This window comes from Durio zibethinus, chromosome 4 (assembly GCF_047325235.1).
Source record: "Durio zibethinus cultivar Kanyao isolate XHJ-2024 chromosome 4, ASM4732523v1, whole genome shotgun sequence".
In the NCBI taxonomy this organism is placed as follows: domain Eukaryota; kingdom Viridiplantae; phylum Streptophyta; class Magnoliopsida; order Malvales; family Malvaceae; genus Durio; species Durio zibethinus.
The window spans coordinates 10,894,487-10,966,575 of record NC_143165.1 but is presented as its reverse complement, the minus strand read 5'-3'; the positions used below and the strand labels follow the sequence as shown (position 1 = coordinate 10,966,575).

The 72,089-nt window shown below is 29.5% G+C and overlaps 2 protein-coding genes and 3 pseudogenes across 15 annotated transcripts; 1 reads left to right on the top strand and 4 right to left on the bottom strand.

The window, feature by feature from the left end:
* Positions 1-3,210, bottom strand: part of LOC111291592 (putative disease resistance protein At4g27220) — a 15,043-nt pseudogene extending 11,833 nt beyond the window's left edge.
* Positions 3,211-12,970: 9,760 nt separating this feature from the next.
* On the bottom strand, positions 12,971-16,416 carry LOC111288836 (uncharacterized). The gene is made up of 2 exons (XM_022879801.2): positions 13,916-16,416; positions 12,971-13,457 (listed from the first exon to the last, which is right to left on the bottom strand). Exons 1-2 carry the CDS (start codon positions 14,196-14,198, stop codon positions 13,294-13,296), a joined length of 447 nt encoding a protein of 148 aa, XP_022735536.2. The 5' UTR covers positions 14,199-16,416; the 3' UTR covers positions 12,971-13,293.
* A 4,172-nt stretch (positions 16,417-20,588) lies between these two features.
* Positions 20,589-25,390, bottom strand: LOC149519139 (dihydrolipoyllysine-residue succinyltransferase component of 2-oxoglutarate dehydrogenase complex 2, mitochondrial-like; annotated as a pseudogene).
* A 10,694-nt stretch (positions 25,391-36,084) lies between these two features.
* Positions 36,085-55,762, bottom strand: LOC149519138 (uncharacterized). 14 transcript variants are annotated; one of them, XM_089759546.1, is made up of 15 exons: positions 55,585-55,762; positions 55,270-55,359; positions 53,268-53,400; positions 53,082-53,141; positions 52,823-52,925; positions 52,086-52,177; positions 49,668-49,741; positions 47,153-49,079; positions 45,893-46,754; positions 45,288-45,542; positions 44,486-44,935; positions 42,850-43,485; positions 39,623-40,240; positions 37,990-38,625; positions 36,085-36,421 (listed from the first exon to the last, which is right to left on the bottom strand). In XM_089759546.1, exons 8-15 carry the CDS (start codon positions 49,066-49,068, stop codon positions 36,407-36,409), a joined length of 5,388 nt encoding a protein of 1,795 aa, XP_089615672.1. In that variant the 5' UTR covers positions 49,069-49,079; positions 49,668-49,741; positions 52,086-52,177; positions 52,823-52,925; positions 53,082-53,141; positions 53,268-53,400; positions 55,270-55,359; positions 55,585-55,762; the 3' UTR covers positions 36,085-36,406. The 14 variants fall into 14 exon arrangements, with proteins under 14 accessions (XP_089615672.1, XP_089615674.1, XP_089615668.1 ...); XM_089759548.1 differs by having other exon boundaries at positions 52,834-52,925; XM_089759542.1 differs by having other exon boundaries at positions 55,663-55,762.
* An 11,471-nt stretch (positions 55,763-67,233) lies between these two features.
* Positions 67,234-68,536, top strand: LOC149519137 (protein METABOLIC NETWORK MODULATOR 1-like; annotated as a pseudogene).
* The last annotated feature ends 3,553 nt before the right edge of the window (positions 68,537-72,089 follow it).

Below are 72,089 nucleotides of genomic sequence, written 5' to 3'. Positions count from 1 at the left end.
AAATTGAACCATCAAAGACTTCTGTGACCAATTGAAACTACAGAGGAAGTTTCATCAAAGACTTCTTTAATTTCTTTTGGAGTCTTTTTTTATTATTATTATTATTATAATTACTATTTTTCTTATTCTAATCCTTAGCAGAAGACAATTTGTAAAGGGCCTAAACATCTTTTCCTTTTATTGGGAGGCGTAACTTCTTTAATTTGTCATTATATTACGATTTAATATTAAATTATTGTCATTGTATTTTAATTTATTGATTTTTAAATAAAAATAATAAAATAAAAATATTTTAAAAATATTCTATTAATGTAAGTGATAAATTTCTGTTAATTTCAATTTTCTTTCGTGTTTAAAGAAAACTGATGAAATACAAGTCAACTTTTCTTCTAATGAAAAAAAAAAAAAAATCAACAATCCACAAATGTAGAAAAGTTTTACTTGAAATCTTTGTAACTAATTGAAACTACTTAAGAAAGTTGCATTAAAGACTTCTTTAATTTCTTTAGAGTCTTTTATTATTATTATTATTATTATTATTATTATTATTATTATTATTCAAACCTTTAGTAGAAGAGAACTTGACAAGGGTCCAAAGTAACATCATTTCCTTGTCTTGGGTGAAATACATTGAAGTTCACACCTTTATTTTTTTTTTTCTTTGTTATCTTTCTTTCGAGGAAATCTGATCGTTATCACGATTCCCAGCTTGTTCTTCACAGCTTTTGTTAGTGAGATATGACATTCACCTTTGAATTTTTGGTCCCTTTACTTTTTTTTTTAAATTATTTTTCAGCAATAATTTTCTCACTTACTTATTTTAATTAAAATAAAGAGTCAAATTTCATAATTTAACATTTATGGATGGTTGTTTCATTAATTAAAAAAATAAAAAAATTTGTTCAAAGAGTTGTATAAAAAATTATAAAAATTTTTATTAAATATATTAACGAAAATTTTTTTAATTTTATAAACGCAATTAAAATGATAACACATCTTTTATATATTTAAAAAATTAATTTTAAAAAAATAAGATATATATTATCATTTTAATTTCACTTGTAAGATTAAAAAATTTTATTATTAATTTATCAAATAATTTTTCAAAATATAATCTCAAAAGTTCGTGAAAAAATATAAATAAATTAATTTTGAAAATTGAAATCAACATCAGAGTAAATAACATTAAAAACCTATTAATTTTCCTACTATTATTATTACCAATTTTCTCATTCAAACCCTTGTGAAAGACAGCAAGAGAAGGGCCCAAACATTTTTTTCTTTTACTAAATTATTTAACCACTAAATAAAAGTGCAATGGCAAGAGGGATGGATATCACTAGGATGTAAATGCATAGGAAATCTTCAACCGACCACAAAATTTAAGACTCTGCTTCAAATCTCCCAATTCAATTGAAACTACGGCGAAAAGTATCAGCCAATAAGAGGACTTGTTTAGTTAATTAGCTCAGCCAATAGACATGTATACTTCAATTGAATCCCCTCAAATTATATTATGTACTTATAATTTGTTTCATTTATGTTAAAAACATTTTATATATAATGGAGATAATGAGTTATGTGTATATAATAAATACCGATGGTGATGGAAGAAGTATGAAACGTTGGCCGATGAGAATTAACCCGTCGAACAATTAAAAAAAGAAAAACAATGAAAGAAGGTCCTTGAAAAGCATCTTAATTCATTACCAGACCCTTTTACTTTAACAAACTTTAATGGAAACTACAAAGTTATCAAGTGAACTAGCTAGCCTTTTCTAAAAGTGTTTACTTGTCATGTTGGTATCGATTGAAAACTTTAAAATACATTACTTCAGCATTTTTCCATCTTTTTCTTCAAAAATTATTGTTGATCACAAATAATAAGTTGAATTTTTTTTTTCACCAGAAAGAATATGATAGACCTTGTTTATTAGTTAAATTTTCATGTTACAAATAATTATAAATCGAGTGTAAAATTAAACATTAATGTTTTACTTAAAGAATTTATTTTTAAAATTTTTTTTTTTTTAGTTTTAGGGAGTGAGAATTGTGTACTTGTGTGACAACACGACTCTCAAATATGCATAAACCAAGAACAACAATTTTTTTTCTAGCACTTTTTGTTGGAACAGTATTTTAATATAGGAAACAAATTCTCCGAATTGCAATTTTGGTGTCAGACTGAAAAAAATGAAAATGCAGAAACAACTATGGAAATTATACTAGAGGTATGAATGATTATACGAATTTTGCAACAAATTAACCGCACATGCAGGTCACGTGTGCTTTAACAGTTCTTAACTTCAAATCAAAGAATTAAGTTTGAATTATTTTTGAAAAAAAAAAAAAGATAATATTTTACCATATGATATTGCACTTCTTTTACTTTATATCAATATTTTACTATGGCAAGGCCTAAATAAATCAACCATCTTCGACATCAGTTATAGATTTAATAGCATCAAGATCCATTGATATTCAAAGAAATTGAACTAAGCTCATGATTACCAAATCTAATTCATTTTCAACTGAATTATTTACCTCTTTTCCAGCATTAGAAGAAGCTCTAGATGCTGAAACACCCCGTCGAATCGCCAGCAATGACTTCCCTAATACCTAAAAAATCACAAAAATAATGAAAAAAAAATTAATAAAATCCTATGCTTTAGCTAAATACGGTACAATTAAAACACTAAAAGCTCTAACCAAAGATGATGAGTCTCCGCTAGCAACTTTTCTCCTTAAAGCGCCCAACATCAACGATATTCAATCCCTACTCTTTTTTCAAAATCAGAAGCAAAAAATAAAAAATCAATAATTTTAAATGCAAAAAATCAAATGAAAATCAATAAATGATAACGTAATTTACCAGATTTCAGTGTATAAGCAGTATATGAATGAGACGTGAAGGAAAGCAATATCGAAGAGAAAGAAGTTTGACCTGATTGCTGCAGACAAAATTGAGAGTCGTCGAATAGAGTATAATTGAAAAAAAAGGGTTTTTAAGAGAGATTTCGCTTTTATTTTTTTTGTTTGGTTTGAGAGAAAATGAGAGAGAAACGGCGAAGATGCGGGTTTTGCAGGGCTGTTGTATCCGCCACGGCAAGCTCATTTGAGCTCTCTTACGAGGCATGGCTTTATTGATAGATACAAGTGAGGATTCTTTTCTTCCTTTTAACTGCGAAGGGAAAGAAAAGTCGTTACGGCGCCGTTTCAAAAAGTGAGACTTTGGGCTTTGTTTGGGTTCAAAAATCTAGATTTAGGCTTCGTTTTGGTTCAGAAATCTAATGTTTAGGCTTCGTTTGGGTTTTATTTGGATTTAGAAATTTAAAACTTTTAAGACCGGCATCTCATAATTTATTATGATAAACTTTTATTTCTTCCATCTTAATTTCTTTGTTCATATTTTTTTATATCTTAAAATTATATATTTTTTTATATCTAAAACTCTTACTTTTTTATATTTTGAAATTATTTTTTATACATATATTTTATACATTTTAACATTAAAAATCATGAAAATTTAATTTTATAAAAAATTTAAAATTAATATTAAATACATAAAATCAAAGTTTTTTTTTTTTTTAAGCTCCATGAAAGTTAATAACACCCAAACAATTTGGGGTAGAGGGAGTGTAAGTTAAGTTTTAAAGATATCTTAAGAATGATGAAAATATTAAAAAGTTTACTATAAAACTTTCCTTATTGCTATTATATATATACATGGTACTTATAAAAAGTGATTTTTTCTAACAAAAATAAAAAATAAGGAGTGATTTTATGAGAAATCATGGATTAACATAGTCCTCGTGTGTTGACTTGATAATTAATATGTTAATTAGATTGCCAAAGAAAAATATTTTTTTAATAGTATTAAGGTTGCTTTTAAAATTGAAGATTTTGAGTTCGAACTTCAATGTTTTCAAACTTCAGTGTAAATAAAAAAAGAAAAATGTTCTTTTGTTTTCATTAATTGTTGGATTAAATTCTTCAACTGGTAATTAAGGTTAAGGATACAAGATTTGTATTTTTTGTGAAAGTGAACTTTGGGGTATCTTCAATTGTAGTGATAGAAATGTACAATAAGTTTTTTTTTAACTTTATTGAAAAATCTAAGAGTAGGATTCAAAGCTTCACTTAGTTCATGTAGTCACTCATAATAGGTAACATTCAGTAAATTTAGGGTTGGAATCTCAACCATTGCACTCTCTTCCCTTATCTCCAAGCTGTGATCTCATAACAAAAAAATTACTGAGAATGGGTGAAATTTGAGGATTCAAATATAGAGCACATTACCAGAAAAATGGGTTTTAATGATGAAAATTTTTGTTGGAAAAAGCCAAATTTCTGTCTATAATAGTATTATTGACTGATTTATCAATGAAAAAATGCCATCGATATTAACTAAGTTGGTAAGGCCATTCCATTCGTAATAAACAAATCCATTTTAGGATTTGCTAGTGAAAGTCGATTTGTGGGTTGGCTGGCTTGGGCTTCGATTCTAGTTGTGGCAGTTGGTTGTACTTCCTTGACAACTTTCTTTCTTGGTAGCATGGTGTTTTAGCTCAACCAAAGAAAGAAATTTCCCTACTTGGTGAATTAAATGCTTATGTCTAGCTAAGTTGGAGAGGTAAGACCTTAAAACCACAAAGGAAATAAAGAAAGCAGTTAAAATTAAATGCTAGGTGTTTCCCCAAAATTTATGCTTCAATGCTCAAGTCAAAGATTAGCAAGAGAGGAAAATAGGAAGAAGAATATAGAAGATAAAAGGACGTATCATGTCTAGATGGTACTTACATGACTCCAATTATAGTTGGAAGGTAAAGCGTTTCAGGTAGCCAAGGTCAGTTATATGGTTAAAAATGACCTAAAGTATCAAGTTAACTTGGACATTGACTATCCAACAAGAGGACGACAAGATAGCATTGAAGGGAGCTCGTCGGGCAGATGGGTAAGGTGGTTGAGCTGACGTGGTACTGTGACATTAAGTTGATCAGACATGTAAGGTCAATCTAAAAGTCTAAAATGCCCCTAGCTATTTGTTGGTAGTCTTTAATGAAAAAAGATGACCAAAATAACCTTTGGATGTAAAAAGTCGGATTTAATTTTTGATAACTTCAGTAAAAAAAAAGGTATATTAGTTAATTAATTGATTCCATGTAATTAGGTGATTGATCGAAGTTAAGCTAACGTGGTACTATAGCATTAAGTTGATCAGACATGTAAGGTCAGTCCAAAAGTCTAAAATGCCCTTGGCTATTTATTGGTAGTCTCTAATGAAAAAAATGACCAAAATAACCTTTGGACGTAAAAAAATCAGATTTAATTTTTGATAGCTTCAATTACAAAAAAGGTATATTAGTTAATTAATTGATTCCATGTAATTAGGTGATGGACCGAACATTTCATGTGTATATATATTCAAGTATTCCATTAAGAACAAAATAATAGATATGGCCTTTTTTTCATCAAGAACAAGAACACTTCATTTTGATAATTAAAACCATCAAGAACAAGAAATTAAGCATAAGCAAAGCAAAAGTTGGTTAGGTACCATTGTTATGGGATGGAAATGTGTTTTGAGTCCTTGTTGAAACTTGTACTCAAATTAGGGCATTTTTTTACTCCAAACTAACACAAAAAAGGGAATCCAAAATGATAACCCTTTTGCGTGAAGGAATTTAGGCTTAAAAGCTCTAAAAATCTCAATATTTTTAATTCAAGGAATACTATTCCCTTTCCATCATCTTCAAGTTTAATTCACTTTCATACCCAAAAACTTGCTTTGATTTGAAAGCCCAATGAATTTGGATATTTTTTAGTTTTGAAAGAGAATATGCAACAATACTTAGAAACAAGCTTTCAAATTGTTCACCCATAAATCCATATACGCTTAAGACAAGGGAAGGATATAAGTTGGAGATGACTTTATAATAATGATGCTATTGAAGTTTGGTCTATTTCAATGATTTCTTCTAACTCTTCTCAACACTCTGTATCCAAATAGTTTATGTGTGGCAAATTTCTAGCCAGCATAGAAAATAAGATAGATTTCAACCTATAACAGTTTGACACATTTAACTCTCTAAGACATTGAAGGCTGGTAACTTGAAGGGACCTTATAACTAATGTATACGCTTTAGATTTATAACCTTTATTCTTGAGAGAAAATATCTAGCTTATTTGAAGTATCCTTTCCTAATTAATTATGTTACACACATTGTTATGTCTTAACTCAGAAAGCTATAGTTCATATAAATATAAAAAATATCATAATTTCATTAAAAATTGAATAAATTACAAAGGTTAAAGAATGTATAACTTTAAATATACATTTAATTAGTTTTCGAACGTCAATTAATTTTTTCCACATAGTACAATGTCATCGAAGTTTGCCTATATATATAAGTCACCAATTTGAATTAATAGGATCATCACTAGCATTTCCCATCCAAATTAAGTTTCATTAAACTCAAATAGTTTGGCTTAATCACATGATAACAAAATAAGGGCTTAAGTGAAAATTTGATTAAATATAGTTAGATGGCTTATTTTATTGTTATGCCATTACTAAATAAAACAAATCTTTTTTGCCTCCCATTAGGTCTGATCTTTTCATCTTTTAATTGAGCTTTTAACCCCCTATTTTCCTCATGCAAGCTTTAAAGTAACTACGATTTACATCTTTATCCTTTTTAACTTTCTCTAATTGACTTTCCTATACAATGTCTTAATAATTCAATTGTCTCAATCCTTTTTGAAGTCTTAGATTCTCTTTTTGTATCCTTTCTTTTTCTACCTCGAATTCCAACCTCACAATTTCAATTTCCAACATCAGTGTCTTTGCCCATGGATCAACCAATTAAGCAAACCATCATCTGAAGGGTACCATATTATTAACCCATTTTGCTCTCCCTACCAAGTATCCTAAGGTGACATCATGACTACATCTTCTTAGCTGTGATTGATAAGTTTGTTTTCCTGCTTTAGTGATATTGTGTAGTCTAACCACATAGTTAGCTTTTCCATAATCGAACTCTAACTGGTTCAACCCATGAGTCATTTGAACAAACTATTTAGACCTATACTATCTCCTGACCATAAGGGTGCATAACTCATAACTCCCCTAAATTCTAAAAAGTGGACCCATGGTTTATCACTACAACTATACAGTATGGATGGATGAAGCATCCAAAATGCTCTCCACATCAAATCTTCCATATCAAGATTTTGAAAAAATGCAACCCATTGCTTTTTAGTAAAGTTTTTCTAAGGATGTCAATATGTCGGGTATAAGGCGGATAGAGCATTCCCCATCCCATTCTCAAATTTTTATATTATATTTATCCTGGTATTCATATACAATAGGTATTTCAAATCTATCCTCATCTCCGTCCTCATAAGTATTTAATGGTATAGGTAATCCTTATATCCATAGCTTTTTTAAAAAATAAAAACTATAATTTATTTTTTATTTTTGTATTATATATTTAGGTAATTTTTTCATATTAATATATATTTTTCAATAAAAATATATTAATTCTAATTAATCTAAAATAATAATTTATATCATTTAACAAAAAATCTATTTACTAAGTATATATAAATATATATATATGTAGAGTGCGAATATGGGGCAGGTGTTATATTACCTATCCCCATTCTTATACCTAATAAAAATTTAAAATCATACCCACTCTATTCCTATACCCACTATGTAATACCCATTTCCATTTCCATTTAGGTAAAAAATTAGGTTCTTCATTAGGTATAGGTATCTTTACGTCTTTTGACCATTATTTTTTATAGAACTTTGTGATAGGGACTAGGATTTCTTGTATGGCTTAAAGGAACTTTATCTTTACCCTAAAAGTGGCTTTGAATCTAGATGTATAAAAGCTGCACACATCCCAAAAAATGCCATTCTCCTTTTCTACAACGATAATTCAATGATTTAATTATCTTCGCTAAGATAACCATTGAAGGATTGAAATATTTATCCAACTATGCTAAAGAATCTACCATTTATACCTTGACATGCCCTAATACCCTAAAAAAGATTAGCAAACCATAAATCGCCAAGGCAAATATTTCAATGACTCGCTTTTCATTATGGTTCTTAAGTTTGAGATCATGTAAGAAAGCCTATGGGATACGATCAATGGCTCTTTTCTTCTTATCGATCAATTTGACATCCACACCAGTTATCTTAGAAAGCTTCTTTTCATAACTTGATTTCTTTTATTCTTTCTAGTATATCTTATTCGAACTTGGAAACTTTATACGAAGCAAAGTAGAATATTCTTCAATAGTTGGTGTCATATCTTCTTTGTTGAAAGTGAAGCAATGGTATAACAAGGTTCCAAAATCATATTATCACCTTAATCTACTTTTCATTTGTCTTTACTGAAATAAGTAGCGCAACATTTTTGCACTTCTTGATAAAAGCATTTTTTCTCTCTGGCTCCATTAATTCCAAATGTTTTCCAACTCAGTCAAGTCATTGTAATGTAGGTTTAAATGGACTGTTATAGTACATATCCTTTAATTAAACAATCACCATCCTTTTGTTGCCTATTATCGGATTGATCCTTAATTTCCTAATATATCTTACAAATAGTAAATACTGAAAGCAAATCCCGAGATTTCATGGTCATAATAGTAGTACTTTTGGCAAGACACTGTCTAAAATAAAAATACAACTCAATGCAACTATTTTATATTTTTGATAATGCATGCAAAAAGGAAAAAACACAAAAATAAAAAAGTTAGTAAAAATAGATTTATAATGAATAAAATTTCAAAATAGGAAAAGAAATTGGTTTCATTGTTTTGAAAACATTTGCCTTTTTACTTATCAAAGAAAATTCCTTTTTTTTAAAGAAAATATATACATTTAGGCTTTCATCACGTATCACAAAAACCTCAAAACGATGGTGTCATCTTATTACAAATATTGAGATGCTATTAAACTTCACCTATTCTACGGTCCATGTATTTGTCCAAAATCAAGTAAAGGGTAAGAAGAGTTTTTTCATGTGTTCTAATTTTGGGTGCATTCTACGAAGAAGGTTTTGCATGGCTCTACTTATAGGGTGGTTCTTTATGGTTTTCTACATGTTCAACTGGGATTTATACATGTCTAAAGATTCCCAAATTGCTCTTCACTATTGCCCATGCTAGTCTAATAAGGTACCTTGATCCTCAATTATTATAGGATACAAATGAAAAGAGTTTAATCTAAATAAGAGTATTTCGCTAGCTATTGCAGATGTATACACCTTACAAGAGTGTAAGTACTTTACTTACTCCTTAAAAGATCAGAGCTCAGGTATAAAACTCATGCATGTAAATGAATATGTAATTGTGTGTGCCAAAGAACAAACAAGCATTTGACACTCTTTACAAAGATTCCAATATCTTAAATGCCTCATAATTTATTAGACAATAGAGAAAATGCCATAATTAACATAAGTAATGAATGGCATAAATAAACATGTATGCAGCCAACATTATTCTTTTTTTTTTTTTTTGCAAAATTTTCTTTTTTTCAAATTTTTTGTTTTTGAAAAATAGAAATAAAGGAATTACTATTAAATATCAATTAAAACCACTAAATCAAAACTTAGGATAGCACGTAATTTATTCTTGGCTCAACTCTAAAAAAATATCTCCAATGAAATGGTCAAGTTGTCACAACATGCGGGTTTAGGAATTTGACCACTTCGTCAAAAATTTTAAAATTAAAACAATGAGTTGTGTCAAATCTTTATTTGAGTAGATATGATTGATTACTTAAAAAATTATTTTTAATAAAAATTTTAAAATTAATTAAAACTTATTGAAAATATAATTTTTTGGTATGCGATAACACATCTGAGTTCAAAAATATGGTTATATATAGGAAAGTATTAACACCCTTCAATACCCGTTAAAAAAATAGTCTCAATTAATAGCATATATTCCTTTAATATTGATAAAAAAATGGCCTAAATTTTAAATTTTAAAAATAATTTCTTAAATCCCATTTATTATCATAGAACCTTTTTTTTTTTTGCCATCCTTTTTAGAATCATTTTATTTAGAAATAAAATAAAATTTTTTGGTTTTCAATTTCTCAAATCTAGATAAAATTTAGAAAAATGTTTTTGACTTGGGTATTTTCATGATAATCCTTAAAACCAAAGATAATTTTTTTTTTCATAAGAAATAATTATTAAGAATCCCTTCAATATTTAGGTAAAGTCTTAAGAAATATTTTACTTAGGATATTATCTTATAAAGTCATCTTTTACTACTTTATATATGTTTTGAGAATAGTAAAATGTATGTGATGTAACATGAAGCAAATTAATGATGCAAATATAAACTCAAAGATAAAAATGACCAATTTAATTCATCTTATAAATCTTTAACTTTATCACTTCATATTTTTTCATTGTTGTTTTTTTTTTTTTTTTTTTGAATTTTTTGTGATAAAATGAAAATATTTTTGTATTTTTAGAAGTAACCTTTGTGTATATCAACATTATAATATTTATAAATCTGATAAGATTAAATTTTTAAGTTCAATTCTCATCATATATGAATTTAATTTAATTTTTTATTAAATTTATTTAATTATGTGTTGATTTATTTGTTTGATTTTATTCAAGGATTTTCTTATATAATACTTTCTTATACTATTAAGTTCATACAAAAAATTAATAACTAAAGAATTTCCTCAAATTTTCATTGATATAGCAATTTTTTTTTTTTGGAACTCTTGAAGGCTGGGCAACAAGACCAGTTTTTTTGCTTTATAGTAACTGGAAAAAGTCATTTATAATCCTGACTAGAAAAAAGGAGAATGACTTTCTGGTTTTAATTTGAAAGTCAAAACTAGCAATTAAAAATCTCCCTGCTTATGACCCATATACCATAATCATTTATTATGATTAGACTCAACAATTTAAAATATGACATGATAATACAACATGAATATGATATAAAAATAGAATACGAAAGTGATAGAACTTAAAATTATAGTAATAATTATATATAAATTTAACAAAATCAAAAATATATATTTTATATTTTTATGTCGATACGAAATAAACATAATTTTTGTATAAAACACGAAACGAATACATGAATTTCATTATTTTATATGATATGAATACATGAATTGTTAGATCTACTTATGATAAGCATGGTTAATCAAATTCTTTTTAATTATATTAAGAAAAAATGAAAAGAAAAGTATGTAAACATTAAGCAGCTAGCTATACATTATTGGCCTAAAACACGAATGATTTATATTTTGAATTTTTTGTCTATTGAAATGCATTTTTTTAATAATAAATAATAAATCAATCGGTCAATCTAGTAATGAAATAATTCAAAATTTAAAACTAGAGAAAATATTGACATGTATGCAAATGCATCTTCATTAATTAATTTCATTTCACACTGTTTAAAAAGAATGATATTCGATATATAGCTAGATCAAGACATGAGAATATGAATGAAATATGGACAATCTTCAATGAATTAACAAATCAATGAAAATGTATTTATATTGCCGAAATCAATAAAAAGGGCCAAAACCTTTTGTCCCTTTTCATAATGATGCTCCTTCCAACAATATTTTATCCCTTGGTCTTTGAGGAAAGTGATGGCCTTGGAGTAGTATGCTGTCTTCTTCCAAATTAACCACCCAAAAATTCCCATTAATTAGACGAACAATAAAAAATTATAAAGATCTCAGTGGAATTTAAAAAATTATATAATGTAAAAGTTGAATTACATAATAGTATTTTTGCCATTTACATGTTTTGATTTGGTTTATATTTTTAATTTTCCAAATTAACCACCCAAAAGAAATTGCTTCAAGGCACTCTGTCACCGTCTTCCAATGCTTCTTGTTGGACGTGGAGTGAAGATTGGATAACAGTTAGAAGCAGTGGCAATGACATGGTAGAAGATGATTTTGCATTTGCAACTCCATCATTCCTGGATCCTTTTGAAGAAGAACTTGAAATTGAAAGCTCAATCTTAGATGGGGATTTTTTGTTAGAAAATTCTATAGAAAATATTATTGATTTTAGCAGTATTTTGGCATTTGATAGTGTAACAGATGATTTTTTTGTATCAGACAATCTCAATTTTGAGACAGTATTCAATGAAATTTCTTGTTCTATTCCAATCCAATCTTCCATATTTGATTTCTCCAAAATTTCCTTCGCAGGCAGACATGACCGGCCGGTGATCAACTTGGATGATGATAATGAAGGATTGGTGCTTGAGAGAGACTGGAAGAGGGGGTTGACTCCATTTTTCAATCTATCAGGCAATGACTTTTAACAAAGTCAAGTCTTCTCTGATGTGCAACAAGTTGGAGAAACCAACATGGTTTCAGTTTGCCAACTTTTGTTTGAGTCAACTGATGGAGAAATGAAGACTCAGCAGCATTAGCGTTTTACAATGTCATCATTTCTATCATTGGTAGGCGAATTACTTGTTAAGACCAAGTATTAGCCTTTCACATTCAGAAAAAGAAAAATTTTGTCAGATAATTATATGAGCAATGAAACTATGAAAAAGTTTGGCAATTGTCAAACGGGGTTGGTTGAGTTGGTAAAGTTGGAATATTTTGTTTATAGAGCCTAGATTCAAATCCCGTTGCCAGTAATTTTTCTTTATGGAAAATCTGTAAATCTAATTCAAGTTCTCTCTGCGGTTTATCCTGACCTTGAAATGGGAAGCCTCCTCTTACCTTGAACTTTTATGTTCCATAAAAAAGCCTGGTAATTTATAATCGAGGCTATGAAAATTGAAGATTCTCATCTTTTGAAAACCATCAACTGCAGGTTAATCATTCTTCCAGTACTATTCATGAATTGATTAATTGTGTATATCCAATAGTAGCCTTCTGGTTTGGGTCCAGTTCGTGCCATTTTTCCAGTTTCAGGTTAAAATTCATTCAAATTCTGAGAAAGGTCTGGTCTGGTTTATTCTCTCATGAATCAAAAGAAAAAAAAAATTTTTTTGATTCAAGAAATGTTTGGTTGGCAAAAGTTAGCAGGAGAATTCGACAACAGAAAAACTGTGTATAGCCATTTAATTTGAGCAATTAGATGATGTTAAGGCAGTGAAGGACAGATATTGAAAACTTAAGCCAACGCCATGTATCAAATTGCAGATTTGCAGAAGTTCATTCTTCTCATTTTTGATCTTATTACAACATATGACCCTGTCTGAGGTAAATGTTTATGATTCTGTTTACTTCTAAGTTCTAACATCAATTTTTCATCTTGAAGCTGTTGCCCTCTTTGGATGTTCTTTCAGATCATGATGCTTTACATCAGGCTTTAATTTCGTTTCTTCAGCTGCCTCCAATCTCTTTGTTTTTGGAAGCTCTTTGATATAGTAGTGTAATCTATACGTAACCAGTGCAAGGAATAGAGCAAACCCTGAAATATAATCCTTTAATATGAATGTTAGAAGACTTCTTTTAAAAGGTAATTGGAACTGTTTCAAAACGTATACCATTGAGCTGATAATTTGATATTAGACCTGATAATTTTTGTATTTATATTGTGTTTTATATAAAAATTACGTGTAATAATTCGTGTTGACATAAAATATGGAATACATTTTTTGTCTCTGTTAAACTAATCCAGGATTTTAGTCTTAATTGAAATTTAGTATTGATTGCTATCTAACATCTTAAATTTGTGTCAAATTATATAATTTTAAGTCAGATTTTGTGTTTGATGCTATATGAATTATAATACAGTAATTTTTATATTTTATACATATTTAATATGAAATAAATAGACACAGATATAGGAAATGCTAGTATATATAGTTAAACCTTAAAACTCATACACCTTAGGAACTTCAAATGAAGTTAATGGTGGTAAGTTACCCATTAGAGATGCTTCCAAAATTTGATTTGCCATTAGAACCTCATCGGTTGGATTGAGAACACCACCTTCCAATGAACGTTTCTGGATCTCAATAATATTGTATGAGATAGAGATAAAAACAACAAACAAAGTTCCTGCAACTGTCTTTGCAATCACAGGGCCTCTCCCTTCCTTCATCTTGTCCAATACCTTGGTCACCAGGTTCCTTAGAGGAGACCTGAACAGAAGCACCAGAACAAGAGCCATTTCAGCAGAAACAAGAGTAATCAAGAGATGAATCATCTCAATCAAGTATTCAAAAAACTACTGCAATGGTTTCTGAGAAAATTATAATACAATTTATGGGGTTAAAATGGAGTCAAAACCCAAGTCTACAATAGAAAATGTTAACAACATGTTTAAAATTTTGGTATCTGCTTCAAAACTTCAGTTTTGGTTCAATTAAGGAATTACACTTTACATTTCTATAGGAAGAATAGAATATATCTTCACTAACAGGAATGGACACAACATGTATTAACAAGGAGAAACAGAATAACTTGCAGGCTCAGTTTTGAAGCAGCAAAAGTGCTTTCTGTATTTTTTTTTTTTTCCTACATTCCCATGTCAAAATATAGTGAATTTAAGTCAACGATTTACATGTTGATGGATAGCAATGAGTTCGTTGTGAGATAACTTGGGCTAAAACTGGGCTTGGGCATCATAATCCAACTCTCCTTATCTTTTCCTTGTCGTAAGTTCGAAAATAGACATAGTAATTTAAAACACAATATAATCATACAATATGAAAATAACACAAAAAAAAAAAAAAACACTAAAATAACATGACCTAAAATTTTACTAAAATTTTCATCTCACCCATTTGTTTCTACTTACTATTTGTAGTTTCGAATGTGATGCATATTAAGTTAGATAAAAAAAATTTAATTATTGATTAATAAAATTAATTTTTATATTAATTTTATTTATATTTTAAATAATTATGTTTGAATAAAAATAATTATCATATCATAACTATTTAAATATAAATAGAGTATTACTCATACATGTTTTGATTATACAAAAGATCATAACTATCTGAATAAAAATTTATATTTATTCATTCATTATAAATAAATATTTCAGTATAATTATTTTCACTACTTCTAATTATAATATTTGAGACTTTGAGGTTTTATTATATCTTAAAGATATAATTACCTTTAAAAAAATGTTTTACTCGCTTTCAAAGCTAAAATTTTTTTATATTATTTCTTTTCTCTTATTTATTTTTTATAACACTTTCCTGTTAAGCTTTTCGTGTTGAGTCTTGGCTTCTGGCCACCACAGAGCTGGTTTTACCAGTGAAGGAAACTTAGCAAGCATGGTTCCAAACGAGGGAAGTGGATAAGCTTCGTCTAATGCCAAGACTTTCTCCATTGCGGCTTTCACATCATCTGAATCTGGGTTTCCAAGAGCAATGATTGTATTTATCTCCTCATGAAGCTGCTTAAACAATCTTGAAGCATTTCTTTGTTCTTCAGCCAACTGACACGGCTGTATCTTACTCATAACCAGCAAAACCCCGGTTGATGCAATGTAAAGCAAACTGGAAGATAGTTTCAGAACCAAAAATGATGCTCCACCTCCAACGACAGCTGCAATTCCAGCCACTGTGACTGTCATTTCATTGACAGAAAATAACAGAAGCCAGTTCCAGTTATCACGCTGTGCTCCAATAGTCCAATGTTCTTGCGCATTTCAACTATTTCTGCTACAATATCCATAATAGCATACATCTCTTGCAACACCATTGAATTAGAGATTTCTGCCTTGCTTACGCTGTTATTTCCAAGTTCAGGCTTAATTTCTACCAGGGGATTGGTTGTTTTCAAGGTTTTCAACCCTTTTCTTCTGTTAAACTCATCATTCAGGAATTCGGAAACTGAAATATTTGGGTTATAAAGATTGGCTTTGGTTTTTCCAAAGGAACTTGAGGAAGAACTACAAGAGAAAATTGGTGAAAAAGCTTGAAGCATAGCCATGATCACTTTGCTTGGGATTCAAAGGCTTTTTGCACTAATACGAGTGAGAATCTGATATTTATGCCAGAATAATTGGAGGATTTTCTACAGAACTTGTCCATGGTTTCATTTTCAACGTAATTGAATTTGACTTTCCTTTACGGTTATTGAAGTGTAGAGCCGGTTAAAAACTTCACTTGATTGGTTCACTTGACATTATTTGCTTCTTGATGGGTATTTTCACTTGACATTTTACTTTTACATTTTCATTGCCAAAGAAAGGTGAGAATCAATGCGATCCCAATACTTTAACATTATAAAAAGTACAGAGGAAGTAGGAACTTGAAGAGATCATCACGTTAAGAATTAAGTATTAGAATAATCAATCCCAAATTTATACAGATATCCTCAAAAAATTAAATTTAATTGTAAAAATTTCACCGTCTACGACCATTCTTTTATTCTAAGAGTTATTGAAAAGAGTTGAAAGTATTAGATTTATGGTGTTCATCTTTTTGTTCTATTCAGACTGTTACTTCATTTTTTTTAATTGATAATTCATATATTTATATCATATAAAATTTAATAATTTATATAAAAAATTACATATTATAATTTATGATAATAAAAAAATATGAAATATATTTTTTTGATTTTATTAAATTTATATATAATTTTTATTAAAATTTTAAATCATATTATTTATATATATATATATATTTTTATCATTGTTATACCATATAATTATATCATGATTTAAATTATTGACGAAAACAATAAAGTTTGATTTATGAGCATCCACGGGTAAATCTTGATTTCTTTTTCCATAGAGCAAGCAAATACCCCGTTCTTTTTCAATTTTCGGATGGTCACGAAACAAAACAGGTAAATGTGAACCCCAATTCCTAACCATTTTCACCCTTTGAAGCCCAGAGTTCTACGTTTCAAGGAGACCAGAATTACTCAGTTTAAGACTGAAAGGAGGAAAGTCGACGCGCATTCACTACGTAACGACGATGAAATATGACCAACCATACCAATAATATTCTTCAGTCTTCATTCCTAGAGCAACATGTGTTGTCTTTGTCAATGCAACGCTCTTTGAATCTAGGCGAGCATTATTCGGTTTAAATCAATTAAACCAATTTAAAATTACAAAGTAACTTTTTATCCTTCTTATTGTGAATTTCAAGACCAGAATTCAGAGAAGATGATTGGACTTGCTAAAGAGAAGGATGGACTATACTATCTTGAGACATCAAATAACACAAGTAGTATCAAGAATAATTTACCTTTGTCATTTCTTTCTGAAAAATCTTCCAATAAAAACAAAATCTGACTTTATCATTTTCGTCTTGGACATCTTTCTTTTGGAACCTTGAGAAACATGTTTCCTTCTTTGTTCCAAGGATTAAATGTCGAAGATTTTCATTGTGATGTTTGTGAACTTGCAAAGCATAAACGTGTGTCTTTTCTAATCAGTAACAAAAAAAGTTCTACTCCATTTTACTTGATTCATAGTGACATTTGGGGTCCTTCTACAATTCATAATATTTCTGGTGCGAGATGATTTGTTTCATTCATAGATGATTGTACTAAGGTCTCTTGAGTTTTTTTACTTAAATCCAAATCAGATGTGAATAGTGTGTTTTTAAGTTTCCAAAACATGATCCAAAATCAATTTGGAGTGAGAATCAAGAGATTTAGGTCTGATAATGCAAGAGACTACTTCAACCAGAGTCTATCTACCTATTTTCAAAAAGAGGAGATTATCCATGAGTCATCTTGTGTTAATACTCCACAGCAAAATGGAATGACAGAGAAGAAAAACAGTCATTTACTAGCCACAACCCGAGCCTTTCTTTTTCAAGCAAATGTACCTAAATTTTACTGGGGGAAGTTGTTCTCATTGCCACACATATTATAAATAGGTTACTTTCAAGGGTTTTGAGATTTAAAACTCCTATGAAACTACTCTCACAATTTTATCCCAACCTCAATACCACAAACAATCTCACACCTAAGATATTTGGTTATACATCATTTGTTCATGTTCACAGTCATAACAGGAAAAAGTTGGATCCAAGAACGATTAAGTGTATTTTTGTGGGGTACTCTTCCACTCAAAAAGGATATAAATACTATCATCCTCCTACCAAAAAATTCTATGTGTCTGTAGATATCACTTTTGAAGAAAATAAATCATTTTTTACTCAACCTTATCTTCAGGGGAAGACTTCATTCATGGAAGATAAGGATAAAAACTTCTTTTTGCTTGATTTACCCCCTTCTTCAACATTTACACCCATTAATTCTTCTGAGTCGAAATCTGTTTCTGCTGAGCCCAAGTCAAACACTGAATTTGAGTCTAAACCCATTCCAAATACGAAAGATGTGACAAAGGATAATATTGTTCTTGATTTTATGAAAGAATTACAGGTATACTCAAGAAAGAAAGTTCCAGATCCTGAACCAATGCCAGTCCAAGAACCTGATCCTAACTCTAGAAATGAGGTAACTACAATTTTTTACTCTGTTTCTCAAAATGAGCATGAATCTCCTAAAACTATAACTAGTGATTATGATATACCTATTGCTATTAGGAAAGGAACCAGAGAATGTACCAAGCATCCACTATACCCAATCTCTAATTTTGTATCATTTGAAAAATTCTCACCATCCCACAAAAATTTTCTTGTGAGCCTAAATACTATTTATGTTCCAACTACATTATCCGAGGCATTATCCAGTGAGAAATGGAGGCAAGCCATGAAAATAGAAATAGAGGCCTTAGAAAAAAATCAGACATGAGAACTGGTAGAGTTGCCTAAAGAAAAAAATCCAGTGGGGTGTAAATGAGTTTTCACTGTAAAATACAAGGCAGATGGTACTGTTAAAGGTATAAAGCCAGATTAGTGGCTAAGGGCTACACTCAAACCTATGGAGTGGATTACCAAGAAACCTTTGCTCCAGTTGCCAATATGAATACAATTAGGATTTTGTTATCATTGGCTGCAAATTACAATTGGCAGCTTCAACAATTTGATGTAAAGAATGATTTTCTACATGGTGATTTGGAAGAAGAAATATATATGAAGGTTCCACCGGGATTTGAAAGTCATCTAGAAGCAAACAAAGTATGCAGGCTGAAAAAAGCTTTATATGGCCTTAAACAGTCTCTTAGAACTTGGTTCAAGAGATTTGCCAAAGTGATGCTAGCAATGGGATATAAACAGAGTCAAGGAGATCACACATTATTTATCAAGCACTCTGATTCAGGGAGAGTCACAGTTCTATTAGTGTATGTTGATGATATAATTGTAACTGAAGATGATGAAAAAAAGAGAGAATCTCTAAAACAGTATTTGACTAGAGAATTTGAGATAAAAGAGCTAGGAAGATTGAAGTACTTCCTAGGAATTGAAGTAGCTCACTCACGGTATGGTATTTTCATCTCACAACAGAGATATGTGATAGATCTTCTGAAGGAAACTGGGAAGCTTGCATGTAAACCTGCAAATACCCTTATAGATCCTAATCATAAAATCGAAGAAGCTAATGAAGATGCTGCTGTAAATAGAGAGATGTACCAAAGATTAGTTGGAAGACTCATTTATTTCTCACATACTAGACCTGACATAGCATATTCTGTGAGTGTGGTAAGTCAATTTATGCATAGTCCTAAAGAAGTGCACCTACAGGCTGTCTACCGTATATTGCACTATTTGAAGGCCAATCAGATCATCAATATCTAGGTTAGATATTGCTTTGGCTTTTCTCTTCCCACGCCTCTGGTTGAGGGGTTGGAATTTCAGTTTGTTCTGGATTTGGTTGATCAGCAGAACTATCTTCTTCATCAGATGTGGTTTCATCGGATGAAGGTGGTTCATCCTTGACTACTGGGTTAGTAGCAAGAATTTCAAAATTATCATCTACTAAAAGAAATTTGGGGTTAGTTCCAGAAGCATATACAGATGCTGATTATGTAGGTTCAATAACTGATAGAAGATCCACCTCAGGCTACTGCACTTTCTTAGGTGGTAATCTTGTGACTTGGAGGAGTAAAAAACAGAATGTGGTGGCAAGATCAAGTGCTGAAGCAGAGTTCAGAACAATGGCTCAAGGAATTTGTGAACTACTATGGTTAAAGATTATCCTAGAAGACTTGAAGATCAAGTGGGATGGACCAATGAGACTCTACTGTGATAACAAGTCTGCAATAAGCATTACACACAATCCTATGCAACATGACAGAACAAAACACATTGAAGTAGATCGACATTTCATAAATGAGAAACTAGACAGTGAGTTGATTTGTACACCTTATGTATCAACCAAGGATCAACTTGCAGATGTGTTGACTAAAGGTCTCAGTAGTGCAACATTTCAAGAAATTATTTCCAAGCTGGGAATGGAAAACACCTATTCACTAGCTTGATGGGGAGTGTGAGAAAACACTTATTTACAGCTGATTGTAATATTGTAATCTGTATATTTATATTTGTATCTCTAGAATTAAGTATTTGTATCCCTAAAATTAGAATAGACAATCTTTCAATTATAGGGTTAGTTTTTTAGGAAGATTTAGTTTCCTAGTTTAACTCCTAGTTAGTTATATATAAACCTAAGATTCTTGTATAATTCAAAATAAGCAGTTTTCCAACATACATTCAGTTTCCACACTGATTTATTTCTTAGTTTTTCCACAAAGGGCAATGTACATCATTGGTCTTGGGACTATGTTACCTCCGACAACCATTGGTCGGGACACTATTGAGTGCATACCCAAGATAGCTGACTGCCAAAAAATTGTTTAATCACGTGAGATTCTCGTTCTGGTCTCAAACAAAAGCTGAAGATTAGAAACACAGTAGAGCGAGCGCAAACATCTCTATTAATACAGACGTCACAAGTGTATGGAACCCTCATACATAAACAAGCATGCACAATTATTCAGTTTGTGACCACTAACCTGAGGAGGGTTGATAATTGAGGTACTCAACAAGCTTCCATAAACACCACCATTGGATATTGTAAACGAGCCTCCAGCCATTTCATCAATTGATATGGTCCCATCATTTGCCTTCTTTACGAGGCTGTTGATTGTCTTCTCTATCTCAGCAAAATTCATCTTATCAGCATCTCGAATAACTGGAACAACAAGCCCCTGACAGGAAAGATAAAGAAACAAAAAGCTTAACATAGAAACATGAATCACATTCTTTTTTTTCTTTTTCTTAACTTTCAGTGCCCATGAAGGATGAGGTGATCTATGCATATATTTATCAATAGAGGCCTATTTGATTGGTGGGGAAACTTTGAAGATTAGCAACAAGCCAAAATGAGAAAAGACTTGATATAATCTTCTAGATACCTCATTTTCTCATTTGTCATGAAATAAAATAAAGCAACTTCAGCTCAGCAAATAAAGAAAACAAGTAAAAAAAAAAAAAACCCTTCAAAAAATCTGTAATGTTTAATTGTCAAAGGACACAGTTTTGAACCTATTGATTACGCATTTCAACTTTAGAAACTGCTCTAAGTTCATAGGTAATTCTTAAATTCAATACATTTTTACATGATGTTTAAATTTCTTTCAAAACAAGCCAAGAAAGAATGCTGAGAGAAACACTAACAATCCAAGTTTCAGCAAGCCATTAAATGGATAAATTGCAATTTGGCAGATCAATCACAAAAAAGATTACCTTCGGAGTACCAACAGCAATGCTGATATCAATATAATCTCTATAAATAATATCATCCCCATCAATTGGCAAATCAATCAGAAAAAAGATTACCTTCGGAGTACCAACAGCAATGCTGATATCAATATAATCTCTATAAATAATATCATCCCCGTCAATTACGCATTTACTATAGGCTGATGCTGAAGTGCACTAACAGCAGCCTGAAACAAATAAAATAGAAGAAATGATAAGGGAAAAAAGAGAAAGCAAAGTTAGTGAAGACAGGCCATGAGTGCATATGTGACCATTTCAAGAACAAATTTTGCATACTTCAACAAATCCTGACATAAATCCCAACTTGACACCATGTCTCTCAACAAAAGCATCCTTGAAATCAGAGCGGAGCTTCATCAAATTAGTCCTGCAATGATAAGCAAATCAAAAATAAAAGGAAACAAATCAGCATAGCCTTCATAAAGTATAATGATCTGGTTAACTTCACAGAAAACTTGTATCAGAAAAGGGAAGCAAATAGTTAGGTACAGTCAAAGAATCATCTGAACCTAAAAAAAATCAAAATATAAATGTTTAGAAAGTGAAGTAGCACAGACGGCAGGATGCCAAACACCTGATGCAAAGAACTAAAATATGAAGATAACTGAACTCACATGTCAACTTCATTGAATGTTGTCAACATCGCAAAAGTATTCTGAGAATCTTTCAATCGCGTAGCAACCCGTTTCCTAACCCTTGTCATAGGAACCTGTAATCATGAAGCCATAAACTCAGGATATTTTCTAAGATGCTAACATCATTTTTCACAAAAGGCATCAGAAAATTCTAAGCATACCCTTTGGATAACATTTGGATGCAAACAGCAAATGAAAAGATTTACTCTTCTTTCCCTTTCCTTGGGTGGTAGTATAGGTTCAGTAGCAGTTCGTTTTGGAGGTGGTGGAGAAGGGGCTTTAGGCTTCTCCACAGCAGGAGAGACTTCGACTTTAGCTTTTGGCTTATCCTCCTTTACAGTTTCAGCTGGAGGAGAGGGCTTGGAAGCAGCTTTTTCTGATTTCTTTTCAGAGGGGGCATATCAGTGGACTTTGAAATGACAGCAATCTTGGTACCTGGTTCCACAATATCTCCTTGGCTATATACTGGCAAGAATTATGACATTAATATTCAGGATCCAATCCACTTCCCTTCCTCCCAGAAATGAGAAGGCAGGAGTCTAGGAACGACCAACAAGCTAGATGCATGCGTGCATGCATGTTTGACCCAAAGATCCAGATTTATTGATATATTACCTCTTGTATCACACCATCTTGGGGGCTGACAACATCAATTGTTACCTGATGGAAATAAACACCACAGGTATGAAGGGTATAATATCTTCTTGATAGAGGAAAAGGAGAAGAATAGTACTTTATCTGTTTCTATCTGAGCGATTGGTTCGTCAGCTGCTACTCTATCACCAGGTTCTGCTCTCAAATTTCAGATACATACACAATCAAACACTTACAACCCTGAAAACGAATATTTCTAGTGAATGAATGGAAATTACAATAGCAGAAAACATACTTTTCAAGAATGTTGCCAATGTGCCATCAGTAATTGATTCTCCCATAAAAGGGACCACAGCATCAACCAGATCCCCTTCATCACAAGTTAAGTAAAATAGGAAAGTCAAAATCTTTAAATTTAACATAATTACAACATAAAAGGGAATTCATCTTTATTTTCAAGCAGACCTGTTCCTAATCGGCATGTACTTTTTGAAAGTGAAAAATGCACTAAAAATGCCAAAATGGTGGAGGTGCAAGTCTAGTACCACCAAAGTTTACACCAAATCATTATACAACTAAATTGCAGCCAAAGTTTTGAAACTATTGCATTCACACTTTTCCAGAGAAAGATTTTAAAAGAAATTTTGAACTAAAACTATTTTCTTCTTTTGACATATTGCCTGCCATAGTACCTCTTGGGCGGCCCAACTGCTAACTGAAAATTGGGTTTGACAATTGTTAGATGTTAGTGGTCTACCTCAGATAAGTGGTGATTCAAATAAACAATTATAATGCACAGGATCTAAATTCTAGCAAAAACCAAAAACACACATCCCTATGTTAATACCATTCAAAAAAGACCAAAAAGAGAAAAAATGCTAATAAACCTTAGGCCAAATAAATATCATTAAGGAAATTATTCAATAACATACCATCTCCAGGAGCAAAAGCCCTGCACGACTTTTGCATGATAGCCTCTGACTGAATGCTAGAAATGACATCCCTGCCCACAAGCAAAGCTTTCAGGGGAAAGAAGTAAAGAAGTGCTAAGGAGCAGCTAACTGATTTAAAGAATTATATATATATATATATATATATATATATATCATGGAAAGAGAATTTCCTTTACCAGTTACGCTAAGTAATCTAGTTCCTGATAAACAAATAAGAGATGGACTATGCATTGAAATGGGCCTGCTATTAAAGTTAGATATACAATTGTCAGAATAATCCAGTAGTCAACTCATACCCTGTGACAGTTTAATTCCTAACATTGATGTGCATTACAAAGTTCAGAACCAACTAATCTTGTCTCTGTTAAACCAGCTGAACAGCCTATAATAATAATTTAATATTTCATTAACAATGAAGAAAATCAACAAAATTATGCCAACAAAAGAAGAAAAACCACCCAAAAGATATACCTGGCAGAACAAGATGAGAGAAGTTTCGGACATGGGCAATTCCTCTCGGTTGAAGTAATAGTATCTGTTCAAGCACTTGAAATTTCAATCTCATGAGAATATTTACCAATGGATGACAAAAATTCAAACTCCAAATGATTAAAAAGAAAAAAAAGTAACATTATTTCTAAATTAACTAAAGATTAAAATTTCAAATTTTATGGACAATAAAATGTGCGATTTTTTACTTTAAATCAAAGGACTAAGTTTGAATTATTTTTGAAAAAAAAAAAAGAGAATATTTTACCATATGATCTTGCACTTCTTTTACTTTATATCAACATTTTAATATTGCAAGGCCTAAATAAATCAACCATCTTCGACATCAGTTATAGATTTAATAGCATCAAGATCAACTGAAATTCAAAGAAACTGAACTAAGTTCATGATTACCAAATCTAATTCATTATCAACTGAATTATTTACCTCTTTTCCAGCATTACAAGAAACTCTAGATACTGAAACACCCGATCGAATCGCCAGCAATGACTTCCCTAATACCTGAAAAATCACAAAAAAATGAAAAAAACATTAACAAAATCCTATGCTTTAGCTAAATATATTACAATTTAAACAATAAAAGTTCTAACCAAAGATGATGAGCCTCCGCTCGCGACTTTTCTCCTTAAAGCGCCCAACATCACCGATATTCAATCCCTACTCTTTTTTTCAAAATCAGAAGCAAAAAATAAAAAATCAATAATTTTAAACCCAAAAAATCAAATAAAAATCAATAAATTATAACGTAACTTACCAGATTTCAGTGTATAAGCAGTATATGAATGAGACGTGAAGCAAAGTAATATCGAAGAGAGAGCAGTTTGACTTGATTGCTGCAGACAAAATTGAGAGTCGTCGAATAGAGTATAATTTTAAAAAGACGGTTTTTAAGAGAGATTTGGCTTTTCTTTCTTTTGTTTGGTTTGAGAGAAAATTAGAGAAAGAAACCGCGAAGATGCGGGTTTTGCGGGTCTGTTGTATCCGCAATGGCAAGCTCATTTGAGCTCTCTTACCTGGCAGCGTTTTATTGATAGATACAAGTGAGGATTCTTTTCTTCCTTTTAACCGGGAAAGGAAGGAAAAGTCGTTACGGCGCCGTTTCGAAAAATGACACTGTGAGCTTTGTTTGGGTTCGAAAATCTAGATTTAGGCTTCGTTTGGGCTCAAAAATCTAATGTTTAGGCTTCGTTTGGCTTCGTTTGGCTTTTATTTGGATTTAGAAATTTAAAACTTTTAAGACCGGCATCTCATAATTTATTATGATAAACTTTTATTTCTTCCATCTTAATTTCTATGTTCATATTTATTTATATCTTAAAATTATATATTTTTTTATATTTTTAAAACTCTTACATTTTATATTTTGAAATTATTTTTTTATATATTTTTTTTACATTTTAACATTAAAAATCATAAAATTTTAATTTTATAAAAAATTTAAAATTTAATATTAAATACATAAAATCAAAGTTTTTTTTTCTTTTTTTTAAACTCCATGAAAGTTAATAACACCCAAACAAATTGAAGTAGAAGGAATATAAGTTAAGTTTTTAATATATCTTAAGAATGGTGAAAATATTAAAAATTTTACTATAAAAATTTCCTTATTACTATTATATGTATACATGGTACTATTAAAAAGTGATTTTATGAGAAATCAAGGATTAACATAGTCTTCGTGTGTTGACTTGATAATTAATATGTTAATTAATTTGCCAAAGAAAAATATTATTTCAATAGTACTAAAATTGCTTTTAAATTGAAGGTTTTGAGTTTGAACTTTAGTGTAATAAAAAAAAACAGAAAAATGTTCTTTTGTTTTCATTAATTATTGGATTAAATTTTCTCAACTGGTAATTAAGGTTAAAGACACAAGATTTGTATTTATCGTGAAAGTGAACCTTGGGGTATCTTCAATTTTAATGATAGAAATGCAAATTAAGTTTTTTTAACTTTATTAAAAATCTAGTAGTAGGATTCAAAGCTTCACTTAGTTCATGTAGTCACTTGTAATAGGTAGCATCTAGTAAATTTAGGGTTGGAATTCAACCTTTGCACTTCCTTCCCTTATCTCCAAGCTACGATCTCATAAAAAAAAATTACTGAGAATGGGTTAAAATTGAGGTTTCAAATATATAGCACATTATTAGAAAAATGGGTTTTATTGGTGAAAATTTTCATTGGTAAAAGCCAAATTTTTGTCAATGATAACATTATTGACTGATTTATAGAAAAAAAAATTCCATCGGTATTAACTAAGTCAGTAATGTTATTCCGTCCATAACAAACAAATACATTATAGGGCCTGCTAATGTAGGCCAGTTTGTAGGTTGGCTGGCTTAGGTTTCATTCTAGCTATGGCAGTTGGTTTTACTTCCTCGACAACTTTCTTTCTTGGTGGCATGGTGTTTTAGCTCGGCCAAAAAAAAAATTCCCCTACCTGGTGCATCAAATGCTTGTGTCAAGCTAAGTTGGAGAGGTAAGACTCTAAAATCACAAAGGAAAGAAAGAAAGCCATTAAGATTAAATACTATGAGTGTCCTTAAAGTTTGTGCTTTGATGCTGAAGTCAAAGATTAGCCAAAGAGGAAAATAGAAAAGAGAATAGAGAAGATAGAAAGACATGTCATGTCTAGATGGTACTTGCATGACTTTAGTTATAGTTTGAAAGTAAGAGGTTTCGGGCAACTTAGGCTACCTAAGGTTAGTCATGTGGTTAAAGATGACCTAAAGTATCAAGTTAACTTAGATATTGATTGTCCACCAAGAGGATGACAAGTCAACATTTAGGGGAACCCGCTAGGCAGATTAGTAAGGTGGTTGAGCCGACTTGGTATTATGACCTTAAGTCAATCAAACATGTAAGGTCAGTCTAAAAGTCTAAAATATCACTGGCTATCTGTTGGTAGTCTCTAATGAGAAAAGATGACCAAAATAACCTTTAGACCTAAAAATACCCCTAATAGTTAGATTTTTAATTTAATTAAATAGATTTAATATTTGACAGCTTCAATTAAAAAAAAGTATATTAGTTAATTAATTGATTCTATATAATTAGGTGATGGACTGAACATTTCATGTGTGTATATATTCAAGTATTCCATTAAGAACAAAAAAATAGATATGACTTTTGTTTTCATTAAGAACAAAAACACTTCATTTTGATAATTAAAACCATCAAGAACAAGAAATTAAGCATAAGTAAAGAAAAAGTTGGTTAGGTACCATTGTTATGGCATGAAAATGTGTTTTGAGTCTTTACTAAAACTTGTACTCAAATTGGGGCATCCTTTGTACTCCAAAATAACACAAAGAAGGGAATCCAAAATGATAACCCATTTGAATGAAGGTATTTAAGCTTAGAAGCTTTGAAAGTTTCAATCCTTCTAATTTAAAGAATATTATTCCCTTTCCATCATCTCAAGTTTAATTCACTTTGATACCCAAAAACTTGCTTTGATTTGGAAGCCAAATTAATTTCGATATTTTTTAGTTTTGAAAGAGAATAGGCAACAATAATTGGAAACAAGCTTTGAAATTGTTACACCTATAAATCCATATATGTCTAAGACAAGGGAAGGATATAGGTTGGATATAACTTTATAATAATGATGCTATTGAAGTTTGGTTTATTTCAATGATTTTATTTGACTCTTCACATCACTCTATATCCAAATAGTTCATGTGTGGTAAATTTCTAGCCAGCATAAAAGAGAAGATAGATTTCAACCTATTACAATTTGACACATTTAACTCTCTAAGACATTGAAGGCTTGCAACTTGGAAAGGACCTTATAACTAATGTACACGCTTTTAAATTTATAACCTCTATTCTTGAGAGAAAATATCTAGCTTATTTGAAGTATCCTTTCCCAATTAATTATGTTGCACATGTTGTTAGGTCTTAACTCAGAAAGTTATAGTTCATATAAATATAAAAAAATCATAATTTCATTAAAATTGAATAAATTACAAAGGTTGAAGAATGTATAACTTTAAACATATGTTTAATTGGTTTTCAACTGTCAATTAATTTTTTCCACATAGTGCAATGTCATCAAAGTTTGCCTATATATATATGTCATTAATTTGCATTAATAGGATCATCACTAGAATTTCCCATCCAAATTAAGTTTCATTAAACTCAAATAATTTGACTTAATCACGCGATAACAAAGTAAGGGCTTAAGTGAAAATTTGATTAAATATAGTTAGATGGCTTATTTTATTGTTATGCCATTACTAAACAAAATATTTTTTTTTTTTTTGCTTTCATTGGGTTTGATCTTTTCATCTTTTAATTAAGCTTTTAACCTCTGATTTTTCTTATGCAAGCTTTAAGGTAACCACGATTTACATCTTTATCCTTAGTAACTTTCTCCAATTTTCTTTCCTATACAATGGCTTAATAATTCAATTGTCTCAATTTTTCTTAAAGTTTGAGATTCTCCTTTTGTGTCCTTGCTTTTTCTGCCTCGAATTCCAATCTTGTGATTTTGATTTCCAACGTCAGCTCCTTTGCCCATGGATCAACTAATTGAGCAAACCATCATATGGAGGGTACCATATTATTAACCCTTTTTGCTCTCCATACTAAGTATGCTGGAGTGACATCATGAGTACATCTTTTCAGCTATGATTAATAGGTTTATTTTTATGCTTTAGTGATATTGTGTAGTCAAACCACATAGTTAAATTTTCCATAATCGAACTCTAACTGGTTCAACCCATGAATCATCTAAACAAACTATTTAGACTTATACTATCTCTTGACCATAAAGGGTACATAACTCATAACTCTCGAAATTCATAAAAGTGGACCCATGTTTTATCACTTCAACTATACAATATAGATGTATGAAGCATCCAAAATGCTCTCCAAATCAAATATTCCATATTAAGATTTTGAAAGAATGCAACCCATTGCTCTTTAATGAGGTCCTTCTATGGATGTCAGTAGGTAAGGTATAAGGTGGATAGAGCATTCCTTATCCCATTCCCAAATTTTTATATTATACCTATCCTGGTATCCATATCCAATAGGTATTTCAAATCTTTCCTCACCTCTATCCTCGTAAGTATTTAACAAGTATAGGTAATCCTTATATCCATAGCTTTTTTTTTTAAAATAAAAACTATAATTTATTTTTTTAGCTTATTTTTATTTTTATATTATATATTTAGGTAATTTTTTCTAAAATAAAATAAAAATACATCTCAATGCAACTGTTTTATATTTTTGATGATGCATGCAAAAAGGAAAAAACACAAAAATAAAAAGGTTAGTAAAAATAGATTTATAATGAATAAATTTTCAAAATAGGAAAAGAAATTGGTTTTATTGTTTTGAAAACATTTGCCTTTTTACTTATCAAAGAAAATTCCTTTTTATTTTTTACCAAATTGAATTGGAAGTTAATTATCCCACAAATTTACATACAATATACTTTGTGGAGATTATTTGTTGTGGCAAAATTTGTAGAAGCAGCCCCAACAATAATACCAAAAGATACCATGCAATAATGATGATGAATTCATGACATTTAAAAAGGAAAATTAAAAATATAAACCAAATAAAAAATGAATTCATGACATGGTTATATGACATGGTTATAAGAAATAGATTTTCATGTTATATAACCATGTCATGAATTCATTTTTTATTTGGTTTATATTTTTAATTTTCCTTTTTAAATGTCATGAATTCATCATCATTATTGCATGGTATCTTTTGGTATTATTGTTGGGGCTGCTTCTACAAATTTTGCCACAACAAATAATCTCCACAAAGTATATTGTATGTAAATTTGTGGGATAATTAACTTCCAATTCAATTTGGATTGGAATTAATAGGATCATCACTAAAATTTCCCATCCAAATTAGGTTTTATTAAACTCAAATAGTTTAGCTTAATCACACGATAACAAAGTAAGGGCTTAAGTGAACATTTGATTAAATATAGTTAGATGGCTTATTTTATTGTTTTGCCATTACTAAACAAAACAATTTTTTTTTTTAGCTTCCATTGGGTCTGATCTTTTCATCTTTTAATTAAGTTTTTAACCTCATATTTTTCTTATGCAAGCTTTAAGGTAACCACGATTTACATCTTTATCCTTAGTAACTTTCTCCAATTGACTTTCCTACACAACGGCTTAATAATTCAATTATCTTAATTTTTCTTGAAGTCTTAGGTTCTCTTTTTGTATCCTTTCTTTTTTTGCCTCGAATTCCAACTTATGATTTTGATGTCCAACGTCAGTGCCTTTGCCCATGGATCAACTAGTTGAGCAAACCATCATATGGAGGGTACCATATTATTAACCCATTTTGCTTTCTATACCAAGTATCCTGGAGTGACATCATGAGTACATCTTCTTAGCTATGATCAGTAGGTTTATCTCTATGCTTTAGTGATATTGTGTAGTCCAACCACATTGTTAGATTTTCCATAATTGAACTCTAACTGGTTCAACCCATGGGTCATCTGAACAAATTGTTTAGACCTATACTATATCTTGACCATAAGGGGTGCATAACTCATAACTCCCTAAATTCATAAAAATAGACCCACGTTTTATCACTACAACTATACAGTATAGATGCATGAAGCATCTAAAGTGCTCTCCAAATCAAATTTTCCATATTAAGATTTCAAAAGAATGCAACCCATTGCTCTTTAATGAGGTCCTTGTACGGATGTCAATAGGTAGGGTATGAGGCGAATAGAGCATTCCCTATCCCATTCTCGAATTTTTTTATTATACTTATCTCGGTATTCATATCCAATAGGTATTTCAAATCTATCCTCACCCCCATCCTCTTAAGTATTTAATGGGTATAGGTAATCCTTATATCCATAGCTTTTTTTAAAAATAAAAAATAAAAACTATAATTTATTTTTTTAGCTTTTTTTATTTTTATATTATGTATTTAGGTAATTTTTTCATAAATATATATTAATATATATTTTTCAATAAAAATATATTAATTCTAATTAATCTAAAATAATAATTTATATCATTTAACAAAAAATATATTTATTAAGTATTTATAAATATATATGTAGAGTACGAATATGAGGTGGGTGTTATATTACCCATCCCCATCCCTATACCTAATAAAAATTTAAAATCATACACATCTCTATCCCTATACCCACAATGTAATACCCTTTTTCATCTTCATTTAGGTAAAAAATTAGATTCTCCATTAGGTATAGGTATTTTTAGGTCATTCGACCATTCTTTTTTATAGAACTTTGTGATAAGGACTAGGATTTCTTGTATGGTTTAGAGGAACTTTATCTTTGCCCTAAAAATGGCTTTGAAGCTAGATGTATAAAAGCTACACATATCCCAAAAAATGCCATTCTCTTTTTCTCCAACAACAATTCAATGATTTAATTATCTTTGTTAAGATAACCATTGAGGGATTGAAATATTTATGCAACTATGCTGAAGAATCTACCATTTATACCTCGACATGCCCTAATACCCTCAGAAAGATTAGCAAACCATAAATCACCAAGGCAAATATTTCAATGACTCACTTTTCATTATGGTTCTTAAGTTTAAGATCATGTAAGAAAGCCTATGGGATACCATCAATGACTCTTTTCTTCTTATCGATCACTTTGACATCCACACCAGTTATCTTATAAAGTTTTTTTTTTGATAACTTGATTTCTTTTATTCTTTCTAGTATATCTTATTTGAACTTGGAAACTTTATATGAAGCAAAGTGGAATAGTCCTCAATAGTTAATGTCATATCTTCTTTGTTGAAAGTTAAGCAATGGTATGATGAGGTTCCAAAATCATATTATCACCTTAATCTACCTTTCATTTGTCTTTATCGAAATAAGTAACTCAATATTTCTATACTTCTTGATAAAAACATTTTTTTCTTTCTGCCTCCATTAATTCCAAATGTTTTCCAATTCAGTCAAGTCATTCTAACGTAGGTCTAAGTGGACTATTACAAGACATATCCTTTAATTAAACAATCTCCATCCTTTTGTTGCCTATTCTTAGATTGATCTTTAATTTTCCAATATGTCTTACTAATAGTAAATACTGAAAGTGAGTCCTGAGATTTCATGGTCACAATAGTAGTTTTTTTGGCTGGACATTATCTAAAATAAAAATACACCTCAATGCAACTATTTTATATTTTTGATGATGTATGCAAAAAGGAAAAAACACAAAAATAAAAAAGTTAGTAAAAATAGATTTATAATGAATAAAATTTCAAAATAGGAAAAGAAATTGGTTTCATTATTTTGAAAACATTTGCCTTTTTACTTATCAAAGAAAATTCCTTTTTTTTTTACATTTAGGCTTTCATCAGGTATCGTAGAAACCTCGAAACGATGGTGTCATCCTATTATAGATATCGAGATGCTATTAAACTTCACCTATTCTACGATCCATGTATTTGTCCAAAATCAAGTAAAGGGTAAGAAGTGTTTTTCATGTGTTCTAATTTTGTGTGCATTCTATAAAGAAGGTTTTGCATGGCTCTACCTATAGGGTGGTTCTTTATGGTTTTCTATATGCTTGGCTGGGATTTTTACGTGTCTGAAGATTCCCAAATTGCTCTTCACTATTACCCATACTAGTCTAGTAAGGTACCTTGATCTTAAACTATTATAGGATACAAATGGAAAAGGTTTAATATGAATAAGAGTATTTTAGATGTATTCATCTCACAAGAGTGTAAGTACTTTACTCCCTCCTAAAAAGGTTGGAGCTCACGTATAAACCTCATGCATGTAAATGAATACGTAATTGTGTGTGCCAAAGAACAAACAAGCATTTGATACTCTTTACCAAGATTCCAATATCTTAAATGTCTCTCAATTTATTAGACAACATAGAAAATGCCTTAATTAACATAAGTAATGAATGATATAAATAAACATGAATGTAGGCAACATTATTCTTTTTTTTTTGTTTTTTGCAAAATTTTTCATTTTTCAAAATTTTTGTTTTTGAAAAATAGAAATAAGGGAATTACTATTAAATATCAATTAAAACCATTAAATCGAAACTTAAGATAGCACATAATTTATTTTTGGCTCGACTTTAAAAAAATATCTCTAGTGAAATGGTCAAGTTGTCACACTATGCAGGTTTAGGAATCTGACCACCTCGTTAAAATTATAAAATTAAAACAATGAGTTGTCACAAATCTTTATTTGAGTAGATATAATTGGTTACTTAAAAAATTATTTTTTTAATAAAAATTTTAAAATTAATTAAAACTTATTAAAAATATAATTTTTTTGTATGCGAAAACACATCTGAGTTAAAAAATATGGTTATACATAGGGAAGTATTAACACTCCACAGTACCGGTTACAAAATAGTCTTAATTAATAACATATATTCCTTTAATATTGATAAAAAATGGCCTAAATTTTAAAATTTAAAAAAGAATGCCTTAAATCCCATTTATTATCATAAAACCCTTTTTTTTTGCCATCCTTTTTAGAATCATTTTATTTAAAAATAAAATAAAAATTTTGTGTTCCGAATTTCTCAATATCTAGATAAAATTTAGAAAAATATTTTTGACTTAAGTATTTTCATGATAATCCTTAAAACCAAAGATAATATTTTTTTCATAAGAAATAATTATTAAGAATCCCTCTAATATTTAGGTAGAGTCTTAAGAAATATTTTACTTAGGATATTATCTTATTTTGTTTTTAAAAAATAATTTCTTTTATAGTCATCTTTGACTACATTATATATTTTTTAAGAATAGTAAAATGTATGTGATGTAACATGAAGCAAATTAATGATGCAAATATAAACTAAAAGATAAAAATGACCAATTTAATTCATATTATAAATCGTTAATTTTATCACTTTATATTTTTTCATTGTTGTTTTTTTTTTAAATATTTAGTGATAAAATAAAAATATTTTTGTGTTTTTAGAAGTAACATTTGTGCATTATCAATAGTATAATATTTATAAATATGATAATATTAAATTTTTAAGTTCAATTCTCATCATATGTGAATTTAATTTAATTTTATATTAAATTTATTTAATTATGTGTTGATTTATTTATTTGATTTAATTCAATGATTTTCTTATATAACATTTTCTTATACTATTAAGTTCATAAAAAAAATTAATAACTAAAGAATTTCCTAAAATTTTCATTGGCATAGCAATTTTTTTTTTTGGAACTCTTGAAGGCTTGGCAACAAGACTAGGTTTTTTGCTTTATAATAATCGGAAAATGTCATATATAATCCTAACTAGAAATAAGGAGAATGACTTTCTGGTTTTAATTTGAAATTCAAAACTAACAATTAAAAATTCCCCCTCCCCATGACCCGAATACCATAATTACTTATTATGATTAGACTTTGACAATTTAAAATATGACATAGTTATATAATGTGAATACGATATAAAAATAAAATACGAAAGTGATAAAATTTAAAATTATAATAACAACTATATATAAGTTTAATAAAATAAAAAATATATTTTATATTTTTATATCGATACGAAATATGACATAATTTTTGTGTAAAACACAAACGAATACATGAATTTCATTATATTACACGATATGAATATATGAATCGTCAGGTTTACTTATGATAAATATGGTTAATCAAATTCTTTTTAATTATATTAAGAAAAAATGAAAAAAAAAGTATGTAAACATTAAGCAGCTAGCTATAAATTATTAGCTTAAAACACGAATGGTTTATATTTTGAATTTTTTATCTATGGAAATTTATTTTTTAAAAAATAAATAATAAATCAATCAATCAATCTAGTGATTAAATAATTCAAATTTTAAAACTAGAGAAAATATTCACATGTATGCAAATGCATTTTCATTAATTAATTTCATTTCACATTGTTCAAAAAGAATGATATTCGATATATAGCTAGATCAAGACACGAGAATATGAATGAAATATGGACAATCTTCAATTAATTAACAAATCAGTGAAAATATATTTATATTGCCGAAATCAATAAAAACTAAAAGAAAATATAATAAAAAAGGCCAAAACCTTTTGTCCCTTTTCATAATAATGCTCCTTCCAACAATGTTTTATACCTTGGCCTTTGAGGAAAGTGATGGCCTTGGAGTAGCATGCTGTCTTCTTCCAAATTAACCACCCAAAAATTCCCACTAATTAGACGAATAATAAAAAATTATAAAGATCTCAATGGAATTTAAAAAATTATATGATGTAAAAGTTGAATTACATAATAATATTTTAGCTATTTACATGTTTTGATTTGGTTTATATTTTTATTTTTCCTTTTTAAAAGTCATGAATTCATCATCATTATTGCATGGTATCTTTTGGTATTATTGTTGGGGCTGCTTCTACAAATTTTACCACAACAAATAATCTCCACAAAGTATATTGTATGTAAGTTTGTGGGATAATTAACTTCCAATTCAATTTGGCTCCGTATGGGTCTTGATATTTTTTGAACACTTTACTGTTCATATGTATAGGATACTTTGATTTTCAAAATTAATATAAAAAATTGTCAAAACAAAATTTATTCATGTTTGATGTCTTATCGCACGAGTTCATATAACATAGTGTATAAATAACATATTATTGAATTAATTATTAAATCACCACAATAAAAACAAGCATGGAGAACCATCTATGACATGCAAGTAGACATAAATACATACTGCTCATCCATACAAGCTGCTATAAGGAACTAATAAAGAACCAGCAAACCAAATTGAACACAAAAAACCATCTTTCTTTAGAGTACATGAATTTTGCCAACAATGTCTTGGCCAAGCGATGAGAAGAGGATTTATGAGACATGTAAGCTTGAGTTCGAGTCCAAAGAAAAAAATACATGAAATTTGTCTTACATGAATGGCTAAACATGACTTTATTCACAATATCAAACATGCAAATGCTATGAAATTGTAGAGTAAACTAGTTCTTCACTGCAAAGTAAAACTGAAAAAATAGAGATCCAACCAGTCGACGACGCCATAAAACAGAAAGCTCAAACGATGATAAGCATAATCAAGTATCAACCACCTATCATTGAGGCAAAGAATGAATAAGAATTTAAACAAGAAACTTGATTAAGGAAATCATAACTACATGGACAGAGGCAGATTCAAGATTTTTGTTGGGAAGTGTTCACTTATAATATATAAAATACTGACGATAGATTTATCAATATTATCCATGAAAATAGTGTTTAAAAGAAAATTTTGAATGTTTATGGAAAATTTTCTTTTAAAATTTCTTATTTTCTAATTTTTAGGAGTGTCCAAAAAATGATTTTGAGGGTATGCAACACAAAATTTTTCTTTAAATTTTTTTGATTTTCAATGTACACCCCACAATGCCATGTAAATCCACCACTAGACATGGAAAAAAGCCATATTTACCTGTTTAGCTAACAAGTTTCTCCTGAAATTTTCACTTCCTTTGGTAACATTATCCTTGTTTCTCCCAAAGTCATATATAGAGGTATTTGATCTTTCCGATGGCTATGAACAAATTAATAATTATATATGCATTATTGTTCAATCAAATATATATATATATATAAAAAAGAAATTATTATTATTTGATGTTTTATTTTTGGCTTGGGTTTATAAGATTTAATAGTTTATGAATATTCTATTAATATAAATGTCTTTTACAATTTAATAAAATGATTTTTTTTATATCCATATTAACATTATCACAAAAAATTATTAATTTTGACTATTAAAAGACTGACCCTTGCTTTTTTTATCAAAAAATAAATAATTAGTAACAAAATTTTTGGTGTTTAGCAAATAAATAAAAAAATTAATTTTTTGATAAAAAAGAAAGGATTTTTGAAATTTGGTAAAAAATTAAACTTAAAACAACAATATGTGAATGCTATCATTTAATCGTATCTTAAAATTTATAAATGTATGATTATATATAGTTGATTAATAAAAGTTTAAATATTCTTTTATTAAGGAAATATAAAAAATTAAAGTTAATTAAAAAATAAATTTAAATTATGAAAATAATAACACGGTTAAAAAAGCTAGTATATATGTAAAACAAATACCATTCTCAAGATTTTATTATAATGTACAAATTAAATATGTTTAATTGATTTTCAAATTCTATTTATTTATTAAGCAATTGAAATGTTATCTAAATGTTCTCTACAAGTGCCATGTCATCAAAGTTTGCCTATATGTATGCATGCCAGCAGTTTGAATTCCCATCCAAATTGGATTTCATTAAATTAAAATAGTAGGATGGCTAAATTACACACAATAATATTGTAAGGGCTTAAGTGAAATTTTGATTACAATATGGTTAGAGAGCTTATTTTATTATTTTACCATTACTTAACAAGGTTTTTTTTTTTTTTTAAATAACAAACAAGTTTAACTCAGACTTGAATGAGTTGAACATAAAATATTGTTAAAGATGAGAGTTCAACATAAGTCTTGAATGATTTATTTTAATTTTTCTAATATAAAACTTACATAAGAACCCATTTTTGAAAAGAGATTCAAAACATTGATTATTTTATGAGTATAGAAAAGATTTGGGCCAAAGGTAAAATCTCAAAGCATAATGTAAGGAAAGGAGTACAAAATTACCTTTAGTTGAAGCCCTTTGTGGACTGCTTGTTGAATAATGAACTTTGCAAATCGAGGACAAACCACTATGGTTAACTTCTCCAATGATGGTGGCAGAATGGCATTATCAACTCCATTATTTTCTTTTGCCACATTGAAGACATATTGTAGTCTTGGACAACCATGTATTTCAAGAGATGTCAATTTTGGCAAGGGCGGAGGATGGAGAAGGCCACTGTCTGATTCTATATTATCATCAATTTCCAACTCTGTGGCAATGTGTTCCAGTTCATCGCAGTATTCTATCTTGAGTTGTTCTAGCATCACCAAGCTTTGAACAAGTGATGGTGAGAAGAGATATTTCAATTTATTGCAGCGACTAATTACTGCAACCTTGAGGCTTTGGAAGCAGACATGATGGGTTGGCCCTTTCCATATCCACTTCAGTTCTGGTAATGACTTTAGCTTCAAACTTGTTAAATTTGGCAGCAGTGGAACGGTTGAGACATGGCCTTGATCTGCTGTATCAATCAAGCATTCCAGCTCTTTATCATCTCTAAGTGTAAGAAAAGTTAATTCATTTAGTCCCTGTGGATCTACGCTTGGAATGAGATTTTTGTGATACATGATTCCATCCATGGCAAGTATTCTGACATCCTGATAAATTCACAATATAATGAAAAGTAGCAGCAACATTAGAAACATATAATTAGATTTCTTTTATTAGGAAAGAGAAAGATTTGAGTTAAAAGAATATTTTTATTCCTCGCTTTTCACTAAAAGTTTGTTACTGTAGAAATTTAAATAATTCAAACTAAGCTGAATATAACTAATGCTTAGAAAGCATGGATAGTGACAAATAATTAAAGTATGATACGACATGGATATGACAATTAAACAATTTTTAAAATGGAAAACACGGGTATTGTAAAACATGATAATAAAATAAATTTTTATATATTTTTTATACATAAATTTTTTATACGAATATAAATTGAACACAACTATAAAATAATTAATGGTATGTGTAAAAGTAAAATAAAATAAATTTATAAACAAGATTAAAATTATATAGGAAAAAATAATCAATATAATTATAATTTTTTTAATTTAATTTTTAATACTAATAAATTATAAAATTTTAAACTTTTTAAATAGTTTCATTTTTCCTTTTTTTCTTTTCTTTTCTTTTTTTTTTCCTTCTTTTTCTTTTTCTTCCTACATTTTCTTCTCTCTCTTTTTCATCCCGTTTCTTCTTTGTTTTTCTTTCATTTTCCCCTTTTTCCCTTCCCCAAATCATACGATTTATAATCTTTATAAATTCAATAATAGTAATTATTGAATAATATTTTTATTATGTACAGAATTAAAAAGAGAAAAAAATACAAAGATTTTATAAAGTGTGTTAATAGAGAGAAAAAAATATGTAGTGCTAGTTTTTCTCAACCTGCAAACCATGTAATAAGTATACATTTAATCAACCTTTTTTCTTTTAAACATCAACAGAAGCTAATTATATATAATACTATATAATACTTTTACATTTAAATGTGAATGTACTGAATTTTGATGTTTGTGTTATAAGATAAATAATTCAATTAATTATTACCAAAATAAACAAAATTAAAACAAAATTATAGTATAAGAGAAGTACCTTTAAATTGGCCTGCAACGTCTTAAACTCAGTTAATTGGGGACAACTGAAAACTTCGAACATCTTCAAAGATAATGACATGACAAAATTTTCTGGACAAAAACTACTCAACTTCTCTAAATTTTTAAGCCTTAAAAATTGCAATCTCTGTAGCACAATGTCTTGTAGTGGACGTCCACCCTTGTCCTTTGTCATATTGAAGACCTGCTTTAGTTGAGAACAATCAGTTATCTCAACAGATTCCAAATAAGGAAGTCCTTGAGCCAAAGTGATTGGAAACACATAATTCAATCTTCCGCAATTAATTATCTTGAGAGTTCTCAACTTAGGCCAGCGGAAAGGATAGCCATCCACGTTTGAAACTATTTGATCCTCATTTTCTGCTTCTCCGAAGATTACATGTTCCAAAAAGCCGCAATCTTTTATTTCGAGTTCTTCTAGATGCTTCAAACTTTGAGCAAGGGGAGTCGAAAAAAGATATGCCAGTTTCGCACATTCCCATATTCTCATAGTCTTAAGACTTTGGAGGTTAACAAGATGGGTGGGCCCTTTCCATATCCACTTCAATTCTGGTAATGAGGTTAGCTCCAAAGAAGTTAAATTAGAGAGTGGTCGTACCTGACATGAATTCATTGATTGAAAAGGTAAATAAATATAGAAAAAGCATTACGTACAAAGGCAATAATAGTAGTTATTGAATAATATATTTTTACATAAAGTGTTGGGAAAAACAACAATACCCACGCGCAGCAACCACACACAAAATAACAAGCTCAAATCAAGAATAAGAAAACACAAATATATTTGGTTCAGCCCAACTCAAAATGGCCTACTCCAAATCTAATCCACTATCAAATAAATCTTTACAATTGTGAGACTTTTAGAATGAGAAAAGTCTCCTAAAACTCCTTACTCAAAACTTAACCCAAAACCCAATTACACCCTTTAATAGCCTACTCACTTAGCTATTCTCTTGGTGTCTAACTCTCTGAGGTTACTAAACTAAAACCAAAACATCTTATTTATAGGGGTGAAACCCTTTATACCTTTACTAAACTCCCGATGTGGGATACAAGACAAATTCAAACTTACTTAACTTTCGATGTGGGATTCTGAGATTCAAGGCAAATCCCAACAAATCCTCCCTTGACTTGAATCTCCAAACACTTCAACAGTATCTGCAAAGCTAACATGCTTACCTTTCTTCTTTTCTTTCATCACAGGCATTCCAACAACTGAGCCTCCATCAAACATGTACAAGTGATTGACCCTATTCCCTTGTAGAATCACACTACCATTCTTGTACACTTTCAACCAATCATTACTACCATAATATGTGTACCCTCGAGAAGCTAACTCACCCAAAGCAATCAAATTGTAGTGACAATTTGGTACATACCTTACATGACGAAGTGTCCTAATAACACCATTGTGAGATTTAAGGCGAACACTCCCAATGCCTTGAATCTGCACATTTTCTTTGTTAGCAACCACAATATCCCCATACTTTTCATTCTCATTCAACTCCACAAAGCAGCTCCTATCATTGCAAACATGAACTGTAGCAGCTGAATCTAAAACCCAACCTTTGTCACTTTTCAAAGTCTGGGTCTCATCCACACAAGTTGTCAAAACAACATCATCATCATCAGACAAAATAGCAGCAGTATCACTCTTTTCTTCATCTGATTTTTTCTCATCATTCGCCCTTTTGAAAGCAGCCATATCCCTTCTCAGCTTCCTGCAGCGCACTTGGATATGTCCCTTCTTACCACAATAATAACATTCTACATCACTGTAATCTCTGTCTCTTGACTTAGATCTCCATCTTGATCCATCAATCCTCTTTTGAGTCCTCCCTCGATCAAAACCCTCTACAGCTAGTGTACTCCCCCCAGGTGATGAGTTCTGAGCTCCCATAAACCTTTCATTCTCATGCAACAGGGCAGTCACATCATCCAACTTCAAAGTAGACCTACCTACCAACACAGTCTGAACTAAAGGCCTATAAGACTTGGGCAAAGATGACAGCAAAATTAAAGCTTTCTCTTCATCTTTTAACTCATCAACAGAAATCGCTAGCAATTGAGAAACCAATTTATTAAATTCATTCAGGTGATTATGAAGACTCATACCTTCTTCCATCTTCAGAGAATACAGATCCATCTTCAAACATAATCTATTAGTCAATGACTTCGAAGCATAAATACCTTCAAGCTTATCCCACAAACTCTTCGGAGTACTCTCAGTCAACACACTGTACTTTACTTCTGGAGCTAACGCCAATCTAATAGTACTAACAGCCTTCTTCTGAATCCTATTCCAATTAGCATCAGACATTCCTTCAGGCTTACTACTCTCCAATGCCTGATCCAATCCTTGTTGTACTAACAGATCTTGAATCGTACTTTGCCATAACATAAAATTACTCTTTCCATCAAATAACGGAATCTCAAACTTAGACATAGACATACCAGACATACCTTCTTCAGACATCTTCAAACACTGCTTCACGATCTCTTGGACCCACGAACCTCGAACCTCGCTCTGATACCACTTGTTGGGAAAAACAACAATACCCACGCGCAGCAACCACACACAAAATAACAAGCTCAAATCAAGAATAAGAAAACACAAATATATTTGGTTCAGCCCAACTCAAAATGGCCTACTCCAAATCTAATCCACTATCAAATAAATCTTTACAATTGTGAGACTTTTAGAATGAGAAAAGTCTCCTAAAACTCCTTACTCAAAACTTAACCCAAAACCCAATTACACCCTTTAATAGCCTACTCACTTAGCTATTCTCTTGGTGTCTAACTCTCTGAGGTTACTAAACTAAAACCAAAACATCTTATTTATAGGGGTGAAACCCTTTATACCTTTACTAAACTCCCGATGTGGGATACAAGACAAATTCAAACTTACTTAACTTTCGATGTGGGATTCTGAGATTCAAGACAAATCCCAACATAAAGAACAAAAAAAGAGAAAAAAATACAAATATTTTATAAATTGTGTTAATAAAGAGAAAAAAGGTATATAGTGTTAGCCTTCTCAACTTGCAAGCCATGTAATCAGTATAAATTTAATTTATTTACTAATATAATTTAATTAAACTTTATTTCTTTTAAACTTCAACAGAGGTTAATTATATGATCAATATATAAAGTTTAGTAATTTCTAATTATTCATTAAAGGAGAAATGGAGAGAGAACAAGTACCTCAAGCTCACCCATTTCATGGGGAAAATCAATGATTTGCTCTAATCCCTCACAGGCACATATAGAGAGTTCTTGTAGATGCAACAAACTTTGAGCAAGGCAAGGCGGGAAGATCGCTTTCAATTCATCACACCTCCAAATTTTTACAACCTTCAGACTTCGGAGGCTTGCATGATATTGATGGGTTGATTGTGATTTCCATATACTCTCCAATTCCGGTAAAAAAGCTAGATCCAAACTTGTTAAATTTGAGAGTAGCGGTGTCTGACTAATTTCTTCCTTTTCAAGAAGCCCATCCATTTCAAATACCACTTTCAACCGCTTACAATTCTTAATGGTCAAATCTTTTAACTTTTGTAAGGACCTAATATGCCCATCTATTTCAAGAGATGTCAATTTTGGCAAGGGCGGATGATGGAGAAGGCCACTGTCTGATTCTACATTATTATCAATTTCCAACTCAGTGGCAATGTGTTCCAGTTCATCGCAGCATTCTATCGTGAGTTGTTCTAGCATCCCCAAGCTTTGAACAAGTGATGGTGAGAAGAGATGTTTCAAATTGTGATACATGATTCCATCCATGGCAAGTTTTTCGACATTGCATAACAATTCCTTGAAACCATATGATGGGACATCCTGATAAATTCACAATATAATGGAAACTATTAGCAGAATTAGAAACATATAATTGGATTTCTTTTATTAGAAAAAGAAAGATTTGAGTTAAAAGAACAATTTTATCTCTGGCTTTTCATTAAAAATTCATTATCGTAGAAATTTAAACAATCCAAATTAAGTTGAGTATAACTAGAATCTAGAAAGCATGAATAATGACAAATAATATAGTTAAAACATGACATGGACACGACAACACAACAATTATAAAAGGAGGACACAGGTATGGTAAGACGCTACAATAAAATATATTTTTATATATTTTTTATCCATAAATATTTTATACGAATATAAATTGAATGCAATTACAATGTAATTAATGGTGTGTGTAAAAGTAAAATAAAATAAATTTATAAACAAGATTAAAATTATGTAGGAAAATAATCAATATAATTAATTTTATTAATTTAATTTTTAATACAATAGATTATAAAATTATAAACTTTTTAAATAATTTCATTTTCCCTTTTTTTTTCTTTTCTTTTCTTTTTTTTCCTTCTTTTTCTTTCTCTTCCTACATTTTCTTTTTTTTCCTTTTCTTTCTCTTTCTCCTTCCTGTTTCCTTTTTTTATTTTTAATTTTTAATTTTCCCTTTTTACCGTTTGTCAAATTGTACGATTTAAGAGCTTTATAAATTCAATACTACTTGTTATTAAATAATATTTTATTATATAAAGAATAAAAAAAGAGAAAAAAATACAAAGATTTTATAATGTGTGTTAATAAAGAGAAAAAAAGATACAGTATTCGTTTTCTCAACCTGCAAGCCATGTAATAAATATACATTGAATTAAACTTTTTTCTTTTAAACATCAACAGAAGCCAATTATATATAATACTTTTACATGTAGATGTGAATGTACTAAATTTTGACGTTTGTGTTATAAGATAAATAATTCAATTAATTATTACCAAAATAAACAAAATTAAAACAAAAATATAGTATAAGAGAAGTACGTACCTTTAAATGGGCCTGCAACGTCTTAAACTCAGTTAATTGGGGACAATTGCAAACTTCGAACTCCTTCAAAGATAATGACATAATAAAATTTCCTGGACAAAAACTACTCAACTTCTCTAAATTTTTAAGTCTTAAAATTTGCAATCTCTGTAGCACAATGGCTTGTGGTGGAAGTCCACCCTTATCCTTTGTCATATTGAAGACCTCATTTTCTGCTTCTCCGAAGATTACATGTTCCAAAGAGCCGCAATCTTTTATGTCGAGTTCTTCTAAATGCACCAAACTTTGAGCAAGGGGAGTCAGAAAGAGATATGCCAGTTTCGCACAATTCCATACTTTCATAGTCTTAAGACTTTGGAGGTTAACAAGATGGGTGGGCCCTTTCCATATCCACTGTAGTTCTGGTAATGACTTTAGCTCCAAAGAAGTTAAATTAGAGAGTGGTCGTGCCTGACATGAATTCATTGATTGAAAAGGTAAATAAATATAGAAAAAACATTACATACAAAGGCAATAATAGTAGTTATTGAATAATATATAATTTAATAAAGAATAAAAAAAAAGAGAAAAAATACATTGATTTTATAAAGTGTACTAATAAAGAGAACAAAAAAAGATATATAGTGTTAGTTTTCTCAACTTGCAAGTCATGTAATAAATATACATTTAGATTAGTTACTAATATAATTTAATTAAACTTCGTCTCTTCTAATCTTCAATAGAGGTTAATTATATGAGCAATATATAAAGTTTAGCGATTTCTCATTATCCATTATAGGAAAAATGGAGAGAAAACAGATACCTCAAGCTCTCCCACTTCTTGGGGAAAATCAAAGACTTGTTCTAATCTATGGCACCCAGATATTTCAAGTTCCTGTAGATGCACCAAACTTTGAGCAAGGGGAGTCGGAAAGAGATATGCCAATTTCGCACAGTCCCATATTGTCATAGTCTTAAGACTTTGGAGGTTAACAAGATGGGTGGGCCCTTTCCATATCCACTGTAGTTCTGGTAATGACTCTAGCTCCAAAGAAGTTAAATTAGAGAGTGGTCGTGCCTGACATGAATTCATTGATTGAAAAGGTAAATAAATATAGAAAAAACATTACATACAAAGGCAATAATAGTAGTTATTGAATAATATATAATTTAATAAAGAATAAAAAAAAAGAGAAAATACAATGATTTTATAAAGTGTACTAATAAAGAGAAAAAAAAAAGATATATAGTGTTAGTTTTCTCAACTTGCAAGTCATGTAATAAATATACATTTAGATTAGTTACTAATATAATTTAATTAAACTTTATCTCTTCTAATCTTCAATAGAAGTTAATTATATGAGCAATATATAAAGTTTAGCAATTTCTCATTATCCATTAAAGGAAAAATGGAGAGAAAACAGATACCTCAAGCTCTCCCACTTCTTGGGGAAAATCAAAGACTTGTTCTAATCTATCGCACTCAAATATTTCAAGTTCTTGTAGATGCAACAAACTTTGAGCAAGGCAAGGCGGGAAGATCGCTTTCAATTCATCACACCACGAAATGTTTACAACCTTCAGACTTCGGAGGCTTGCATGATATTGATGGGTTGATTGTGATTTCCATATACTCTCCAATTCTGGTAAAGACGATAGATTCAAGCTTGTTAAATTTGAGAGTAGCAGCGTCTGACTAATTTCTTCCTTTTCAAGAAGACCATCCATTTCAAATACCACTTTCAACCTCGTACAATATTCAATGGTCACATCTTTTAACTTTTGTAAGAAGCTAATCGGAGGCGGACCATGGCACAACTCTTTCAAACAAGCCATTTCCATCATTCTTAATTTCACCAAATTAGAGAATGCAGTTGGTCCCTTCTCTCCTGTTGTGTCCACCAAGCATTCCATATCATCGCACTTTTGAAGCCAAAGAGAAGTTAATTCACCTACGCACTTTGGATCTATGTTTGGGACAATATTTTTGTGTCCCATAACATTCTTCAAAGCCAACTTTTCCACACTGCAAAGCAACTTCTCGAATGCACTTAATGAAGATGAGAATTCAGTAATTTCCAAGGTTCTAGAGTTAAGCTCCTGCATAAATCGAAGATCTTCATTTACAGCTATATTGTAGCTTTGTAGTTTAGGGAACACAAGGTTTTCTGGAAAACATTGAGCTGTAGAAACTCTCAGTGACAGCCCAGTCAAACGAGACAATGAATTCAACTCCAGTAAGTTAACATTGTTTTCACATGTCACGTGTAGCTCTCGGAGCGATGTCAACCTGTTTGTTACACACAAATACAAAAAACTATTATCAAACACTTCAAGTGAATCATAAAAATAGAAGTAAACATATATTAATTTTAATTATCTCAGCAAATATAGCATGATTCTTCAGCACCTTTTCTTATAAAAAAACGTTTGAGCATTTTTTTACTGTTTTGTAATTCATGACAATCATGTTATATAGTAGCATTTTTTTTAATGGGAAGGACTACAGCTCTGAATGCTTCATAATAACGGGAGTGAACAAAAGCTACAAAAGCTTAAGGTAGATATGTTTCCCATAGTCTAAAATTAAATTACATAATAAAGTAAATAAAAGAAAAATAAATAACATAAAAAGAAATACTTAATTTTGTGCAATATGATAAAAAAATAATTGACATCTACTATTACCTTGATAGCAAAGTAGGGGGAAAATTTAACTTTTTGCCTCTAGAGTGAGAAAAATGTAGCGATTTCAATTTACGCAGTGCCACTAATTCTTCAGGTACCTCATAACTATTAGTATCAGAAAAGGCAAGAATCTCAAGGTTTTTCATATTTGCCAATGATGAGATATTCTCCAACTCGCATTCTACAAGGCACAGAGTTCGAAGATTTGTTATCAATTTAAGTACTTCTATTGAGAAAATGACATTTTTGAGATGCAAAACTTGGAGGGCTTTCATTCCTTCAACAAATGCAATTGGATCTTTCACTAAAATCTTTCCTGTAAAAATCAAAATTTTGAGTTTTGGAAATTTTAATTTTTCAGGAAAAATATTTATGTTGCTGTTCCAAAAGGAGATTGCTGTATGAGATCCACAACTTTCTCTTAGAGGCCATTCCATCAACCCCTCTTTTACCATGAATATATTTTTCCCTGTAGATGTAATCCAATGAGCAAAATCACGAACCACGTCATGCATTCTTACATATCTTTCATCATCATCATTTCTCAGTAACAAACCAGAATCTTGGAGTTTTCTTAGTGCTTCACGAATTTCTCTCCGCAAGTCTTCAATTAAGTTAATATTAGAAAATAATCCATAACCAATTGCAAACATAATCAACTCCTCAATCTCAATATCCCAATCTTCTGGAAAAAGGGAACACAGCAAGAAACATGTTCGAATATTATCTCCCTTCAAATAATCATAACTCAGCTTAAGGCAGTTGTAGATGTCTTGAGAAACCTCTTCATTGTCTAAATGTCTTGAGTCCTTGAGTCGCTTATTTGCTGCTTGCCACCCATCTAGATTTGCACCTTTTAAAGCTTTTCCGATTGTTACAATTGCAAGAGGCAAACCCTTGCATTCACTAGCAACCTCCTTGGCTACATCATTCAATCTCGAAGAAACATCTTTTAGACGAGCAGTATCTTTGAACAGAGCCCATGCTTCACATTTGGATAAGATGTTGAGTTTAAATATCTGTTGACAATCCATTCGAACACAGACTTGTGGATCACGTGTAGTCAGAAGAATTTTGCAACCCTCGTGTTCAACACCGAATGGAATACCTATAGTCCGCAATTTAAAATCATCCCAAACATCATCAATAATTATGAGGATCTTGTTCACGCCTAGCAATCTCAGCCGTAACTCTTCTGCTTTTCCTTCTTCCGTGCTTGCTTTAAATTTCAAACCTAATAATTCTGCAAATTTATCTTGAATTTTGTTGATGTTTGGCGTTTGGGACATTGTAGCCATCACAACTTTGTGAAAGAGATTTTGCTCTTTAGCATGCTTCCCAACTTCTTTTGCCAAAGTTGTTTTGCCCACCCCTGGCATTCCATACAATCCAATCATGTTCACACCATCGGTATTTAGAGCCTTGATGATCTCATTGAAAGTAAACTTTGAAGACTCATTAGGCATGAAATCTTTAGAGGGGAAGAATTCTATCCCCTGAAGAGGAGCAAGGTGGCCCACCCTTGGAAAGTTACAACTCTCAAGAAGTTTATTGATAGAAATCGTCTTCTTTGCCACTTTCTTACTTAAGCAGTATCGCCAACCCCAACTTGGACACCAATTGAAACACTTCTTACGTTCTATTTCAGCTTCCAAACTCTGGGTTTCTTTCAGTTCTGTCTCTGCCCTTTGTTGCCAGTCTTGGACATCCTTCTCAATTACCTCATTTTGCCTTCTAGCCTCTTCGACATCATTTTTTACCCGATCACTTTTCAATTCAAGTTCTTTTCTCCTATTCTTGAATTCTTCAACAATTTTCCCAAATCGAAAAAAGTAACCAACATAAGGTGATGCATATTCTGTTGCGAGGTTTCCTACAGCATTGGCAGCACCAGAGGCAGCAAATTCAGCAGCCATTCTTTGATGATCTGAGATTGAAAAACAACTTTAATGATTAGTAAACATATAAACTGTTGGTAAAATCAACACACACATGCAAGACCCACACACAAAATAGCAAGCTCAAAATAAAAATAAAAATAAAAATACGGTTGTAAGGTTTTGTGGGATATACACCTTATAGGAGTATTGAGACTCCACATCTTATGAGTGTGTATGTTTGTTTGTGAGTGGATTAAAGGAAATTCAGAAGGTCCGCATAGATATGATGCATGGATACATATAAATATGTGTTTAATTGTATTGAAAATGTGCAAGTATATGTTTATTTGAGTTTAGAATACTTCATAAAATTAGAGAAGATTGAAAGAATGTATGAGTATTGATTGTTGAGTGATTGATATGTTATGATGTATGTTTTTAATTCTTTACAACTAGTGAATTTTATTTCTTATCCGTGAACGTAGATCGATTGGACCAAATCACGTTAAATTATTATCTTTTTGTGTTTGATTAATTATTTGATTTCGCCTCCGCTGACGTGATTAGATTGAAGCCTTTTGGCCTAACATAAACAGCTAGAGAGACAAAAGCAATTGTGAATGTTTGCAAAGTACCTTAATTACTTTGAGAGCCAATTGTGAAGTAGAAGAGAAAAATTGTTGATGGATCAACTTGGAAATTGAAAATTCTGCAAATGGAAGAAATTATTCAGTGTTCATGCGTATATTAAGAATATATGTTACATGTGTTAAGAGTAAAGGTAGTATATATTTTGATCATTAATCTATCTAATATTTTCTCAATTTTTAAATAAATCCATTTATTTCATTTTTTTTCCTTATAAATGCAGTCTTTTATTTAAATAAGGTAGGGAAACAAACAAGTAAACAACTTTTGAGCATATAAAAAATTATGGAAATAAAAATAATTATTCAAGCATGCCAAATTGGGGATGGACATTCTAAATTAAGCTGAGAATTTTTTACATCATCAACCTTAATAGAAATTAAAAGAAAAAGGAAATAAAGATTAGTAACAATAAGATTATAAGAACATTGAATTATTTTTTTCTTTTTTTGAAGTTAATCGCAAATCAGAATAGATATAGTATGAAATAAAATAAAAAATAGAACTCAAAGAAACCAAAAAATTATACAGCAATACCATTTTTGCTTCTTTTATTGTAGAGAGAAAAACACAAGAAAAAAAAAAAAAGAGACAAATATACCGCGGACATATGAATTTTCAGGATTCAAGATCGAGCTTTTTATTTCTATCCACGCAGTTCTTTTTTTTTTTTTTTTTTTTGAGTTCAAGGAAAACTTAAGTAGAAACCAACCTTATTTGAAATGAACAAAAGAGTTTCCAGTATTTACAAATATTGAGAAGTTGTGCTTGAAATTTTCGTGACTGATTGAAACTACAGAGAAAAGTTTGATCAAAGACTTGTTTAATTTCTTTGGATTCTCTTTTATCACCGTTATTATCATTTTACTTGCTCAAATCCTTAGTGGAAGACAGCTAGACAAGGGCCCAAGCATCTTTTCCTTTTGTTGGGAGTCGGGTGCGCAATGCCTTCAAGTCACACGTTTACTTTTCTTTTTTGTGCTCGGTCAATTTTTTTTTTTTTTCCTTGAAGAAAACTGATCTATTGATGGTAGTGGGACATGGCATCATTGATGCACTTTTGAATTATTTTGTCTTTTCACAATTATTTTTCAACAATCACTTTCTCACCGACTTTGTTTTGTTGGTTTTCATGGATTAAATTCGATGCGTTGAAAGATTTAATGATTCAAAATCTTGTTTATTTCCTCCGTTGATTTATCCTAACGTATGAAAGAAATAGTTTTGCATATCATCATTTGCTGATATACTGGGAAATTCCACAGCTTACACAAATTTATCGAAATTAAAATCTTATAATAAGAATTTTTATTTTTTTAAGGCAATAATTATTTGATAATTGATATTACTTTCATTTAAAAATATTTCTCATATATTAATTTTCACGAAATTTAAAAAAAAAACCTTGATTTTAATTTTGTATAAAATTAAAATTTCGTAATTTTTTATGTTAAAAAAATTAAAAATAATTTAAAATATAAAAAATTAAATAAGAATTTTAGATTTTAAAAAAAGGAATAGGATATATATGTAACATCCCAAAAAAATAACAAAAAATAAAAGGAACGGAATGAGTAGTTATAAATAGATTTTTCGCACAAATGCGTAATTCGTCATTTCAAGTTCTCGACTCTCTAACCATTTACTCTTTTAGCTATACTTTTTATTTTGTCTCAGGAAAGAAGAATAAGTAAAAGAATCGAGAATCGGAGAGAAAAGAGGAACCTCAAGCTCACTTTTGAATTATTGATCCCTTTATTTTTCTCCTTTTTCGATTATTTTTCAGCAATGATTGTCACCTACTCGGTTTTGTTGGTTTTCATGGATTAAATTTATTTTTCAACAATAATTTTCTCACTTACTCAGTTTTGTTGGTTTTCATGGAATTGGATTCTGTATCAAATTATGCCCCATGCAATGCAATTAGATTTAATGACCAAACAAACAAAAGAAAGGGTTAATGATTCTAAATCTCTTGGTTTTTTTTTTTTTTTCCTCCATTGATTCATCCTACCACTTGAAAGAAGTAAATTTTTAGATTATATTAGCTGATATGCTGCGAAGTATCTTAATTACTTTGGGAGCAATATATCGCTCCATGAAAATGAAAATAAAAGAGAACAAATGGTTGATGGATCAATTTGGAAATAAAAATTCTGCAGATGGAAGAAAGTATTCAGTGTTCATGCATATATTAAGAATATATGTTACATGTATTAGAGTAAGGGTATATTTTTATCATTAATCTATCTAATATTCTATCAAATTTTAAATGAATCTATTTATTTCATTTTTTGTCCTTATGAATGCAGTTTTTTTTTTTTAATATGCCAGGGAAACAAATAAGTAAACAACTTTTGAGCATATAAAAAATTATGGAAATAAAAATAATTATTTAAGCATACCTAATTAGGGATGGATCTTCTAAATTAAACTGTGTGGACTTTTTACATCACCAACTCCAGAGATCATTAGGAAAGGAGAATTAAGAACCAACCTAAACAGAAATTAAAAGAAAAAGGTAATAAAGATTAGCAGCAATAAAATTATAAGAAAATTGAATTAGTTTTTTTCCTTTTTCTGGAGTTAAAAGCAAATCAGAATAGGTATAGCATAAAACAAAATAGAAAATAGAAAGAAAAGAAAGCAAAAAAAATTATACAGCAACACTATTTTCTTTCATTGCGGAGAGAAAAACACAGAAAAAAAGATAAATTATACGCAGATTTTTTTTAGTTCAAAGAAAACTGAAGCGGAAACCAACTTTATTTCAAATGAACAAAGAGTTTCAAGTATCTACAATTATTGATAAGTTGTGCTGGAAATCTTTGAGACCGATTGAACCTACAAAGAAAAGTTTGATCAAAACTCGTTTAATTTCTTTTGATTCTCTTTTATCATCATTATTACCATTTTCCTTGTTCAAATCCTCAGTGTATGACAACTAGAAAAGGGCTTATAATAAGATTTTTTATTCTTTTATAAGGTACCAATTATTTGATAATTGATAGTTGTAAATAGATTATTCACACAGATGCAGAATTCCCTATCTCAACTCTCTAACCATTTACGCTTTTAACTATTTGGTCTGATAGGAAAAAAAAAAGTTAAAAAAATGGAGAAATGGAAAGAGAAGAGGTACCTCAAGCTCACCCATTTCTTTGGGAAAATCAAAGACTTGTTCTAATCCATTGCAGTAACAAACAGAAACAATTGTTGATGGATCAACTTGGAAATTGAAAATTCTGTAGATGGTAGAAATTCTTCAGTGTTCATGCGCATATATATTAAGAATATACCATACATGTGTTAGAGTAAAGGCATCGTATATATTTCGATGATTCTATCAAATATTTTCTCAATTTTGGAGAATAAAATAGAAATGGTTTATTGGAGCATACCTCACTTGGTATGGATCATCAAGAGCTATAAGGACTTTTTACTTCACCAACTCCATAGAACTGTGAAGGAAATTCAAGGACCAGCCAATGTATGGATTTCATATATATGTCAATAAAATAATAATAATAATAATATAGATCGAACCAATGAAAAAAAAAAGAAAGAATTGAAACAAAAACGAGTACCTAATTTTTTTTGGTTCAGTTATTGATAGAAGAGCAATGCAGAAGTGAAACAAAGTGTCTGGCACTGTAGCTAGCCCAAAGATGTGGGGATGATATAAGACGATGCTTTGCTTCAACGGAAACTGTTTGACGACTGATGACAAAGTAGTATGATTAAGATAGGTCAGCAACACAGAAGAAAAACCCAACATAAATATAACAAGGAAATATGAATTTTCAAGATCCAAGATGCAGCTTTTATTTCCACCACGCACAACTTATTAAAGACACTGATAAAATTGGTACAAGTTTTTTTTTTTTTTTTTGAATTCAAAGAAAATTGAAGAAGAAATCAACTTTACTTCAAATGACTAAAAAAAAAAAAAGACTTCAATTATCCATAGATATTAGGAAGTTCCGCTTGAAATCTGTGTGGCCAATTGTAACGACAGAAACTTTCATCGAAAACTCCTTAATTTCTTTGGATTCTCTTTTATCATTATTACTATTTTCTCCTTTTAAAATTATTTAAATGGTATTGATTTTTATGAAATTAAAAAAATTAATTTAAATATATTTAATATTTAATATTAAAATTTAAAAGTTTTTATAAAATTAAAATTTTATGATTTTTAATATTTAAAAATAAAATAATTTTAAAATATAAAAATAAAAATTTTAGATAAAAAAATAATTTCCAGATATATAAAAACAAAAAAAAGAAGGACTGAGGGAGTGTTAATTTTTTTTCCCTATTCAAATCCTTAAAGAGGAAGACAGACAGCAAGACTGTGTCCCAAACATCGTTTTCTTTTCTTGGGTCCTGGGAGCCACCACGGCTATAATATTAATGGAGTCTAGTGGTGAACATTTATAGTTGGAGTTCAATTTCAAATTCAATGTTCGAAGTTTAATTTAAATTGGAATGAATTTTAATTTTTAAATATAAATTTAATTTGAGATAAAAATTAAATTAAATTTATTTATTTATTGAATAAAAATAAATTTAATTGTTTAATTTTAAATTCAATTATTTATTTTCAAACAAAATTTGAATTCAAATTAATATATATAAATAAAAAATAATTTTTTAATTAAAATAATAAAAATATATATTAAATTAATATAATAACTCAATTAAACTCACAAATTATTCAAACTAATTATTAAAATAATAAACATCTACTCTCTCAATATATCAAATTATTTGCATTCAAAATCAACTCTATAATAATTTTATGAAATTTGAATTTTGTAGCCTACTAGCCTTTACGCACTTAGGAGCAATATTTTTTAAGTTCACACCTTTAACCATTTGTGTTACTATGAATTTTTTAAGAAATCATACATATCACTATCACGATTGTCAGGTCTTCATAGCTTTTGCTAGTGGGACATGGCATCAGTTATAAACTTCTGAATTATTGATCCCTTTTATTTTTCTCTTTCTTCAATTATTTGTCAGCTATAATTTTCTCACCTACTCAGTTTTGTTGGTTTTCATGGATTGGATTCTGTATCAAATTATGCCCCATGCAATGCAATTATATTTAATGACCAAACAAACAAAAGAAAGGGTTAATGATTATAAATCTCTTTTTTTCTTCCTCCATTGATTCATCCTAACACTTGAAAGAAGTAAATTTTTAGATTACCTTAGCTGATATGCTGCGAAGTATCTTAATAACTTTCGGAGCAACATATAGCTCTATGAAAATGAGAAGTAAAAGAGAACAAATTGTTGATGGATCAACTTGGAAATTAAAAATATTGCAGATGGAAGAAATTATTCAGTGTTCATGCGTATATTAAGAATATATGTTACATGTGTTAGAGTAAGGGCATAGTATATGTTTTTATCATTAATCTATCTAATATTTTATCAAATTTTAAATGAATTTATTTATTTCACTTTTTTCCTTATAAATGCAGTTTTTTTTTTAATATGCCAGGGAAACAAATAAGTAAACAACTTTTGAGCATATAAAAAATTATGGAAATAAAAATAATTATTTAAGCATACCTAATTGGGGATGGATCTTCTAAATTAAACTGTGGACTTTTTACATCACCAGCTCCAGAGATCATTAGGAAACGAGAATTAAGGACCAACCTTAATAGATATTAAAAGAAAAAGGTAATAAAGATTAGCAGCAATAAAATTATAAGAAAATTGAATTAGTTTTTTTCTTTTTGCTGGAGTTAAAAGCAAATCAGAATAGGTATAGCATAAAACAAAATAGAAAGCAAAGAAAGCCATGAAAGCAAAAAAAATTATACAGCAACACTATTTTCTTTCATTGTAGAGACAAAAACACAGAAAACAAGGTAAATATACCTAGGAAACATGAATTATCAGGATCCACGCAGATTTTTTTTTCTTTTGAGTTCAAAGAAAACTTAAGTAGAAACCAACCTTGTTTCAAATGAACAAAGAGCTTCAAGTATCCACAAATATTGAGACGTTGTGCTTGAAATCTTTGTGACTGATTGAAACTACAGAGAAAAGTTTGATCAAAGATTTTAATTTCTTTGGATTCTCTTTTATCATCATTATTATCATTATGCTTGTTCAAATCCTTAGTGGGACATGGCATCATTGATGCACTTATGAATTATTGACCCCTTTATTTTGTCTTTTTTCAATTATTTTTCAACAATCACTTTCAACCCTACTTTATTTTGTTAGTTTTCATGGATGAAATTCAATGCCTTGAAAGATTTAATGATTCAAAATCTTTTTTTTTCCTCCATCGATTTATCCTAACGTATAAAAAAGTAGTTTTTTAGATTATCTTAGTTGATATATCGCGAAACTCCACTGCTTACATAAATTTATCAAAATTAAAATATTATAATAAGACTTTTTACTTTTTTTTATAAGATAATAACTATTTAATAATTGATACTATTCTTATTTCAAAATATTTATCAGGTATTGATTTTCACGGACTTTTAAAAGAAATTTCGATTTTTATATATTTAATATTAAATTTTAATTTTTTATAAAATTAAAATTTAATAATTTTTAATGTAAAAAAAAAACATAAAGTAATTTTAAAATATAAAAAAATAAAAATTTTAAATGTTAAAAAAATATAAGACATATTTGGAACATCCCAAAGAAATAACACAAATAAATAAAAAAAAAAGGAACAGAAGGAGTAGTTATAAATAGATTTTTCACACAAATGCATAATTCCTCATCTCAATTCTCTATCCATTTACTCTTTTAGCTATACTTTTTATTTTGTCTCAGGGAAAAAGAATAAGTAAAAGAAATGGAGAAATGGACAGAAAAGAGGTACCTCAAGCTCACCCATTTGTTTGGAAAAATCAAAGACTTGCTCTAATCCATTACAGTAACAAACAGAAACAATTGTTGATGGATCAACTTGGAAATTGAAAATTCTGCAGATAGTAGAAATCCTTCAGTGTACATGCGCGTATATATTAAGAATATATCATAATGTTTTAGAGTTAAGGCATAGTATAAATGCAGTTTTTATTTAAATTCGGTAGGGAAAGAAACAAGTAACGAACTTTGAAATAACTAAAAATTTATGAAAAATTTAAAAAATATATTATTTAAGCTTACCTAACTAGGAATGGATCTTCTAAATTAAGGTACGTGGACGTTTTACATCACCAACTCCACGGATCATTAGGAAGGGAAAATTAAGGACCAACCTAGATAGAAATTAAAAAAAAAGGGTAAAAAAATCAACAACAATAAAATTGTAAAAACATGAAATTATTTTTTTTCTTTCTTTGGAGCTAAAAGCAAATCAAAATATATACAGCGTGAAACAGAATAATACAGTACTTTTTTATCATTAAAAAAAAAAAAAAAAAAAGAAAGCAAAGAAAGCCAAAAAGATGCAGCAACATTATTTAAGTTAATGTATTTATTATTCCTCTTGCCTGTTTAAGTTAATACTTTTTACGATATTTTTAGTTTTAAAATATCAATCTTTTTTGCGTTTTTTATCCTTAAAAGTATTTTTAAGCCATCTATCTTATCTATCTTCTGGAAGATAATTAATTTAAATTTTCTGTAGCCTACTTTATTCTTATTTTCATTTATATTTAAAATTTTCTTAACTCATTATTAAATGTTATGATATTTTTAATTTATTTTACGTTAAATGATATTAATTTTATTATATTTTTTATTTGTTTATGTTAATTTAAATTTTACATTACTAACTTAATTATTTATAATAAAATAATATTTTCTTACACTTATTCTTTCATTTTATTACGTTTAAAATTTTTATAACTTTTCTTAAAATATTACAATACTTCTAAACTATTTTATATCAAATGATATGAATTTTATTACTCTTCTCACATGTTTATGTACATAATTTTAAAAAAAAAATGTATTTTCAAATATTAATTTTTTAACATTGTACTTTCTTTGTCATTCTTTAAAGTATTTTTTAGTCATTAATCTAAAAATATTTACAAAAATAATTAATTTAAGTTTTACATATGTCAATTTAATTATTTATATTAAAATAATATCATCTTAAGTTTGATCTTATCATTAATTGCATTTAGAATTTTAGTAGCTTTTTTCTTAAAGTGGTACGACGCTTTTAATCAATTTTATATCAATAATATGAATTTTATTATTATTCTCACCTGTTTGTATTTATTTTTGTCTTCCATTAGATTTAAAATTTTCATAAGTTTTTCTTAAGGTGTTACAACATTTTTAACCTATTCAACTTCAATTAATACCACTTGTATTATTACTCTTAGCTTTTTATGTTTATTTTTATCCCTTTTTTTTTTTACATTTACAATTTTCTTAACTGTTTTCTTAAGATGTTAAGGCACTTTCAATCCATTTTACGTCTTACTATTCATTTGACATATTTAAGCTAATAATTTTTTATTTTTAAATATTAAATTTTAAAATTGACTTTTTTTTTGCCTTTAAAGTATTTTTTACCCACTAGCATAAAAATATTTATAAGAGAAATAATTATTTAAATTTTAAGTTGTCAATATAATTATTTACTGTAAAATGATATATTCTTTCACTTATTCTTATTTGCTATTATGTTTAAAATTTTTATAACTTTTTCTGATAGCGTTAAGATACTTCTAATCCATTTTAGACAAATTGATATAAATTTTATTGTTACTCTCACCTATTTACTTTTATTCTTACCTTTATGTTTGAAAGTTTCATAATTTTCTTAATGTTACACGCATTTATAACTTATTTTGCGTCCATTAATATGAATTTAATATTACTCTTACCTTTTAATATTTATTCTTAACTTCTATTACATTTAAAATTTTCATAGCTCTTTCTTAACACGTTACAACATTTCTAATCTATTTTACGTCAAATGAGGCGAATTTAATTTTTCTTCTCACCTATTCATGCTAACTTTTTTTTGAATTTTTTTATTTTTAGATATTAATTTTTAAAGCTATATTTTCTTTTAGCTTTTAAAATATTTTTTTAGCCATGACCTAAAAATATTTATAAGAAAATTAATTAATTTAAATTTAAGATGCCAACTGAATTATTTATGTCAAAATAATATTTTTTTACGCTTACTCTTGCTTTCCATTATACTTAAAATTTTTATAATTCTTTATTAGGATGTTACAATAATTGTAACTCATTTTACTACAAATGATATGCATTTTATTATTTCTCTCACATGTTTGTGTTAATTTTTTTTTGAAGATTATTTCTCACATATGTTTATATTAATGATTTTTTTATTTTTTTATTTTCAAACATTAATTTTTTAACATTGTCTTTTTTTACTTTTAAGTATTATTTAGTCATTGGCCTAAAAGTATTTATATGAATAATAATTAATTTAAATTTTACGTAACAATTTAATTATTTATGTTAAAAAATATTTTTTTACATTTATTCTTTCCTTTCATTATATTTAAAAGTTTTATAATTCTATCTTAAAACATTATGTCACTTTTAACTTATTTTAAACTAACTGATATGAATTTTATTATTCTTCTCAATTATTTACGTTAATAATTGTTAAAATATATTTTAAAATATTAACTTTTTATGTTATCTTTTTTGCCTTGGAAGGATTTATGTGGAGAAAATGATAGAAGACGATGCTTGATTGCTTCAATAAAAACTGTTTGAAGAGAGAGCTATATGAGTAGGATAAGGCAGCAACACAACAGAATAAAAGATAGAAATAACAGAGAAATTTGTAGTTTCAAGATCCAACAACTTTGCTTCAATTGAATAAAAAATTGAACCATCAGAGACTTCGCTGAGCAATTGAAACTACAGAGAAAAGTTTCACCAAAGACTTCTTTAATTTTATAAATAAAATTAAAATGATAATATATCTTTTATATATTTAAAAATTTTAATTTAAAAAATAAGATATGTATTATTATTTTAATCTAATTTATAAAATTAAAAATTTTCATTATTAATTTATCAAATAATTTTTTGAAATATAATTTCAAAAGTTTGTAAAAATTATGAATAAATTAATTTTAAAAATTAAAATCAACGTCAAAATAAATAACATTAAAAACCTATTAATTTTCCTACATTGTCATTTCCATTTTTCTTATTCAAATCCTTGTGAAAGACAGCAAGAGAAGGGCCCAGGCATCTTTTTCTTTTACTAAATTATTTAACCAGTAAATAAAAGTGCAATGGCACATGCATTTAGCAACAAATTGACCGCACATGCAGGTCACGTGCGCTTTAACAGTGCCTTTAACTGGTTTGTTAAAGTTTTGTTTGTTTCTTTGTCGGTGGAATCTTTTTCACTGTTTCTAAAAAAAAAAAAGGTGTTTTCCGTATCATCCACGGCGCAAACAGTGGTTTTCTGAAACGACGCTTTCAAGAGGCATGGGATCTGAATTTTATTCATATTTAATAAACAATATAATTTTTCATCTGAACGAAAATAAAAACAAATATTATATTATATAAATATAAATAAATATAATTTTAAATTTTTATAAAATACGAATATGAAAACAAGTTTAAAAAAAATAATATAACATTTATTTCATATTTATATCTTATATATTTATATATAATTAATAAATAATTTTTTGTTAAATAATTTAAATTATTATTTAAATTAATTAGAATAAATATATTTTTATTAAAAAATATCTTAATAGATATTTATTAAAAATTATCTATATATTCAAATTAAAAATAAAAATAAAAAATAATTTTTTATTTTTTAAAGACTAAAAAAATAAAAACTACTCATATCTATTAAATATTTATAAAAATAAAAATAAATTTAAAATATTTAAATATAAAAATAAATATAATATAAAACTATATAAATAAAAATAAAAATTATTTTTTCTTTCCCGTATCCGAGTCATTCACGTCACTAAAAGGAAACGTATGAGAGACAGCAACCGATTACGACCTGCGGGGCCAGCACAGGCTTGCCTTTGGTCTGCGTCGAGGACCACCCCCTCCCGCCGACATTTTCCCTTATCTTGAAATCCACATTTCCACGTTGATTTGATCTTTAGCTTTAACGAAATGCCATCCTCAATTTCAAATATTAAACAGTGTAGCATTAATTTCGACACTAACTTGTTGGCTCATTCGATTCCGATTTTTAAATTCCCTTTTAAATAATTTAAGAGTCGAATATCACGTAATTTTTTTGGATTCTCTTTTGTTATGATTATTACTATTTTTTATTATTCAAATCCTAGTGAAAGAGAGCTTGATAAAGTCTATGAACTATTCTAAAGTATAGACTTTAATATATCTTAAATTATTAAGACATAATATATATTTCAATTAAAAGTAAAGTATAAATTATCAAAGGGGAAAGATAAAAGAAGATAAATAATTAAATTCATCATGTCTCAACGAAAAGAAGTATTTCAACTAAATAATATTCTTTCTTAGGAAATAAAAAAGAAAAAGATGAAGGTGCTTTGTCAAGAAGTGTAATGGCAAAAGGGACGCGTTTTATTCATATTTTTATAAGGGAGAGTTTGATTTATAAAATATTAAATTTAAAAAGAGAAAGTGATTTTTGAGTAAGTATAAATTTTTAATAATAGATGATTTTTTATGTTATTTGAATGTTAAAATTTTTTTTTTGGTTAAAAAAAAGTTAGATTACATAATAAAAAGTTTTTATTATAATAACCTTTCATTACATGTGAATATCACATGATCAATATTTTAATTGCTATTATGTTATTAAAATTAAATTTGTGACAGTCATTAAATAACCAAAATATAAAAAGATTTTTATTTTTATAATGTTAAAAATAAGCTAATTTACTACAAACAAGGAAAATATTTTTTTAAAAAAATATATATGATAAAATAAAAAACGTAATGTCTAATTGAAAAAAAATACAATTAAAAACGCAATCTTTAGTTGATGTTTAAAAAAATAATTAGCAAAAATTAGTCTCTAAAAATATAAACGTAATCTTTAATTGAAAAAAAAATCATTAAAGATTATATTTTTTTAATTAGATTATCTTAACTTATACGAAGTGAAACTCCACTATTTATAGTAATTTACCAAAATTAAAATCTTTAGAGTAAAATTTTCTATTATTTTCTAAGATAAGAATTGCTTGATGATTGATAGTTGTACATGAAGTTTTCACACAAAGAAGAATTCCCCAACTCCAAATCTCAAACCATTTACTGTTTTTCCTTCTTAAAATACATGGACTCACGGTTGGGGAAGGGATTTTCATGAAACCATTGAGATCGTAAAACCAATGAATGGTGAACTAGGTTAATTCTTTTTTTTCTTAATTTATACGAAATTAATTTCAAAAAATTATTTCATCCATTCTAAATGGAACTCTGTTCTTTGCAAAGACAGAGACAGTTCTACTTATGTTAGTTTGCTACTAAGCTAACTCCATCGTTAACTAATTAAATATTAATTATAGCCATATCTGCATGCTTCAAACTTAATTAGAACAAGAAGTGGAAAACAATTTCATCAACACAATTTGAGATTTAATTATTTCTAATAATTTCTAATGAGATTGAGATATGTGCTATATAAATATTCTCATATTATCTATGAAAACTAATTTAAAGTATCAATTCCAATTATTTTAATAAAAAAATCTTTCATAAATTCTCTTTTATCTAATTTTTTAGTATACACCTGAAATCTTTGAATTTGAGGTGCAAAATTTGTGAACAATTCTTTGAAGTAAATCTTCTAATGTTCGTTTGTCATAACGGTTTTGAGACCGTTAGACGTAAAATGAGTTTTAATATCGAAAAAAATAAAAAAAAGATGGAGTTGCCACCAATCTTTGTTAGGGTGTGATTGGTCACCCAAAAGCTTATCCTTTTAATAAAACTATAAAAACAGATTTAAAGTTTATCAAAAAGATAAATTTCGATCTACGAAAAATCAGGTTGGATCCGGGTGTCGGTTACGTGTGGGGAAGGATTAGCACCCCCACAACGCCCATAAATTGGCATCATTTAATTACGCGCTATTTTCGGTGTTGGACAAAAATGGTTTTAATTTGAAATTTAACACTAATTCCCTTCATTTGAAAAAAATAAAATTTTGCTAAAATATTTATTTAGAACTATTGAGAAAATCTTTAAGTTAAAGAATTATCTTAAAATTCTCCATCATCTAGGCAGAATTTAAAATAACTCTTTTCACCTAAGATTTAACATAATAATCCTTAAAATGAAATAACAATCTTTATAGAAAATAATTGTTAGTGACTGTCCAACATCTAGGCAGAGTACCAAGAATTATTTCTTTTGGAATGTTATTTTTAATTTATTTTATAATACCACAAAAATATTTTTTTTTAAAGTATTATTTCTTTTTTTTTACTATAAAATATTTTATCATCAAACAACAAATTAAAGAGAGAATAATGCAATCAATTATCGATGATAACATGCTAACATATTTATGCTAATGAATGTCATGTAAAATGAAATGTAATTTAAAAGTTGTGTTCTTAAGTATAATGAGACCATCCCGACTCTCCAACATCTAGGCAGAGCTTTGGTGCGACTGTTTATATTTAAGATCCTAATTTACTATTATACCTTTTATTTATTAATTTTATTATTAATGTTAATTAAGAACTCGTGTGAAAAGACTTAACAAAGTAAAATTTCTTAAATATCCCATCATTTAGGCGGCATTCGGGAACAAATTGCTTCAAATAGAATTTTCACACGTATCCTTAGAATTTTTAGGACTTTGGATTTTAAGAGGTTTTGAATTTTAGGGGATTTTGGATTTTTAGGGGTTTTAAAAACTTAGGATTTTGAAAATTAAAAATTAGTGTTTAAGGTTTAAGTAAAATGCGAACATCTCTAAAAATTCCCTATCATCTAGGCGGACTTTCAGAGCAAGTTCAATTTTTTATAATTTTTGAAAACTAATTAAGAATTTCTTATGTGTTTTTTTTTTATGAAAATTTATTCATAATAATTTCCCAACATCTAGATGGAATTATTTTTTTGAAAAAATATTTTTTTACTCCCTCTAACATCTAGGCAAGGAAAATAAAAAGCTTACTCCATTATTATTATTATTATTTAAACATTTTTAATATATTTTTTTAGTTATTATTTTATATTTTTTTCATTTTATTATTATTAATAACAATTAGATATTTATCCTAATAAATTTAAACATTTATCATGCATAAATATAAAATAACAAATATAATAATATATAAAAAATTAGAAAAATTTTTTTTACCTGAATGGACCGGTTAAAGGTCTGGTCAACGCTGGTCCGGGCGGTCTAACCGGTTCGGTGGTTCGATTGGCGGTTCGGGCGATCAGCAGTTCAAACCGGTTCACTAGCGGTTCGTTTGAACTAGTTCAAGGCTGGCTGAAGCGGGTCGTTAGGTCGAGTTGAGCGAATCTCGGGTCGGGTTCGATCCAAGTGCGAATCCTCTACGCTTGAAACGGTGCCGTTTTGGTCCTATGCTCAAAACGACGTCGTTTTGGTCCTATGTTTTCTATAAAAATTAAGTTTTATTTTTTTTCCTCAGTTTGTTTCGTTTGATAGAAAAAAAGGCTCTGGGGGGAAGGGTTCTCTAGTCTTGCCAGAATCCGACATCGTGCTTGCGTCGATCACCGTGTGAGTCGCCGCCGGTGATGGTCATCGGTGACCAAAAAATGGTAAGAAAGTCACCAAAATTTTTTTTGGTCGCCCTCTTTCCCAGATCCGACCTTCACTTGGCCTGAAAGTGGCTTGACCGTCGTAAATTTGTCTTCAAAGTTTCGGATCTCTCATCTTTTCTTTCTTTTTTTTTTTGTTGTGAACAAAAACTTATTTGTTTTCCTTCTTGCAGATAGCTTGGCGTTGGGTTCCTCCCTACGGGAAGGACTATGTTTATTTTTTTTATGTTTTGTGTAGATCTGTTTCGTTTTCGATTTGGGTGTTTTGGGGGGTTTACGTGAAATTTGGTTTTTTGTGTGTGGAAACGGAGGTCTGTCTGGGGCTGTTGAGGGTGTTTTGAGGGGGGAAGAGTTCGTCTGAGCTTGATGGTTTTCATGGGTAGATTGAATGGGTCTTTTTTTCTTTTCAATCAGAGAGCTGAGAGAGCTTGAAGGGGAAATGGTTGGGGATTTTAAAGGGCTTCAATTAGGGGGATTTGGGTGGCTGTAGGTGGGCTGAAAGGAAGCTGGTAAGAGGGCATTAAGGGGTTGACAGGGGGCTGGTCGGGAGGCTGACAAGGGTGGCAACGACGTCGTACCAACCCCTGGTTTTTGTCTCATTTCCTTTCTCCTTTTTTTTTAATAATTTTTTAATTATTATATATTTTAAATATTTATTTTTATTATTATTATTATTATTATAAAACTGAAATGGACATAATAGAGACAAAATCGGTGTCTACATCGTTAAATTAGAAAGATGAAAGAATTAGTGAAAGACAGACAAAAGCCCAATCATCCTTTTCTTATGGAGTTTCGCTTCACTTTTCTTTTAATTTTTTCCTAAATTATTCAACCAATAAATAATAGTGTAATAGCAAGAGGAATGCATGGGTCTAAAAGATGTAAATTAGATTTGATAATTTATGTATTTGTATTATATAAAATATTAATATTTATATATTTGTATAATTTTTTACATAAAAATTATGTATTATAATTCGTGTCAGATATGAAAATATGAAATATATTTTTTTAATTTTATTAAATTCATATGAGTTTTTGCTAAGATTTTAAACTATCTTATTTTTCATATCTTTTATTCGTATCATTTCATATTATATTATTATATCATATTTTAAATTATTAAGTTTAATAAACTTTAATTTCTTTTGACTTATTTTTTATAATTATTTTATTATTTTATTTTTTTATTCATAGTTCTGTTCTTATTCAAGGGATTAGATTCTAATCAAATTATGCCCCATGAGATACAAGATTTAATGACCAAACAAAGAAAGAGTTCACGAATCAAAATCCATTTTTTCTCCTTCCTTTATTTATCCTAACATATATATATATATATATATATATATATATAAAACCCTAAAATTTCAGTAGAATACAACAAAATTTTTATATCATAATAAATTTAGTACTTAAATTTTTTAAAACTAAAAATTTTATATTTACTTTTTTAATATTGAATTTGTTCAATTTGTCAATGAGTACTTCAATTAAAGTATGAAAACATTTCATGCAATTCTTGTGCATATTATCTTTAGCATATTTGGAAGTTTATTTAGACTCTAAAATATTTTGATAAAAGACTAAAAATCTGAACATCTATGAGTTTTCATTTTTTTATTAATATATTTTTATTTATGCTTGTTGCAGGACTCTCCTTTTGATTGAAGTTGTTGAAAATGCTGTGAAAAGGTCTACTCTTTTCACTTTTCTTACCAGTAATATATAGAATTTTTATTTATTATCTTTGGAAAATTTTGTTTCAATGGTTTTTGTAGTGCTTTATTACTCTTTTGACTCAGATATTAGGTTTTTGTTGGGTTTTTTATCCAACATTTTTTCTCTTGGATTTCCTCTATGTTATTGTAATTGTGCATGTATTGCATGTTTACAATTTGTTGTTATTATTGAATAAAGGTTCTTTTTTATTATTATTATTATTTTATAATTATGATTTAGTTTTGTTAGTAAATTAATGTGCAGCTTGTCTCATAGATTGCATGCATGAGGTGAGTTTCTCTGTTTCAGTTGTATAGAAAATATTGCATGAAGCTTTATTATTATTAATTTTATATGAAATCAGTGTTCATAAATCTTAGAAAAGAAACATGTTAATGGGGGGGTTTATCTTTAGTCTTCAATGAATCCAAGGCTGGGGGGAGATCTATACCGTGTTGTTTTTATCAAAATATGCCATTTTAGTCGCGGAAAGTTTGAATTGTTGGAACAATTTTAAGATTTTTTATGGAAATTCGAAGTGATTCTTTCATTGTTAGGAAAAAAATTAGAGGCTATTTTTTTTTCATAGGAACACAAACAGATAGATTTGTATTGAAATATGTTCAGCCATGATTTCTTGGTTTTTATTCCTATTGTAATTAGCTAATTCAACCTGTTGGCCATGATTTTGGGTCATGTTGCTTTGCTGGATTTATACATGTTGAATGAGTATTATTGATGTCCACATTACCTATGTTTGATAAGAAACATGATTATGACTGCCCCATTTTCTCCGACAATAGCTCGATAGCTTCACTAAATAAGATACATGATTGTTGGCTGGGATATTCCTAAAGAGGAAGGGTGTTCAACATGGCCTTAATGACCTGCAGTGGTGTTGAGAAGGCAACATTCTTGCTTGATGATTTATGAAGTTGAATATTTGCCTTTTGACATGTTTGTTAAACACGGTTGTGCTTTGTACCAACTTGGTTGTATAGGGCTATAATGTACCTGCCCTTTTGTCTTCCAGGAAAGAAACAGTATTAAAATCTGTGAAAAAAGCAATTTCTTTGCTGTAAATTTGTGATGGATCAAGACAATGACCAAGAGAATAAATCTGATGCATCAGCAGATGTTTCGCTGAAGCGCAGACGTGGTCCCCTGAGGAAACATCCGAAATATAATCTAAAACAGGGGGAGAATCCAAATATGAACTGTGCAGGGAATACCCGTATCCAACCTGGATTTGAAGGGTTGAATGAAAATTAACCCCGTCAAGCAAATTCAATCAATGATGCAAATGATATAATGGTGGGTCATTCTATTTATAGTATTATTGAGGCAGCATTTGTTGCAGGATATTTGTTCACTGTTAGCATTGGCAACTCTGACACCACTTTAAGGGGTGTGGTTTTCAAGCCTGACCATTTTGTTCCTGCTTCAGTTGAGAATGATGTGGCACCAAATGTTCAAATGATCAGAAGAAATGAGATTTCTTTCCCAAGGGAGAGGAATGAGCAGCATGTCAATTCTCGTAGAAATCGATTTGCTCATTCATTCAATGAACCAGCTGTTGTCAACCAGGTGCCTTCAACCTGGTTTTCAAATCTTAAAGGCTCAAAAAGCAAACATGCGCAGTCGGTGTCAACATAATCTGCTTCTCCACTAATGACCAGAGACATTGTGGTGCCTATTGTGCTCCAAACTGCTAATTTATCAAACCGCGAATCAGTTTCCAACCAACCATCTCTGGTTGCAAGCCAACCAGCTTATTTGGTGGCCTCTAAAGGTAAACAAGTGTCTGAAGCTGTTGATACATCAAATGAGGGAAAACCCACCAACCAGATGCCAACAGTTAGAAATCAAATATTTCTTACTCAATCTTTAAGTAGTAACCACAGCATGCCAAAAGGCATACAAAGTGAAACTGTTTCATATAATCAACCTGCAACAGAGTTTTTGCTGGAGACAAAAGCCATATCAATGATTGGCATGCCTTTTGAGAAACTATTAACTGTAGTCATGAAAAGAACTCAAGTACCCCCATAACCATCGGAGGCTCAAGGTGGTAATTTTTTGGTCAAAAATTTTGGACACAACCTGAAAGATGATCAGCCATTCTTTATTGAACCAATGCAAGCTGTACAACCTGTTCATTCTTCTTCTGTGCTCAAACATTTGGAAAATTTTTGAATTGGAAAGATGACTGAGTTGCTGAAGGTATAATAATTTTGAACTAGAATTTTATTTCCATTTGACTAATCTATTATGCCCTGAGGTTTGACATAGACTGATACACTGCACTCCTCTTCAAGGCTGTTAAAAAAACAAGAGGGAAACCCAAGCATCTCGCACTGAAGAGCCAGCCATTAGATTTGGAGAAACTTAGCATGGAGATAAAAAAATGCATGATTCCAACAAGCATTCACAGGTTTCGAGGGTCTAACTCAACATGCATTTTACTAGCAAGTTCTGGGCTAGCTCGCATTTTGTAGAGTGTTTTAGTTGAATCAGATAAATTCTGTAAATTGTTTTAAATCCTAAACTAGCCGAAAGAGCTAAATGATCCCAGGACGGTTATGACCTTAAAGCATAAAATGCTGCACGAGATCTTCTATCCTTTAAGCTGAGGATCAAAACTGATACCATTACTTGGAATTAAAGCTTTTTTTTTTGTCACTTCACAGATTTATAGAAAATCTATTTTCATTTTACTTTATGCTTTGTCATCATTTAGCGTCCATTTAAGAGTCCGACTAGAGGGCTCCCCATAGCGATTTTATGGTTGGACACTTAGTAAACGGCCCTTACTAAAATATATGTGACTTCCTTATATTAAGATCATCTAAACATTTGTGGAACACATGCTAATGGGTATATGATGGCCAGACAGATTATGAGAGCAGGTTACTATTGGTCTACTATAAAAAATGATTACATCAATTATGCAAGAAAGTACCATAAATGCCAAATTTATGTAGATAAAATTCATTCCTCTCCAGTCTCACTGCATGTCTTGGCACCACCATGACTCTTCTCTTTGTGAAGAATGGATGTGATCGAACCCATAATCCCAAAAGCTTCAAATGAGCATTACTTTACCTTTGTGGTAATCGATTACTTTACCAAATGGGTAGAAGCAGCTTCGTACGCTAGTATAACATGATTAGTAGTGTGCAGATTCATAAAAAGAGAAATAATATGTCGGTATGGGCTCCAATAAAGGATCATCTCAGATAATGCTAGCAATTTAAATAATAAAATGATGAAAGAATTGTGCGCACAGTTTAAGATAAAGTATCATCATTTAGCACTATATCGCTAAAAAATGAATGGTGCAGTGGAAGCTACGAATAAGAACATCAAAAGAATATTGAAAAAATGATTGATACATATAGAGATTGACATGAAAAGTTACCTTTTGCCTTACTTGCCTATAGAACATCAATTCGAACCTCTATGAGGGTTACCCCATTTTCGTTAGTGTATGGGATGGAAGTTGTACTACCGATTGAAGTAAAAATTCCTTCCCTAAGAGTTTTGATGGAGGTAAAATTAGATGAAGCAGATTGAGTTTGAGATCGTTTCGAGCAACTGAACCTTATTGAAGAGAAAAGGCTCTCGGCACTTTACCATGGGCAAATATACCAAAAAAAAATCACTCGAGCACATGACAAGAAGATACAACCTCGATGCTTTTGTGAGGGTGAATTGGTTTTAAAAAAAAGATTTTGCCATATCAACATGACAATAGAGGAAAATGGATGCCTAATTGGGAAGGTTTATATGTGATAAAAAAAAACATTCTCTGATGGAGCTCTGATCATTGCAGAAATGGATGGTGATGAATTATCAAATCTTATGAATTTAGACACTATCAAGAAATATTTTGCTTAAAAAAAGATGCAAAAAAATGAAAAAAAACAAAAAAAAGAAAAGAAAAAAGGGAGATGAGTTAAACTGAAAACCTGAAAAGAGTGGTTTGAACTAAAAAAGGGTCATTTAAGCTGAAAACCTGAAAGGTAGCTTTAATGAAAGTGAAGCTAGGAGAAAATCCTTCAAAGAATGAAGAAGTGGCACCAAATGGACAAATATTTACCAGAATTAAGAGAGATGACTTTTAAAGGGCAAGTTTTCATTAATCACAGATATGGGGCAATGATTGGTTATATGAAATCAAACGTGACAAGATCGCAAATGTAATGAGTTTTTGGAAAAGACTTGGTCTGAGTAGGCCAAGGTCATTCAAATGTTCATTATCTAGAGAATTGACATTTGATTTTCGAAATACTTTTGAGTTAACTGTTCTTTGTGTCTCGAAATACTTATCTTTATCTTTCTAAACCCAAAATACCCCATTACTAACCATGTTTCATACTCAACCTTGAACCTGAAATCATTGCATTTGTCATTTAAAATTAAGATAATGATTGATAAAGTTCATAATAGACTGATACATCACTCGAAAAGAGAATGCAATATAAGAATGACAGAAATAATAATACAGGGTTAAAAAGAATGAAATGAAATTGATTGATCATTAAAAATAAAGAAATGAGATGAGATAAAAAAAGAATTCAAAGAAGATTTTAGAGTAACTAAAAGCCAAATAGGTCCATCAGAAGATGGAGATTTCTAGATAAAAATCGAAAGACTTAGAAGGACGAGCTATTGGAAATGACTTTTAAAGTTTGAAAAAATTAAACCAAAAAGTTGAATTAACTTGGCTGGAAACGCATGATATAATTCTTTGATTACATCTTTGTCTTTTCATTCATCATAATTATTGCATAGATCTCATACCTCATGATAAGTTACATAAAAGGTTCTTTATGAGACATCAGGAAGAATCAGCATTTTTTTTTTCAAAACAAAGATGATGGCCTTGAAGATGATATGTTATCTCTAGCACGATTCTTAAAATCGAAACTGTCAATCTATAGAGTGAGCAATCCCCTATTTTTCAACTTATAGCTCAGTCTTGGTCACATTTATTCTCTCAACTCGTGGTTTAATCCTGATTGTCATTATTTTCTTAAGTCGTGGTTTAGTCCCAGTCGTCTTTATCCTCTTGACTCATGGTTTAGTCCCGGTTGTCTTTATCTTATTAACTTGTAGTTCAACCCCAGTCCTTGTGATTTTTTGACTCGTGATTTCATCTCGATCATCATTATTTTCTTAACTCATGGTTTAATCTTAGTCTTTGTTATTCCTCTAGACTCGCAGTTCAACCCCAATCCTCATTAATCCTTGACTCGTAGTTTAATATCGATCATCATTATTTTCTTAACTCGTGGTTTAGTCCCAATCGTCTTTATCCTCTTGACTCGTGGTTCAGTCTCAGTCGTCTTTATCCTTTTGACTTGTAGTTCAACCCTAGTCCTTGTGATTCATTGGCTCGCGATTTAATCCTGGTCGTAATTATTTTCTTGACCATGGTTTAATATCAATCATCGTTATTCCTTGACTTGTAGTTCAATCTGGTCTTATTATTCTTTGACTCGCAGTCTAATCCTGATCATATTATCTCTCTGACTTGCGGTTCAATCTTGATCTCATTTTTTTTGACTCGTGGTTCAATCCTGATCTTTTTACTTCAAGTCACAACTTAATTCCGATCCTTATTATTTTTTCGACTTGCGGTTTAATCCTAGTCTCTTTATTTTCTTGACTCGTAGTTCAATCCCGATCTCTTTACTTTTAAGGCGTGGTTTAATCTCAATCCTCATTATTTCTTTGAGTTACGATTTAATCTTAGTCTCTTTATTTTTGGACTTGCAGTTAAATTTCGATCTCGTTATCCATCGACTCATGATTTAATTTCGATCATCTTAACTTTTTGACTCATGGTAACAAAGAAAAAAATAACAAAAACAAAAAAAAAAAAACAAAGCAAAATTTTTTAGTTTCAGATAAAATTGACGTCTTTATCTTTATCATAT

Bases quoted from the DNA above. Each gene is read 5' to 3' on its own strand.
- LOC111288836 (XM_022879801.2), bottom strand. From the start codon at position 14,198: ATGATTCATCTCTTGATTACTCTTGTTTCTGCTGAAATGGCTCTTGTT. The intron at 13,458-13,915 runs GTAACTTACCAC...ATTATATTTCAG, and splicing joins TTTGGAAGCATCTCTAATGG to GGTTTGCTCTATTCCTTGCA.
- LOC149519138 (XM_089759538.1), bottom strand. From the start codon at position 49,068: ATGGCTGCTGAATTTGCTGCCTCTGGTGCTGCCAATGCTGTAGGAAAC. The intron at 44,936-45,287 runs GTATCTGTTTTC...AATTCATGTCAG, and splicing joins AAGAAGTGGGAGAGCTTGAG to GCACGACCACTCTCTAATTT. The intron at 43,486-44,485 runs GTACGTACTTCT...TGAATTTATCAG, and splicing joins CGTTGCAGGCCCATTTAAAG to GATGTCCCATCATATGGTTT.